At 48.5% G+C, this 70,589-nt stretch overlaps 5 protein-coding genes across 7 annotated transcripts in view; 4 read left to right on the top strand and 1 right to left on the bottom strand.

Annotated features, from left to right (window-relative positions):
- Nucleotides 1-11,501: 11,501 nt before the first annotated feature.
- Nucleotides 11,502-32,292, bottom strand: rbpjl (recombination signal binding protein for immunoglobulin kappa J region-like). Its single transcript, XM_007911514.1, has 12 exons — nucleotides 32,241-32,292; nucleotides 23,979-24,162; nucleotides 20,928-21,041; nucleotides 20,489-20,559; nucleotides 18,070-18,185; nucleotides 17,425-17,599; nucleotides 16,773-16,910; nucleotides 15,946-16,055; nucleotides 14,904-15,044; nucleotides 13,867-14,022; nucleotides 13,100-13,203; nucleotides 11,502-11,775 (listed from the first exon to the last, which is right to left on the bottom strand). The coding sequence occupies exons 2-12, from the start codon at nucleotides 24,152-24,154 to the stop codon at nucleotides 11,502-11,504; spliced, it is 1,575 nt and encodes a 524-aa protein (XP_007909705.1). The 5' UTR covers nucleotides 24,155-24,162; nucleotides 32,241-32,292.
- On the top strand, nucleotides 18,591-40,538 carry matn4 (matrilin 4). Of its 3 annotated transcripts, none has more exons than XM_007911512.2 (12): nucleotides 18,591-18,640; nucleotides 30,756-30,913; nucleotides 32,212-32,781; nucleotides 33,725-33,847; nucleotides 35,036-35,158; nucleotides 35,751-35,873; nucleotides 36,340-36,462; nucleotides 36,879-37,001; nucleotides 37,897-38,301; nucleotides 38,584-38,736; nucleotides 39,298-39,402; nucleotides 40,312-40,538. In XM_007911512.2, the coding sequence occupies exons 2-12, from the start codon at nucleotides 30,805-30,807 to the stop codon at nucleotides 40,365-40,367; spliced, it is 2,013 nt and encodes a 670-aa protein (XP_007909703.1). In that variant the 5' UTR covers nucleotides 18,591-18,640; nucleotides 30,756-30,804; the 3' UTR covers nucleotides 40,368-40,538. The 3 variants fall into 3 exon arrangements, with proteins under 3 accessions (XP_007909703.1, XP_007909702.1, XP_007909704.1); XM_007911511.2 differs by lacking the exon at nucleotides 18,591-18,640 and adding an exon at nucleotides 18,834-19,056; XM_007911513.2 differs by lacking the exon at nucleotides 18,591-18,640 and adding an exon at nucleotides 24,042-24,091.
- Nucleotides 40,539-47,318: 6,780 nt separating this feature from the next.
- On the top strand, nucleotides 47,319-50,592 carry LOC103173917 (cartilage matrix protein-like). The gene is made up of 5 exons (XM_042341925.1): nucleotides 47,319-47,943; nucleotides 48,040-48,426; nucleotides 49,051-49,173; nucleotides 49,514-50,083; nucleotides 50,180-50,592. Exons 1-5 carry the CDS (start codon nucleotides 47,355-47,357, stop codon nucleotides 50,485-50,487), a joined length of 1,977 nt encoding a protein of 658 aa, XP_042197859.1. The 5' UTR covers nucleotides 47,319-47,354; the 3' UTR covers nucleotides 50,488-50,592.
- A 476-nt stretch (nucleotides 50,593-51,068) lies between these two features.
- Nucleotides 51,069-63,412, top strand: matrilin-4 (matrilin-2). The gene is given in 13 exon segments (XM_042341707.1): nucleotides 51,069-51,313; nucleotides 51,646-52,434; nucleotides 55,792-55,914; nucleotides 56,240-56,809; nucleotides 56,906-57,028; nucleotides 57,917-58,039; nucleotides 58,369-58,938; nucleotides 59,035-59,157; nucleotides 60,030-60,152; nucleotides 60,485-61,054; nucleotides 61,151-61,273; nucleotides 62,609-62,698; nucleotides 63,235-63,412. Coding segments are annotated over 13 exon segments (3,528 nt in total). The 5' UTR covers nucleotides 51,069-51,162; the 3' UTR covers nucleotides 63,285-63,412.
- A 2,252-nt stretch (nucleotides 63,413-65,664) lies between these two features.
- si:dkey-43k4.5 (potassium voltage-gated channel subfamily S member 2) overlaps nucleotides 65,665-70,589 on the top strand; it is a 15,322-nt gene continuing 10,397 nt past the window's right edge. Inside the window, exon 1 of the mRNA XM_042341845.1 lies at nucleotides 65,665-65,808. The gene's annotated coding sequence lies outside the window, so the exon portion shown is untranslated. The remainder of the gene's footprint in view (nucleotides 65,809-70,589) is intronic.

Below are 70,589 nucleotides of genomic sequence, written 5' to 3' on the forward strand. Positions count from 1 at the left end.
ATCACGGGACTGGGGGTCACAAAGTGAGGTGGAAAAATAGAGTTGGGTGTCGTCTGAATACATGTGGAAGTGTACCCCATGTCTGTGGATGACATCCCCAAGAGGGAGCATATAGATCAGAAAGAGGAGGGGACCAAGGATGGTACCCCGCAGGTAACCGGGTGAGAGCGGGAGGAGAAGCCGTTTGTGCAGATGTACTGCTGGAGGTTCATGAGGTAGGACTCGAACCAGGCGAGTGCAGTCCCACTGAGGTGGATAATAATAATAATAATAATAATCCTTGCATTTGATATAGCGCTTTTCACGTCTTCTGGACGTCCCAGTTTTGAGGGGGGCAGGGACTGATCCAGAGAGGGACTGGTTGATGACATCAGCCAGTAGTGGGCAGAAGAGGGGCAGCTGTGTGACCAGCAAGTTGGTGGGGAGGGAATCGAGGCAGCAGGTGGTGGGTTTCATTGAGGTGATGGTGGGTGAAAGGGAGGAGGGAGAGATGGGGTGGAAGGAATGTAGGATGGGGGTCGTTGTAGGAGCTGATGATGGGGAGGGTGAGGGGGACGGAGAGGGGATGGTGGTGGGTGACAAGAGGCAGCTTACGACAAATTAGAAAAATTCACTGCAATGAATTGATCAGACCAAATACAGTGGCTTTGATGAGGAACCGACTTGTTAATCCATGTTGAATGTAATATATCCCTCTTTCCCTCTTCCTTAGATCCCTCGTTGCCTTCTCTATTGCTCGATGTCTCCTCACTGCTGGGTGGCCCAGTGACATCCCTTAAACCCTCCATTCAAGTTAAACCAAAGGATTGGTGAGCGCGCAATAATAATAATAATAATCCTTGCATTTGATATGGCACCTTATCATGACCTTGAGATGACTCAAAGACTTCACAGGATATACTGTAAAGTGAATTGATGGTGCATTTGTGGTGCAGCCAATTCCACACAGCAGCGTCCCACAAACAGTCGTGGATTGAGTGGCGCCATTTTTTTTTGAAGGGATTATTACCCAAGGAAAGCGATCGACTAACAGCCAGGTTCCTACTCACTGCTAGGTAAACAGAGGCGTGTGTGGAGTAAGGAAACTTGCCTAAGGTTTCGCCCTGCCCAGGAATCGACCCCTGGTCCTCTCACTTGCGAGGCGAGCGAAATCAAACGTGACGATTATTATTATTATTATTATTATTATTATTATTGAAACCAGAGAGATTTGCCAGTTTTCAAATTGCTTTTGGCTACAAAAAAAACAGGCGAAAATGGAGGGTGGACATGAATGTGCCGAGAATATTACATTTCATAACATTTCCCAACGCCAGTTGTTGGGTTTATTTTTTCACTAACTCCCGCAAACCCAAGGTCTCTCTTGCTCCGAGCCCTTCCGTGTCTCGGTCTATTTACTTTGTCACGTGTGAGGAAGCTCTGTGCAGTCAGCATAATATTATTATTAGGAAAAGCGATATTGAAGTGACCATCTGGACAAACCTCTCTCTCTTGCACTTTGTTGGGGGTGAGACTGTGACGGTTCCCAAGATTCCAGCAATGAGGCGCAGACTGAGCTGAGGTCTCGTGTCACGTTTGCTCAGTTATGCCATCTTGTGGGATGTCAAGGTTAGTTATAACAATTTGAGACGTCGCAAAGTGCTTCACAGGATACACTGTAAAGTGGAACGACTGTGTATTTTGTGGGAGAAACGCGGCAGCCAATTGCACACAGCTGCGTCCTCACAAACAGTTGTGGATTGAGCGAGCACATCTTTTTGGAGGATTATGAAAAAGATTATTAAGATAACAAATCACTCGATTTTCTCGTTTACTGTAAATAAGATGCTGACCGATACAACAATAAATAATAAATAGCACTCCTTGCATTTGATACAGCATCTAGAACATCAAGACGTCTGACGGGTAGTGACTGTGATTTGCGGGTCAACATGGCAGTTTCTACGCAGTGCGATCTCCCTCAGACAAAGCCTTGGGGCGAGTGATCAATTTATCAGCGAAGTGTATTGAGGCTTTAAATAATTTTTAAATTGAAATAAAAGCTGTGCAAAATGGGAGTCGTCATATCTTGCTGAATGTTTGGCTTCGACAAACTCTAGCCCAGCTGTGGTGGTGGTGGGGGAGGGGGAGGGGGGGAGAGGGGGGTGTCTGGGGGAGTGGGGGTTGTTTAGAACAAAGACGCAGTGTGTACTGAGAGCTCAGGTACTGCACAGGGAGAGATGCTCTGTGACGGCCTTTGATCAAAGCAGACAGAGAAATGTTTGATTTGTGGATTTTTTCATAGCGAGTGTGAAGATGGGAATGTAAGTGGCGTCTGTCAGGGTTGGGTTAGGTCAGGACTCCGCGAGTGAGTGAAGGCATCAAACTCTGCACATTCGAGCCACTGTCTCCACAGTCTGAACAACTGGGATCCTTAGACAAAGGGGCAGAGCTTGAGAGATGCTAAATGATGAATAATATAACAATAATCCTTGCATTTGATAAAACTTCCAGCGCCTTGGGACGTCCTCCTGACCTGAAAGGCGTTATACAAATGTAATTGTGTCTTGTATCTTGTGTAACGTGGCAGCCAATTATGCACAACAATTGTGGATTGAGTGACCAAATTATTATTATTATTTTTTGGAAGGGGTCATTACCCCAGGAAAGTAATCCGCCAATCAACTAACAACCGGGTTCCTACTCACTGCTAGGTAAACAGAGTGGAGTAAGGAAACTTGCCTAAGGTTTTGCTCTTGCTCTGCCCGGGAATCAAACCTGGGTCTTTTTGCGAGCGTGCTATTATATATCCTGTGAAGTGCTTTGAGTCTTGCTAACCTGTAGTCTAGTGCACAGGCTCAGCTGTCGTCCACAGTCGCTCTGAGAGTTTATCCTGCATGAAGAACAATTGCTTTTGGGGTGGGGTGGGGGAAGGAAACAGCGTTGGACAGACAGAGCGATGCCTTGTTCCCAGTGGATCTGCTGCAGGAGATGAGCCAGTGCTTCTCGGAGAATCAAGTAACACAACAACCTTTCAGGCCACCAGCGAATATCACCATTGAAGATTAACAGCTAATTAATGGGATAAACGTGGAGAAGAAGTTGCCATGTGCAGAACACACCGGGTATTGTGTGACGGCAAGGTCCACTCACAGTCCAACTCCAACTTTCCACTGCTTTGCTCAATAGAACAGTGTCTACAGAGCAGTTCAGATCAAGAGAGCTTCAGTCTCGAGGTTACAGTTAAAGACTCCCCGCTGCTCCCTACGTGCCTCACCCATTGATGTGGAGAAACAGCACATTGACAACCTCCGTGCCTGCCCGAAACTGTCAGCACAAAATAAAACTCCTTGAGAATCCAATTGATTGGAAACGAAAGTGAGTGGACAGTCAGCTAACCTGCACCAGCGACGTCCCGTAAACTACAATGAGCCGAGAGTGAATTTGTGGGACATTCCCTGGTCCCTGGTTTTGGCAGATCTTTGTCTCCTGCAGCAGATCCATGGAAACCTGGCACAAGCCAGCGCTTTGTTCCTCCCTGCTCTGTCCCTCCACCATCTTGGAAGTCACATCCACGTGTCATGGGGCGTAGAATACACAATTCAGGAAGTTCAGATGAACCTTTATAAAACACTGGTTAGGCCTCAGCGAGAGACTGTGTTCAGTTCTGGGCCCCACACTTTAGGAAGAATATCAGAGGTATTGGAGAGGGTGCAAAGGAGATTTACTAGGATGGTACCACGAATGAGGGACTTATCAGGATAGTTATCAGGAGAGCCTAGAGCAGAGAAGGTTAATAGAAGTTTTCAAAATTATGAGGGGATTCGATAGGGTGAACAAGGAGAAACTATTTCCACTGGCGGGTGGGTCTGTAATCCGAGGGCAGATTGATGGGGTCTGGAATGCATTGCCTGAAAGGGCGGTGGAAGCCGATTCGATACCAACTTTGAAGAGAGAAGTAGATAATTATTTGGGGAGGCAAGTTTGCAGGGCTACAGGGAGAGAGCCGGGGAGTGGGATTGATTTGGAAGCTTTTTTCAAAGAGCCGGCACAGACCCGATGGGCCGAATGGCCTCCTTCTGTGCCGTATAATTCTACAAGTGGCTGCAGTGGGGGGGGGGGGGGGGGGAAGGCAGGGGGATCACGGATCAAGTCCAGTATCAAGTCAACACTGTCAGGAGAGCAGGGAGTGTGTGTGTGTCTGAGTGGGGGGGAAGGAATTAGGGGAAGGAATATAAATGAATATAAAAAACATTAACACGCCAGTGGTTAGAGGTTTCCTTTACATTCAGTCTCTATAGGGCCACGCCTCACGGTGCCAGAATAACCACAAGGACAGAAAAGAAAAATAATCCAGGGTTCCTGGAGACTGAGGAGCCTTTTGACAGGCCTGTGCTCCGACCCATCCACAAAAGCCCTTTTCAGTCAGGACGGAAATTGCTGACTCCGAATTTTGTGCTGGGTTTCTATCGCCTGCACAAGCTGGGGGCCAGGAGAACGGAGAGTGAGTGTCCTATCAGTCATGTATCTCCCGCTGTGGACCCACACTGACAAACACAAGACAGAGCTTTATCAGGAAGGCCAAGCAGATGAACGAGCCTGTCATTCTCGATCTTGCCTCTCAAGTCGTTCCAAGTGGCTCATGTTTCCAACCGTGTCACACAGCGGCTACAAGCGAGTTACTGTGGCCTCCCCTGCCTTACTGGCTCGACCCAGTGGCCTTTCATTCCTTGTCAATCTCCCTGCTTATCTGCTGTTTGATCGCAAGTTGACACTGCAAGTTGGGTTGCCAAACCTCTTGTGTTCTGGCGTGACTTTAAAGCCACTAACTGATTCAGTGGCCTCTTCTCAGCCGCCAAAGCATAATTGAACATGTGTATTAATTTTCCCTTCCCTCCATCTAATCAGATGGGAAGGTCCTGCTCAATTGGTGGATGTGAGGACACATTGACTCCCTCACATATCTGTGTCTCAGCATTCTAACCTCACACTCCACCTGAGCAGAGATTACAGCCCTCCTCCGGGGAACATCAATATTGACGTAATGAGGGGCTGTATCCAACATAAATTATTATTATTATTAGCTGTGTGATCTTCTCAAGCCCCCTCCTTTCAGAAAACTCAAGTCTACTGCATGCTCCCCCCACCCACCCACTCATCCCACCACTGCCAACTGTAGTGTAGCAATTAAAGCACTCACCCCGTAAACCAACTTTGACTCCCGGCCGGGGTGAAAGCTTAGGCAAGTTTCCTAACTCCATCCGCCTCACTCAATCCACGGCTGTTTGTGGGGACGCTGCCGTGTGCAATTGGCTGCCGCGTTTCTCCCACAAAATACACAGCCAACTCACTTTACAGTGTATGCTGTGAAGCACTTTGAGACGTCTCGATGGTGTGATAAGGCTCTGTATCAAATGCAAGGATTATTAATATCCGTTTTGCAAGATGCAACTCTTTGCTGTCTGCAGGGGAGATGCAGGGGCTGTGAGCGTGGGGGTGGGGGTGCAGGGGGGAGACACCATCTTCAGAACCCACCTCAGGGGACCACCTTCATCAATGGGGTGTAAGTACTTGTGACAAAGGAGCTGCCAGACCAGCCACACGACTGCCCTAAACCCAGAAGAAACACTCTCATTGATGGCAGGCCCTGTGTTTCGCCCATAAATACCTTGGCTTCGTAGAAAAACCCGCCATCTGCTTTGCGAACTCGCTGAACGAGGCTCAGTGTTTGCTATTCACTCCATTCCAAGGGCACTTTTTAACAAGCGTAAAGACTCCAGCCTCCAACCAGCAGCTTCTGGCCAAACGGAAACCATCAAAGGGAGAGTTTTGTTTCTTCCCTTTTTTTTATTATTGTCACAAAATGTGGCTGGAAATCGGAAAACGGATTACAGGATTCAGGAAATAGTCCAGCAAAATAGTTAGCTGTTGTTACTTGATTGGAGGAGCCCTTTCCAGGGGTAATAATCCCTCCCCCCAAAAATTGGTCACTATGACTGTTAATGTTACTGCTGTACACAATTGGCTGCCAGCTTTCGCCCACAAAATACACAGTCAATACACTTTACAATATATTCTGCGAAGCATTTTGAGACGTCTCAACGACAGGCGCTGTATCAACTGCAAGGATTATTATTATAGGATCAGGAGTAGGCCATTCAGCCCCTTGAGCCTGTTCCTCCATCCTATTAGATCATGGCCGATCTGTACCTCAACTCCATTTAGTTGCCCTTTGCTCCATATTCTCAGCTAACAAACATCTATCCACCTCCGTCTTGAAAAATTTGAATTGATCCAATCATAATCCATAACCTTTTGGGGGAGAGAGAGAGAGCTCCAGATCTCTTTCAGAAGAGAGTGTGTGCATTGCCGGCCAGACACGGGGAGGATTTGCAAATGTAGATGGGGTACATATGTGGGATTCTAAACTAAAGCACTGTGATGGGTTTCTGCATGTCTCAAACACCCGGCTGACCAACAAGAAACACAACCCATGGACCCACCTGTGGTGGTGCTATTCAACATGACAAACACAAGTCGGGATGTTTGAAGTCTGTGCAAAGAAATGTTTCTGATCTCACCACAAGCCATCAGTCGTTAGTAATCCAAAGACTATTACTCGAAAAAGAAATGTGGTCACTCAATCCGCGGCTGTCTTTGGAACACTTTATACAGAGTCAATCCACTTTACAATATATCCTGTGAAGCGCTTTGAGACGTCTCAATGGCGTGTTATGGCGCTACATCAAATGGGAGGATTATTATTATTATTTATTATTTCTTCTGATTATTAAGCGTATTCATTTAAGAAAGGTTTGGAATTTTGTGGATGGACAAAGTGATATGGCAGCGAGTAGGGCTGAGGTTGAAGCCTACCCCTGTCGCCCCCACCCCGGCCTGCCCTGCCCTGCCTTTGGCTTCAGGCTGTGTTTTCAGCAGCGAGTCAGGACTGTGAAGGCCAGAAGCTGCCAATGAGGCCGAGGAGGGGATGTTACGAGGCATGAGTTCAGGATCATAATCCTTCCCTTTAGTACAAGCAACTTGATGTCAGAGGTGCTTCACAGGTAATTGCTGCCAGGTGTAGTGACTGAGGTTAAACCCTATCTTAAAACAAGCCGACTACCACAATTTGCAAGGCTATGGGGAAAGAGTGGGCCTGATTAGATAGCTATTTGAAAGAGCCGGCACAGGCACACAATGGACCAAATGGCCTCCTTCTGTGATGTAGGATTCTATGACTCAATCTTGTCTGTGGTCCCCTCTCCCTTGCTCAACCTTCCCCCCACTCCCCCACCCCACCCCACCACCCGCCACTGTTAATCGCTCAGAGATGTTACCCTCCATGAAGGGCGCTGTATAAATGTATATTGTTGTGTGGATCTGATGAGACGATGGATGGAATTTCTGGTCCCAGAGGAGAACAGCAGATTGGGAAATAGGGAGAATGTCTGCCTTAGGAAGCACTCACACTCCAGAGGCAGGAGGTTCTGGGTTTCCAGGCCCCAGGTCAGATCTTTGAGCTCACAGGCTAAGCTGAGGCTCCAGCACTAAGCTTGGGCTTCAGAGGAGGCATTAAACCCAGGTCCTATCTTTGTCTCTTTAGGTGGACGTTAAAGATCCCGCAACGCTATTGGAAAAGAGAAGGGAGTTTCCCAATCCCTGTGTCCTGGTTGATAATCCCCCCAGATAAATCGGTAGAGTCCTTCCATGGGACCTCACTGTGCACAAACTGGCTGCTGCGTTTACCCACAAATACACAGTCACTACACCTGCCAAAACTTGGCGGGTAATTGGATTTGAGTTACAGATCAACAGTGATCTTATAGAATGCCGGAACAGGCTCAAGGGGCTGAATGGCCTCCTCCTCTTTCTATGTAACATCAAGTGGAAGAAATATAATGGAATATTATTTTGCTTGTTCCCTGAACCAAAACATTCACTATTGGAATTAGCTCTGTTTAAATTTACCTTTCAAGCAGCGAGCTCCTGGCAGGCCCTACACATAGAGCTCTTTGTGCTGACCTGACCTGCCAGCTCCTCTCAGCTCAATCACAGCCCCGAGCATGAGAGCGAGATAGACGGACAGATAGATAGGCAGAGAGAAAGAGAGAGACAGAGGGAGAGAGTGGCGAACAGATAGACAGAGAGAGAGAGAGAGAGGGAGAAAGAATGGTAGATAGAGAGTGAGAGAGAGAGAGACACACAGAGAAAGACAAACAGACAGAGAGATAGACAGAGACAGAGGGGGAGAGAGAGAAGGAAACAAAAGACTAGTGATGGGGATGGGCAGAAGGGATATTTTTATATTTATGTCAGGATCCATCACTTTTTACAGCACCTGTAACATCCCAAAGGGCTTCACAGGGAATCACTGTCAAGTGTAGTGACTCATGTATATTGTAGGCAAACCCTGGCAGACAGTTTGTACACAGTGATGTTCCACACACAGCTATAAACTGATGACTAATCTATTTGGAGGATAGCTGGCCAGGACACTGGGAGAAACTCCCTGCTAATGTCACTGAAGTACAGGCAGAGCTCAGTTTAACGTCTTATCCAAAGAACAACACCTCTGTTGTTCTCGGTGACTGGAAAGGTTACTTAAGCTTTCTGGGTAGATACTAAAGGAGATTCACAATGGAGAAACGTGAGCATCTGAGAAGTGTAGGAACATACGAACAGGAAGAAACCATTCAGCCTCTCAAGCCTGTTCCGCCATTCTATTAGATCATAGCTGATCTGTACCTCAACTCCAGTTACCCACCTTTGCTCCATATGCGGAGTCCTGTAGCTCAGTGGTTAGAGCACTCGCTTTGCAAGAGAGTGACCTGGGTTCAATTCCAGGCAGAGGGCGAAACCTTGGGCAAGTTTCCTTACTCCACACAGAGCCTAATAATAATCCCTCCAAAACCAAAAACAATAATAAATTGGTCATTTTCAATCTACGACTGTTTGTGGGACATTGCTGTGCGCAATTGGCCGCCGCCTTCGCCCACAAATATACAGTCAATTCACTTTAGTGTGTTCTGTGAAGCGCTTTGGGACGTCCTCCCGACGTGAAAAGCGCTATATCAAATGCAAAGATTATTATTATTAAATATACAGTCAATTCACTTTACAGTGTGTTCTGTGAAGCGCTTTGGGACGTCCTCCCGACGTGAAAAGCGCTATATCAAATGCAAGGATTATTATTATTATTATTATTATTATTATTATGCCTTGATACCCTGACCTAACAAATATCTATGCACCTCGGTCTTGAAAATTTCAATGCATCGAACATCCACAGCCTTTTGCGGGAGGGAGAGAGTTCCATATTTCCATGATCCTTTGGGTGAAAAAATGCTTCCTGATTTCACTCCTGAATGGCTTCGCTCTAACTGAGATTATATAGCTGGTCACCCAGCTCATTTGCTATTTTACGGGCCACAGGATCTTTGATGTCCACCAGAAGACAGGACCCTCAATTTATCGTCTCATCCAAAGTACGCCATCCCTCCACACCTCCCAGCACTGCATCAGAGCCTCAGCCTAGATGCCTAGACTGTGAGCTCGGTTCTAATGTGGGGGCTTGATCCCACAGCTCCCTGACTCAAAGACAAGAGATCTTCGGACTGACCCAGGTTGAGAATCAGACTGAGAATCATCGGGAGAGATACTTTGATGGAACAAGAGGAATGTCCCTTTAAGGACAAAGGGAAAAGATGAGGTCTCCTCTCCCGCCAGTGCTGTGCAACTCTCCCACCGAAGCATGAAGATCTCAGTATCTGAAACCATTTGGTTTGGCTCGAAAGATGTTTCCGTTACTGTTTTGCACAGACAAACCTCCCACACTGACACCCAGCATCAAGGGCTTGTTACCAATCCCCCACAAAATAGCAATAATCCTCACATTTGATAAGCGCCTTTCACTTCAGGAGGCCGTCTCGAAGCGCTTCACAGGAGATGCTGTAAAGCGTAGTGACTGTGTGTTTTCGAAGGCAGACAGGACAATTTGTGCAATTTGTGCACGGTTTTGAGGCGAGGAAGGACAGAGAGGCAGCTGAAAAATGATACGAAATAAAAAGGAAAACGGCCAAGAAAAATGTTGGCGGTTTGGAGGCGTTGGGGGGTTGGGGGGGGAGGTGGTGAGGGAGGGGGGAGAATCCAAATGGATGGATAACCAGCCAGGAAAGAAACAGCCAAAATGATGGAATAGCAAGAACGATTTCCTTTCTACCACATACCTTTCCAGTCAGTGCAAATTCACGGAAAACACGAGAAAAGCTTTCATTCTCCCCCTGACCTGAGCGCCAGCTCCTGAGTGCTCGCTCGCAAGAACATAGTGATCTATAAACAAGGAGTTTTCCTCTCACCACCAGCCAGGCGTTCACAGCAGCTCCATTGTGCCGCTCGGTTGGCAGGAAGCAGTTAGAGAAAGCAATTAGATAAGTCAAAGCTGTTTAGTTTCTGTCCTTGTGGTTGGGATGTGGGGGTTGGGGGCGCTGGGGGTTGATTGTGAAATGCCTGTACATTTTCAGGATGAATTGCTGCTCATTAAGGCAGAGAAGGGTTAGGGTTACACTATTTGGAGGGAAAACAATAGGGTCAGTTTTAATAATAATAATCCTTGCATTTGATATGGCGCCTTATCACGTCATCAAAACGTCTCAAATCACTTCACAGACTATACCGTAAAGTGAATTGACCGTATATTTTTGAGGTGAAACGCGGCAGCCAATTGCACACAGCAGCGTCCCACAAACTCTTCCGAGGGAAACCTCACTCTGAAAGCAGGTTCGGTCAGAGTGACATTCCCATGGAAATGGCTCCCAAGTTTCCCGATTTCTTAATGAAGAAATACCATCAAGTAATACTGCAATATTGAGTCCATTCCTGCAATGATGTGGGAACGCTTAAAAAAGCAAAAGCAACAAATTTGGAAAGCAATAAAGTGATCATTTATTTTTGCATAATTAATTGGATTTACATGTCAATCACAAACATCTAGTAATTGTTTTTCACACAGAATAAGTTAATCTGATTTAATTATTATCCCCATCGGCACAGGATACATACTTCTTAAACAGGCACCTGAGGTCACTGTCTCGGAGCGAGATAAATAGTGAGCTGGGATCTTTAATGTGAAACGGGCATGAACAGGAACTAGGGTTTCATGTCTCATCCAAAGGACGGCACCTCTGACAATGCAGCACTTTGCTCCCTGGAGGGTTAGCTGAGATCAGGGTGGCCCAATTGCCGGCCCGCAGGCCACATCCGGCCCCATATCATCCAGCCCACCCGCTCCCTCCATAACCCGTAAATGTTATGTTGTGTTTCTGGAAGGGAAACACAAAATATTGCTTTATTGTTTCTCAAATAGGCCCTCAGCAGCCAAAAGGTTGCCTCCCACCCCCTCCCGGCCTAGATTATGTGAGTTCAAAGCCCCAGAAGTGGGCATTGAACCCACAACCTCCTGCTCCGAGAGGCAGAAGTGAGAGCGGCTGGGAGGAACTGTTGAGTCAACGGCCTGAAACTGTTCACTAGCTCTGCATGAAGAGGTGGAAGTTGGATCGAGTGAATTCCTGATGGATTGTGTTGAGGAAGCTGTCGGAATCCTGAGGGATCTCCCGCACGGCCCTCTGCTGGGGGCAGGAGCTCTGCTCGGGTGTGTAGGTGAAGGAGAAGGGGCTGCAGAAGATGATGCCATCACTCCTCATCAGGAAGAGAGGGACAGTGATGGGGCAACGGAGCCACCTCCACTGGTGACTGTACGCACACACATCCGGAACCACACACACCATCGACTTGGGATTCCTGTGGGAATACAGACGCTCAGGCTCAGTCTCTCGCCACTTTCAAGAGTGGCCACCCTCCCCCCCCCCCCCCCCCCCCACCCCGACAGTCATCAAGTGAACGAGCGATTTTATCCTTCACACTGGATAACTATAGATTTGGGTTATTACCAGTAATAACAAGGGGAAAGATTAAGAGGTTTGTTTTGCACACAGAGGGTTGTTAGAACACAGAATGTGCAATGTCTGAGGCAGATCCATAAAAGAGGGAATTCGATAAACATCTGAAAAGGAGAACATGACAGGGTGTGTGAGAGGGAAAGGCAGAGAGTGAGGCTAAACAGACAGCCAGTGCTGGCACAATGGGCCAAAGGCTTCTCTATCCAAATATTGTTCCACAGAACAAAGCACAGGGATGGAAACATTCCCATTGTTTTATTAAATCCAGGGAAAAACTGCAATTCGATGATCTCAGAGCCTCTCCTTTTCCAACATAAATGACTCAAAATTCCTAAGCCTTTCCTCCAAGCAGATGTTTCTTAATATCTGGAATCGTCCCGATCGCTGGTTAATACCGTTCGAGGAGGCGAACTGGGGAATGGTTTGATCTAAGTTCAAACAAATATTTGGAAACCATTTTTCCGTAGTTCTTAATTTTGCCCACAACGTACACAGTCAATCCGCTTCACAGTATATCGCCGAAAGGATCGATTTCAAGATCCTCACACTCGTTTTCAAATCCCTTCATGCCCTGGCACCTCCCTGTCTCTCTGGCCTGCTTACCCCCCACCCACAACCCGCTGCCTCCGATCGACTGGCTCCGGCCTCCTGCATGTCCCTCACGCCCTCCGTTCCACCGTCGGTGGCCGCGCTTTCAGCCACTACGACCCTAAACTCTGGAACTCTTTTCCTTTATCCCTCCGCTTAGTCCCTTCCTTCCCCATCTTCAAATCGCGCCTGAAGACCTTTCTCTTCGACCGTGCCTATGGTCACCTCCTCCCTCCCACTGCCTCGGAGCCGTGCTCCGCCATTTTCAAGCCCTCTGTGATGCTACATTGAATGAGGACGCTGTATAAATACAAGTTGTTGTTGACAGTTGAACAACATGATAAGGCACTATATCACATGCAAGGATTATTATTATTATTATTATTAAGAACCATCTTGAACTGAAGTGGTTTCCACAATTCCACACCATCTTCAACCACAAGATATAACCAGTCAACGGCAACTGGCCTCACAGACTAAAGGTGGAATTTCACCTCTGAGAGGTGGGTGCAATCAACTCTGAGCCACAAGGGCTGGACCTGGGGTCAGGGAACGATGCGTCAGGGTCAGGGTCTCACCTGTACATTGTTTCTGCCTCGACATCACCAAGCCAGGCCTTCAGGTGGGGGTTGAAGTTTTCACCTTGTATGTCCAGCATGGCCACATCTCCTCCTCCATTCAACTTAGAATCATAGAATCATAGAATATTACAGCACAGAAGGAGGCCATTTGGCCCATCGTGCCTGTGCCGGCTGTTTGGAAGAGCTGCCCAATCAGTCCGACTCCCCCGCTCTTTCCCCATATCCTTGCAAATGTTTCCTTTCCAAGAATCTACCCAATTCCCTTTTCAAAGTTGTTATTGAATCTGTTTCCATTTCCTTTTAGGGGGGAGAGGAAGAGAACATGTCCCAGAGAGAGAGACAGACAGACAAACAGACTGACACACAAATACACACACACACAGAGTGAGAGAGAGACAGACAAAGAGAGAGACACACATACATACACAGAGTGAGACAGACAGATAGAGAGTGAGAGAGAGTGAGACACACACACACAGATGGAAAGACAGAGAGACAGAGAGGAACACAACCTGGACAAAGGTATGACCTAAAAGTCCAGCAGTGGCCGCTCAGAATCTTTCACCGTGTCCTCACATTCCCACAGACACTCAGCCCAACCCACAAATTAATTGTGAAACAGATACCCGCCCTCTTAGACTGGACAGTCCAAACCCCTGACTGTCCAGCTCCTTGGGACGTCCTCACGACGTGAAAGACACTGTGCAAATGTAACATGTTGTTGCTGTAGACAGGACCCCACCCCACCCACCCCATGTCCTCACCTCGAGGCTGCTGATGATGGGGATGGGGGTGACGGGATTGTGAGTCTGGGTCAGGCTCTCACTGAATGTGTACTCCACTGTCTCCGTACCAATGATAGTCCAGCAAGCTCCGTCACTTAGCATCTCCTTGTTGGCTTCCTTCGAGCAGGGGGTCGCCTGTGAGATCACAACAACAGCAACGTACATTATTATAACACGGGGAGGGCGGGTGGGGGGGGGATTGAGAACTAGGCCAAGGGGGTAATATAAGCAGGCAGCTGAGCGATCTCAGGCTTGAAATCGTTGATGTGGAAGTATTACGTTGCATAAGCTATTCACAAGATCAGCAGAAATATTCAGTTGAAGAACTCAGTTCAGAAACCTCTTGATGCCTTCAGCCTGTTTGACCTCATCCGTCCATCTTATTCAATGCCACCCTCTGGCTCGCTCCCCCACACCCTCACACACATATAAACACACACACACGAGTGAGAGACAGATACAGATGGTGAGAGACACACACTCACACACACACACACACTCAGTGAGAGACACACACTCAGTGAGAGATAGACAGACCGTGAGCGAGAGAGAGACACACACACAAACAGTGAAAGATAGATAGACAGACAGACAGTGAGAGAGAGAGACACACACACACATAAGCAATGAGAGACAGATAGATAGACAGAGAGAGAGAGACACACACACACACCTAAACGGTGGCTGAGGCCAGAAACACGGAACTCATTTAACAGCTGGTTTTTTCTTCGATTCTGGGAGGGAGGTGAAGGCCATTCTTCAGCCGAACTGATCTTGTGAAACTCTTCCCTTCAATTGCCTTAAAAAAAGAATCGACTGACTCTTCCTCAGCTCTGCTGTGTGACAGAGAACTCCACATTCCCACCACAAACCTGCGTGTGGAGCAGGATTTGGTTCTAACCTCCACTTTAATTTCTCTCGCGATTACTTTACAACTGGCCCTGACTCAGTCTTGACTTGCCGAAGGGCAGGAGCAAAATCCCGTCCCATCCCATCCCTGGGCAGCAATCCCTCACCTGGAACTGCACGATCCTCTCGTTGGAGAGACACAGGTACATGCCCTGGGTGTCCTTGATGTGGAAGGCGCATTTGTGTAGCTGGGAGACAGGCTCGTCCACATCAAGCACCGCGTACTGCTTGTTCACCTTCCGAATGACCTGAGCGTAAAACTACACAGTGAGAAGCCGAGCTCAGCAGGCGGTGATTTTGAGGGTATGAAATAACAACAACAACAAATTACATTTGTACAGCATGTTACACGGCAGGAGGATGTCCTGGACAGTCAAGGATTTGGATCCAAGCCGGGGTTAATAATACCAACAGTAATAATATAATAATAATAACTTGAACAATAATTTTGTAGACAAACGCTAAAACCTGAAGAGCAATTTACAGCAATCATAAAAAAATCCTTGCCATTTGACACAGGGCCTCAAAGGTCAAAACAGCTCAAAGCGCTTTACAGGCAGTTGCTGTCAAGTGCAGTGACTGTGCCTTTTGTGGACGAAACGTGGCAGCCAATTTGCACACAGCAGTGTGCAAATTGGCTGCAAACAGCCTTGGAGTGAGCGACCGATTTACCTGGAGGATTGTGGGCGAGAACGCCGGGAGAGAGAGAAAGTATGTTTTATATAACTTTCTCCCCATCAACGGGTGCCGCTGATCCCCAGCCTCTTCCTGTTGGGGTCTGGGTTAACAGGACTGTTTGCTCCTTCATTTGACCCTTCATTTGCCATTGCTCACGTGCGAGCTGTTACTGACTTCAAACTAGGTTGAACATAAACCTTGGCTCTTGCCACCCTGCGCCTAATACCCTCCGGAATTAGGTTAGCAGGATATGTCCCTCCAGGGAAAGAGAGAGAGAGGGAGAGCATACCTTTCCAACAATCTATCTCTGGAGTTTCCATGTGTAGGTGGGATGCATGGAATTCTCACTGTGGTTTGGAGACTCTTAAGCAACAGTGATGGGTTTCCACGTGTGTCAGATACGCGGCTGGGCAAAAGAAAATAAATAAAGCTTAAGATATGTTAAAGTGAAGTTGAGCTGATGTGTCCTACCATGGTTGGCAGTGAGACTCCGGAAACGGTACAGATGAGCTGGACGGCTGAGCCGTACCGGATGTAGCTTTCCTGAGGTCGGAATTCACCCTTCTGGGATCTTTCATCCACTGCGGAGGTGGGGATGGGGGGGTCGGGATTGAGGGTGGGGATATGGTGGGAGGGAGGAAGGGGGAAATGGGAGAGAGTCAGGAGGGGGAGATGGGCAGGAGGGCAGAATTCTAATATCAATCCTTGCATTCGACGCACCTCCTTTGATATCAAAACACCTCAGAGCAGTTCACAGTGAACACCATCGAGAATAGCGACTGTGACTATCTCCGGTCAACAAATAATTCCTTACATTTTATCAGCGTCTTTCGTGTTGAGAGGATGTCTCAAAGAAAAGCGCTCCACAATGCTAAGCTGTAAAGTGGAACAGTTACATGTTTTGTGGGGCAAAAGCAGCAGCCAATTGGCGCCCAGCCAATCGGTATTTAACACCAATAACTTTTGTTGAGCTCCGACTTTGCACAGATTCACACCTCCCACTAACTGGCCAAATAAAGCCTGGAGGATTCCTGCTTTCTAGCCACTAACGAATGCCCACACCTTCCCCAATAGCCCCTGGCTGAATCATTGAACCTCACAGCACAGAAAGAGGCCATTCGGCCCATCGTGCCTGTGCCAGCTCTTTGAAAGAGCTACCAACTAGTCCTGCTCCCCTGCTCTCAGTCCCGTAGCCCTGCAGTGTTTTCCATGTCAAGTATATGTACAATTCCCCTTTGATGGTTATACTGTCCGCTGGTATAATAGCAGGTTAAATGCTTCCCTGTGATCGCTCTTACCCAGGTGCAGTGTGAATGCTGCCCACTGCCTGGCACTGGCCACAAACACGTCTCCATCCACAAACAGGTACCTGGTGCTGACTGTCTGAGAGCGCAGGCGATTAAACAGTGCCACCTTCGAACCCGAGGAGATACACACTGACACAAAAAAAAAGGCCAAAACACTGTATTGAACACAACATGAGCGATAATAATAATAATAATAATAAGCCCGGCATTTGGTTAACAGCGCCTTATCATGTCGTTGAGACTTCTCAAAGCGCTTCACAGGATATACTGTAGAATGAATTGACTGTGTATTTTGTGGGCAAAACGCAGCAGCCAATTGCACACAGCAGCGTCCCACAAACAGTCGTGAATTGAATGACGAAATTATTTTTTTGAAGAGATTATTACCCCCGGAAAAGCGATCCGCCAATTGACTAACAACCACGTTCCTACTTACTGCCAGGTAAACAGAAACGTGTGGGGTAAATTAACTTGTCTAAGGTTTCACTTGTCTAAGGTTTCACCTCGCCTGGGAATCGAACCCAGGTCCTATTGCTTGTGAGGCGAGCACTCGAACCACTGAGCTACGGGCATTTCTGAACTACCGCATTGAGGTTTATGTTTGCCGGTTGGCAGAGCACGCGGGCAGACTTCAAATACTCACAGTCGGCATTCTTTATGGATTGCTTCTTCTGGGAAGGTTTCGAGATGACTTTAATCAGTTTACTGTAAAAGGTCCCCACCTCCTGCCCGTTCCCAAGCAAGAGTTTCAAGACGATCTGAAAGTGTTTTCGTTTGTCAACATCGGATATGTAGAGAGCTTTGGCACAGCCGAATCTCTGAGAGTGAAAGAGAGAGAGAGAGAGAGAGAGAAAGTGGGGTTAATGTAATAGAGTAATTTTAAACAAATCAGGAGCAAGGACAAACATGATGGAGCAAATAGCCTTTTTCTGTGCTGGAAATTTCCACGTTTCTCTCTGATCCCCCTGCTTATTCCCCACGCCACCACCCCACTGCCTCCGGCTTCCTGCTTGTCCCTCGTTTCTGACCACGGTTTGAGCCACTACGCCCCGAAACTCTGGAACACTCTCCCTCAATCCCTCCGCCTTGTCCCCTCCTTCCCCATTTTCAGATGACCGTCTTAAGACCTTCCTCTTCGATCGCGCCTGCGGTCACGTACGCCTGTCTTGGCGTCAGGCTCTGCCACTGTTAACCGCTACCCTGCGTGAAGGGCACTGTGTAAGTGCAAGAACTGTAAATTGTTGTTGTTGTTGTATGAAGCACATCATTTGATATTACTGTATCTTACTGTGGAGTCTGGCCGTTCTTCAAAGTTGATTTTCAGTGCGTCTCCCTGGCTGTTGCCCGCACTGTCCAGCCCCATATACCCCCCAAGTTTGTAGCTTGATTCACTCAGCCCATTCACTGCAACATAAAGGAGTTACAATAACATTCACAGCCATTATAAACATCAAAACATCTCAAAGAGCTTCACAGATAACCGCTGTAAAATACAGTGATTGTAGTGACTGCCAATATTTACACACAGTTTTATCTGGGGGATTGTTGGCCAGGACACCGTGAGAGAGACAGAGAATTCCCTTCTCTTTTAGCAATAGCGCTGTGGGAACTTTAACGTCCAACTGACAGACGGGGTTTGGTTTAACGTCTCATCTGGAGGACGGCACCTCTGACAATGCAGAGCCCCACTCCAGCCTTAACTTGGAGAGTCAGCCTAGCTCGACAGCGAGTTCATAGTCACCAACACGGGGCTTGAACGTACAACTTTCTGACTCAGAGGTGAGAGTGCTACTGACTGAGCCAGGCTGGCAACTAGTTACTGGGGCAATCAAAACATCACAGAGTAACAACTGACTGAGGTTTGCCTTGTTCCCACTCTCTCTCTCTCTCTCTCTATCTCTTTTCCTCCTGTTTTGTTTCACTCGCTCTCCCGCTAGACTCCTACCCTAATCTGATAAAGGTTCGTCCTGTCTTGCCAAGGAATGTTGTGCTTGGATCAGCATTATCCTGGATCAAGGATTGCGCTGAACCAGGAGAGGTGAAGCTCAGTGCCCAAAGTTAAATCATTCGTTAAGCAATTCAGACCAAACACGCGGGGATAAGAGGAACATGAATCGTGAAATTCCCCAACTGGACCGAAAAGCAGGCTATCTCGTCCGTCAGTGAAATCGGATTATCCTTTGAAGCCGGATAACCAGGGAACGTTGCGTGCCGGACTTGGGATCAGGAAAAAGAGCGACGTGACTGGGGAAGTGTTTTGGGGTGGATTCGATATGTAAGTGCAGACAGGGGCTAGTTATGCTATCTGTTTATTCAGAGCTGCCTAAGAGTCAGTGGGGGTGGGTGGGGCGGGGGGGAGGGAAGGGGGGGAAGGGGAGTGGGTGGGGCAGGTCACTGAGTACTGAACAACTTATTTCCAGGAATCTCGGCTCAGCCGACCGACCATCAATTTCTTTTGACGTTCAACAACGCCGGGTTCAAAACATTCAGACAGAAGGATAGTCATGCAGTTTGTTCAGCAACGTTTACAACATACCTCAAATAAATACTTAGTTAGTGTAGAGTAGCGGTGGGGGAAGGGGTTGGGGATCGGCCACATCAAAGGCATCGTTTATCTGATGCACGTTAGCATTGAGAGCATCTATGGAGAGAGGAAAGTGAGTTAACGTTTCAGGACTGTTCTGATGAACAGAATTTGTCAGAGCTCTGACAAAAGGTCATGGACCTAAAACGTTAACTCACTTTCTTCTCTCCATAGATGCTGCCTGACCTGCTGAGTGTTCCCAGCCACTTCTGTTGTCATTTCAGACTAACTGTACCCACTGCAGCTACGCTTGCATCCAATCCAGAAGTAGATTTTAGTATCATAATACCTTATATTAGATTATTATACTTTATATCAGGATAGATCCCCAACAAAATATGCCCATGGTTTTCCCTGTTGCACTTTGTTGCAGAATATATTAACACAGATGTATCTCTCTGGAACCATGTGTGATTTCCTCTGTGGCCACTTTGTTGAATATCGTGCTTACCTCATATTTGGGGACTTACTTGAACCATTTTGTAAAGATTGTTCATCAACGATAGGAGATTCCCCCCAAAATATGCCCATGATACTCCCCCTGGCAAGACCTTTCTGACAAGGTATAAGTCATGTCTCTACATCAATTGGTTATTGCGTTATTGGCGCAGACACACACAGACACACACACACGCACACATGCACAGACATTGTTGTTTTATTAATATAGATTTCCAGCATCTGCAGTATTTTGCCTTTAGCATTGAGAGCGCTGTGTCTCTGTCAGGATCTGCTGTCATTTGCTCAGCTAACCCAGGTCTGTCCTCTGGGTTAGTGGTTGCCTTCAGCCACTATGCCCTAACCCACTTGTAGGGCAACTCACAGCCCGCGGGCTGAAAGTGGCCCTCGGGGGGGGGGGGGCTCTCAACAAGAAGTGGCCCATGGAACATTTGCCTAGTCGAGGAGAATCTGTTTTAACACAGTAATGTGTTTCTATAAATTAATTCATGGCATAAATCAAGAAATATTCAATTAAGAAACTTTATTTTGTTGGCAAACCATAAAAGGTTGTCCGTCATTTCCTCCAGAAAACTCCCTGCCTCAACCCCTCCATCTCTTTAACTATCTTTAAATCCCACTTTAAGACCTACCTGTTGGACCAATGATGACCTCCAGTCCTTACCTCTCAGCTGCTCCTGCTTCACTCCCCATCCAGGTCCTGTCAAGTACACACATGGCGGTGGGCAGAAAAACCTGCAATGGGATCCCACATGTTGGTCAGTCCATCAGTGTTGGCATCAAACTTGGTTGGACAAGAACCAATCAACACCAACACTGTGGTGTATGAACCTTGAGGCGTCTCAAAGCATTTATGGATTACATAGGCACATTGGGACGTTATTTAGTCTATCGAACTCGATTGCCTACAAAACACACAGTCACTACACTTTACAGTGTATCCTGTGAAGCGCTTTGAGACACCTTCCGATGTGAAAGGCACAATATTAAATCTAAGAATTATTATTATTGTTCCACCGATTTATTAGATGGAAGCAGATCTTTTCAGCCCTTTCCCCATGCTCATTAATACCATTACTTCCCAAGTGTCTATTGTTATTTACCTCTTTTCATTCCCGTATGATTTCTGAGCCACCTTAGCGTGTAGTATGAGTACAGTCTGGTCAGCCCGATGCTGGAGATAGTGACGGATAATGTCCCTGGTCACATTGCCAGACCTGAATGCAAACCACAAAGATTAGAAGCGAAACTGGATTGAGAATGAAGCAAGACACTATCTCCATTGGATCTCATCCCAACGAAACCTTAGGCAAGTTTCCTACAAGCCTCTGTTTACTTAGCAGTTAGTGGGAACCCGGTTGTTGGTGTGTCACTTTTCCAGTGGTAATAATCCTTTCAAAAAAAATAATAATAATAATTTGGTCACTCAATCCCTGATTGTTTGTGGGACACTGCTGTGGGCAATTGGCTGCCGCTTTTGCCCATGAAATATACAGTCACTCCACTTTACAGTATATTCTGTGAAGTGCTTTAAGACGTCTCTATAACAAATGCAAGGATTATTATTATCTTCTTTTTGGAAGGGATTATTATCCCCGGAAAAGCGATCCGCCAATTGACTAAAGGCAGGTGTTTTTTTTTATTTGCCGAGATGGTTTGAGCCTTTGCGGGCATTAAGTGCTCTGCCAGAGATTGGGGTGCTGTTAAAATTCCACACTGCCCTCTGAGAGATGATATCACTCAGTCCACAGGGCCACTTACATTGTAGTGCAGAATGTGAGACTGCGGAGTACAGTGAAACTCTTGTGCAGAAAAATGAATGTTCAAGATAGAAAACATTGGGAGTTTGGCTCATCCATCAGCTGTGGACTGAGTGTGACTGACTGTGAAAGACAGGTTCAAGCTCTCTCACAGGAAGCTGCTTGTCTCGACGTTAATTTACAATGTTTGATTAATAATGATCTTTGCATTTGAACGCCTTATCACTCCGTCGAGATGACTCGAAGGGCTTCACAGGGATTTTTCTGTAGTGTGCAGTGACCGTGTGTTTTGCAGGCAAATGCGGCAGCCAATTTGAGCACAGCAACGTACACACAAACAGTCAGGGAGTGAATGATGGACTGAAACACTGGGCAGGACACAGGCTCTCTCATTACCCACAGAGAAGTCTGTGCATTTTGCAACTAATGCTCTGCACAGAAGCCTCCAGACAGACAGGAAACACATCCAACAAGGAAAAGCATCACTGGCTTCATACAGTAAACCTCACACAAGTCGTATCAGTTGGGACCGTACATTTAATATGACTTATGCAAAGTATGAGTTATGTCAAACTTGCATAGAATATAACCTCTTGAAATGGACTTGGGCAGATGTACAATTTAGGCCATTGGACAATTTATACAGATTAGAATCTTTGCACTTGATATAATGTCTTATCACGTCGTTGAGACGTCTCAAAGTGCTTCAAAGCAGATCAGACTTATGCGAGTTTTACTGTATTTGCGACACAAAATGTCACTTTTGTTTCATACTCGGGCTGCTATTGTCAGTAACCTGCCAGGCATCTTTTAACCCCTCGGCATCTTGTCCGTTCCCCTCCCTCCCCTCTCCCCCCCACCCCCCCTCAACCCCTGCTCCCCTGTGCGCCCCCATGCCCCTTGCCTGGGCCAGGACAGATCACAACGGCACAAGCAAATGGCACGCTGCCAGCCTCAAAAGAGATGTAAAAGGATGTCACTGATTATTACATCTTGAACAGTTTCCAAGTGACAAAGTGTCTTGAAGTGCCTGGTTTGCTTAGCATTAAGGAGAGCTCAGCCATCAAAGGCTGTTTGTTGCATGTTTCAGTGATGAATTGAAGAGGAGAGAAATGGAGATCCAGGAGTAGTTCACGGCTTCTACAACAACAACAACAACAACAAGATTCCATTTATAGAGCGCCTTTCATGTCGGGAGGACGTCCCAAGGCGCTAATCTATAACGGAACCTTGATAATCCACCACGTTGGAGGGGGCTCTGGTGGATAATTAAAACTGTCCATTATTCTCCCGCAAAATACAGTCACTCCACTTTACGATATATTCCGTAAAATGTCAATGACGTGATAAGGTGCGTCAAATCCTTTCGAATGCAAGGATTATTATTGTTATTATTGTGATTATTATTCTCTTCTTATCCCTGTTTTTCGTTTGATTCGCTATCCAGCTCTGTCCGTTCACCTTATTCCCTCTCCCGAGAGGAACTCAAGTTTCTTGAGATTTTTCGAGGTAAAAAATTTGAATTTTGAGATTTTAAAATTCACGTCTCTCTTCTCTCTCTCTCTCCCCCCCATCCCCCCCCCCCCCCCCCCCCCCCCACACACACACACTCCAAATCCCCCAGACTGATTTGATACATGCAAAATCTCTTTTTTTTTAAAAAAAGGGGGGGAATTAGAGGGAAAAACATTAAAAAAAAGACAACGAGACAAACTTTTAAAAACCTGTGACTTTGTTTCTGTCCTGAAATGGGATACGTTGAAGGCAGCTATGAATTGGCCACACTCAGGGATTCATTAAACCCTGACATTAATTACATTTACAGAAATGTGGTTTCAGATGTGCTACACTGAGTCCAAAACAGTTATATAAATAATTGGACACTGATATAGACTGGATGGCTGTTTCACTCCCCCTCCTCTCTCTCTCTCTCTCTCTCTCTGCTCAATCGTACATTCATTAAACTCCATCTCTGATCCCTGACCCTCACATTCCAGAGGAGGGGAAGAGAGGAGGGGGTTCACTTACCCCCAGACAGGGGCAATGTATTAAATACCTGCCCTCACATTCCTACTGTGGCACTTCAGGGACAGACACATCCCCCAAAAGATGCACTGAGCAGTTTGGAGGGGGAACAGAATAGAAACCTTTGTCCCAATTTGAGTCCCTTATTGAGAGCCACAGAAACTACTCAACAGTTTTTTAAAGGGACTGCTTCTTGCCCTCTGCTCTGGGCAGGTTCTCTGCGCTGCTCATTGGATTCCCAAGACCTGAAAATATCAGAAAAACTCCTTTACTTTTTTTTTGTTGATTTAAAAGGGCTGTTGAGAGTTTGGGTTGAGTTGAGAGTCAGGACCAGTGTTTTTGCACTCACACACCCACACACCCACACACCTGTGCCACGAACCCTCCTGTGGAAAGGTGCTCCTGCTGTTGCTGCCATCAGTTCCTCGCCCCGACTCCACGCGGATCTCCTGCCGGGTTTCAGTGCTCTCAGCCCGGATCAGGTGAGTGGGATCCCCCGCTGGAGAGAGAAAGAGTATCGATTCGTCCTCACAATCTCTGCTCATCGCCTCCACTGGGGGATAGAAGACAAAAAAAAAAGTGACATAACATATATTTAATACGTATATTCTTTTTTTATATATAAAAAAAGTGTTTTACCTGTTAATTGATGGATGATCTTAAAAGATGATCTTAATCATCACATTCCCAGAAAAATTGTACCAATTGTTTTTTTTGATCAGTTAATGCAACTTTATTTTGGGGGGAGAAGATCCTGCTCTTATTTTTGTTGGAAATATAATACAATTTAAAAGGAATTTTAAATTGGAATAATCTGGGGGGAGCTGTAGGAGAGAATTCTTGTAAGTCACTTAAGTTTATTTTGTTTTGACTCATTTTTTTTATTGGAATATTACTTCAGTGCATTGTAATAATATTAATATTCCAGGCATTTTATAGAGTGCCTTATCACATCATTGAGATGTCTCAAAGCGCTTCACGGAATATGTCGTAAAGTAAATGGACCTTATATTTTTGATCTCCTACTCAAGCAAATCCAGGAACGTAGAAACTGCACATCCATCATAGTATATCAGTGTAATTTTAGCGGAAAAAATAGGATTATTGAATGAAGTTATTGTACTGTTTGCACAGATCGAAAAATAATTAAATCACCCGCAGGAGATATAGCTGAGGAGATGTCTGTTATTGGGAACAAATGTTAAGAATTCGGTGACACATGAGTGAAGCTGTAGATTTTTAAACCTAATAATAATCATAATCATAATTAATAATAATCACGTCTTTGAGACATTTCAAATCGCTTCACAGAATATACTGTAAAGTGGAGTTGAGTGACTGTTTTTTGTTAACTTGTCACCTTGAACAATCTATCCAAAGCATCTAAATAACCATAGCATTTCGTTTCAGATTGATGGCTGGTGCAGAGGTGTTTATGTAAAACCACGAGCACATCTCAGTCCAGTCCAGTAGCGCTTTCTTTTTTAAATAAATGTGCATTTAAATTGGTAAATAATGGCCCCACCAACCTGCAAAAGTAGAGCACAAAACGTGCATTAATTATACTTGTTCTGCATTTATTGTAATTGCTGAATTGCTATAACAAAAAGATTGGCTGGTTGGCGGGCTATATTAATAATAATAATAATCCTTGCATTTGATACAGCGCCTTATCACGTTGTTGAGACGTCTCAAAACGCTTCGCAGAGTATACTGCAAAGTGAAGTGACTGTGTATTTTGTGGGCGAAACGCGGTAGCCAATTTTGTACTATTCTTATGTGAATCGGCTCCTTTTTTTGCTTGCAGCCAGTCTACCAGCCTGCCGTCTGACTGACCCCTTTGTTGCTTAACCAATGCCTTCAGAAGCATTATTGAAGGATTATTATTATTATTGTTATTATACTCGCCAATGCTAACGGGACCTTTGAGTCCTAGCTGAACACAGGCAGAGTTGGGGAGTGAGAATGGCAGTGTCACAGGTTTCCAAGCTCGCTGCACAGAATATCTGAACTTTTTATAGTAATAATAATAATCCTTGCATTTGATATAGCGCCTTATCATGTCTTCGAGATGTCGCAAAGCACTTTACAGCGCGGGCGAAACACGGTACCAATTGCACACAGCAGCGTCCCACAGTTCCTTTAATAGAAAGTGGGTGAGGTGGGGGGTGGGGGAGAGGAAAAGTCTGAGTAACTATCAAATTCATCCCCTTTCTGCTCTGTTTTACTCTCCACTGTCTGATACAGGTATATCCCGGCATAGCGAAGCCTTGGGCAAGTTTCCTTACTCCACACGTCTAATAATAATCCCTCCAAAACAAAAATAATAATAAATTGGTCATTTTCAATTCACGACTGTTTGTGGGACATTGCTGTGCGCAATTGGCTGCCGCGTTTCACCCACAAATATACAATCAATTCACTTTGCAGCAAATTCTGTGAAGCATTTTGAGACGTCTAGAAGACGTGAAAAGCGCTATATCAAATGCAAGGATTATTATTATAGCAATATCCAATTTAATATCAATAATATTGAGATATTATCATAATATAATATGAATAAATAATATTTAGACTCCAGCAGTTATCCTGATAGACTTGGCTCTTGCCGACATGCGCCTAATACTTTCTGGAATAAGCAATGGCTTTCGAATTGCATTGTGAGAATTAAGATTGGTTCACACTGTTACTGCGTGTGATGTTACATCTTAAGGCCACGGCCTTAAGTTCTAAGAACATGAGGATTTCTGTGCGCTCCCTCTGCTCGACGGGCACTTGCTGGCTTCATGCCCCATGCCCCGTCCTGCCAGTCACACCATTGGCGGTTGGGCCCTCAACTCTTCTGCCCCAACCTTCTGGAACTGCAAATAATTTGGTTGCTCAATCCACGACTGTTTGTGGACACGCCGCTGTATGCAATTGGCTGTTGCGTTTCGCCCAAAAATACACAGTCACTCCACTTTACAGTGTATCCTGTGAAGCGGTTTGAGATGTTTCGAAGACATGTTTTACAGGCAGCACCTGGCTTGTACAGGGTGATCAAAAAGACCTGATATCTACCCTATTATCTAAAACCCTCCTAAAATATCATAATTTCTCTAAGATTTATTAGACATTGTAACGGTATCATGACTTTTTGGTCACCCTGTATATAAATATATATAGTTCAAGGTGTCACAACCTTGTGGTGCAACTTACTGCAGTTTATCGGCTCCCGGTGTCCCAGCCAACAATCTCTCAACTAACAATTGGTCACTCAATCCACGGCTGTGGGTCGCTGCTGTGCGCAATTGTGCTGTGGTGTTTGCCTACAAAATATACAGTCACTCCACCTTACAGTAAATCCTGGGAAGCACTGTGAGATGTCCTTCTGACGGGATAAGGCTTTATACCAAATGCAAGTATTATTATTGATGTTGTCATAAATCTGACAGTTTGCCAGAATTCGGTCTGATCTCGAGGCACAGGACGGTTTGACACGGCTAAACCACAGCAGGAATCCAAGCCTCTGGAGTTACTCAACACATCACTGGGGAAATCGCATCATGTGCCAAATGCACGCACACACACACTCACACGCACTCACACACAGGCACTCAAGCACGCACACGCATGCGCTCACATGCACTCATACACAAACATGCATTCACAAATGTGCTCACATATACACACACATGCACTCACACACGCGCATGCACACACGCAGACATACACACGCACACAAAATGTTTGTGACAAATACCGTTTGTGTATTAAAGTGCCAACGCTGCTTTGACAGCTAGCGAGGCCGGTGGGGGAGCTGAGAGGCTGATAGTTGCTCAATGCCAGTTTGCCACAAATTGCTTTGCGCAAAATGGCAGCCGGGTTCGCTAGTCACAAAACACACAGTCACTACACCTCACAGTAAAATCCGACCAAGGGCTTTGAGACGTCCTCCCAACTTGAAAGTTGAAATTCAAATGCAATATTATAATAATATTATAATAATTATAACAATAATATTCACTGATCCCTGGGTGGGAGAGTGGAGGGTAATGAAATGAAAGAAATGACCAGTTTTTAATTGAGTCAAGTTATGGTAAATGTTCCCTTGCAAAAACTTGTTTTTAACTTAAGATTTGTTCGCATTACAACACGTGGTTTATATATAATATATATTATATACACGCGCACTGGGTTCAGGTGCACAAAACCCTGTGGCGCTACTTACTGTAGTTTATCTGGCTCCTGTCTGTTGAGCTTTGACACCCACGCTGTGTGGATAGCTGGAGGTCTCCTGACATTGTGGCGGGGGGACAGGGGGGCCGAGAGGGGGCGAGGATGGGGCGAGGAGGTCTTTATGTCTCTCTCACACACCGGTGGACTGGGAATGGCTGGTTACCCCCCTCTGACTACTGCAGGGCTGGGGCTATGCAGTCTGGAGGGTTCAGCTCTGTGATCTGTTTGCACGGCCTCTTCCACCTGCTCAGCATTCCGCCTGTTCTCACGCTCCCCCCGCGGTGTGCAAACAAGGCTATCAGGAGAGGGCGAGTGAGGAGAGAGAGCGCGAGCCAACACCTTGAAAAGAGAGTGCGGCACAACAAGAGAGACAGGGAACTAGAGGGAGAAACACACACAGAGATATATTCACACTGACATAGATACACACTAACACACATACATGTACCAATGTCAGTGCGAATACATACATAAGTACATAGCTCTGCATATACATACGCACATACGTACATGCATACCTGCCTACACACACACACAAATACATATACACACACAGGGACATGGAACGTCCTGCTAAGAAGAGACAAGAAGCCACGGAAAAAGAAAGAATAAAAAGAAATGTGGTCACTCAATCCACGACTGTTTGTGCGACACCGCGTTTCACCCACAAAATACACAGTCACTCCACTTTACAGTATATCCTGTGAAGAGCTTTGCGACGTCTCAATGACATGATAAGGTGCTGTATCAAATGCAAGAATTATTATTGATAGAGGCTTGAAGGGATGTGGGGAGGGCAGGGCAGTGGGATTGAATGAACAGCTTGCTCTGAGAGATGGAAGAGACTCAATGGGCCGAATGGCCTCCTTAACCGCTGTAAATGTCTACGATTCCTTGAGGGGAGGGGGTTGGTGGGGTGTGGGAGGGGAAGAACAGGGACAGTGTAACCCACTGGATCAATGTGAGGTTTGATTGACGGCAGTGTAACCTGCCCCCACCCTCCCTGCCCCCACTCCCCCGGCGATACCTGAAATCTATCTGTTGAACCCGGGAGCCGAGATTATTGAGTAAATGACCAGTGTGTGAGAGCACAAAGCCCTGCCTTTGTGCACAGGCAGCAACTGACCCAGGTTTTACAGGAAACTTGAGACAAGTCTCCTGAGCCTCGCTCAGAGACAGCGCAAATCCTTCAGTGATTTGTAATGGAAGCAGCCAACCTTAAACCAGCGGTGCTGAACAGTGCTCTTTTCACTCAGACGCACTCAGACTCCTGACTCGAGCGTTGAGAATAAAACACAAAGTGCGTTAAGGATTTTTTTTTTTGCACCTCAGGTAATTGCAAGCTCGGAATATAGATCCCACGTGAGCCTGGCTCAGTCGCCAGCGCTCAGGATTCTGAGGGGGAGGGTTATGGGTTCAAGCCCCCACGTCGGGAATTTTGATCTTGTCGGAGGTGCCAAGAGAAGGGACTTTCTCTCTCTCTCTCTCTCTCTCTCTCCCGACGACCAGGCCAACAATCACCCAGATAACTCATCCCCCAAATCACTCATCCGCTTTGTGGCTGTTCGTGGAATGTTGCTGCATGCACAGTGGATGAGGCGTTTGTCTGCGAAACACACAGTCACTACACTTCCAAGTAAACCTTGCACTTTAAGACATCCTGCTGCTGTGATAATGTGTTAGATCAAATGCGAGGATCATTCAGAAATAAAACACCATGTTTATGTTTAAGAAGGCTGTGTTCTCAGCCACTGCACCCCGAACCTCTCTCTCCATCCCTCCACCTTGCCCCCTCCCTCCCCACCTTGAAATCCAGCCTAAAGACCTTCCTTTTTGATCATGCTTACGATCACCTCCCCCCTCCCTCTGGCTCGTGGTCGGACTCCGCCACTGTGAAGCGCTCCTACACGAAGGGCGCTATATAAATGCACGTTGTTATTGTTTAACCTTCTTGTGGTTAGGGACTCTAATTGGGGAGAGAGAGAGCGAGAGCATTGCCTTCTGCAGCCTCCAGTGAGGAAAGACCTTCACAAACCTCTGTTCACTGTTCATGTGTCTTTACATGTGGCTTCACACGGGGTCAAACAACCGACCTGGTGTTCAGCTGATTTAAGTCATTAATTCAGTAACTTGCTCCGTCCTCGCCACGAGACACACAAGCCAACTGAGCCAGTCACCCCCCACCCCTCAACCGCATGGAAACCCAGAGAGCGGCTGCGTTCAGAGAGAGCAAAACCCCATCGAATATTAATACAGTCACCACAGGACGCAAACCCCTGTGAGCAGGATCTTACTAATTGGATTTCCTCTGATCAGACTGAGTACCGAGCAGTTAAACTCACCTGATTTGTGGGTTCCAGCCTGAATGAAGCATTACTTATGAAGGAGCATCAGCCTGGACTGTGATCTTAAGCCTCCAAGTAGAGTTTGAGGCTTTAAACCCATCATTTGGGCGAGTGTGGCAACAAGTTTGTTCTAATTTCTAATCATAATCCTTTGAGACGCCTCAAAACGCCTCACAGAATATACTGTAAAGCCTGTGGGCAAAACACAGCAGCCAATTGCACACAGCAGTGTCCCACAAACAGCCGTGGATTGAGTCACCAAATTATGTTTTAAAATTTATTTAATTATTATTTTTTTTCGAGGGATTATTACCCTCGGAAAAGCAATCCGCCAATCGACTGGCGACTGGGTTCCTACTTACTGCTGTGTAAACAGAGGCATGTATGTGGAATAAGGAAACTTGCCTAAGGTTTTGCCCCGTCTGGGAATCGAACCCGGGTCCTCTCGCTTGCGAGGCGAGTGCTCTAACCACTACACTACTGCCTTAATGTAATGGGAAAGGCAATGGGGAGGATGTGTGTGGGTGGGGGGGAGATAAGTTCTCAGGTTTCCAATGCTAACACCCTCCCCTCTTCTCCCCAGTGGTTTGCCTCGACTCCTCTTGGACAAGCGGAGACGTCGGTTTGGGAAGATGGAACTGCCGTTGGGAAAACTGGGATTGCTCCTGATAGCAGGAATTCTCTCCATGAGCGGCATCGAGGCGGCTCAATCCAGACCAGCGAGGAACAGACTGATTCCAGGTGAGGAGGAGGAACATAATAATAATTATAATAATGCTTGCATTTGATATCGCGCCTTATCACGTCTTCGAGACGTCTCAAAGCTCTTCACAGAATATACTGTTGAGTGTAGTGACTGTGTATTTTGTGGGCATACTGTGGAACTAATTGATGTATGGCCATGTACCGTGCCAGCTTTATTGAGACATGGTGCAGAGAAGGTTGGCATGACCGTTTGCTAACCCTCTCCCCAAATCTGGATCTCCCTTCCAGAATAGGGGGGGCATCAGATTACAATTAGAGCTGATTTAATTTCGGCGTGAAATCAGGAAGCACTTTTTCACACAAAGAGCAGTGGGAATCTGGAACTCTCTCTCTCTCTCTCCCCCCAAAAACGCTGTGGATTATGGCTGGATCCATTCACATTTTCAAGACTGAGGGGATAGATGTTTGTTAGGTCAGGGTATCGAGGGATATGGGGCAAATGCAAGTAATTGGAGTTGAAGTACAGATCAGCCATAGTCTAACAGAATGATGGAACAGGCTCGAGGGGATGAATGGCCTCCTCCTGTTCCTATGTTCCTCAATTTCTTTGCCTCATGTCGTTTCTCCCTGAAGTGAGAACTCTCTTGGAAACCTTTCTTTTTGATCGTGCCTTTGGCAAACATGCTCAACCTCCACCCACCCCTGTCTGTTAATCCTGTTTGTCTTTGCAAAGTGTTTTGATATATTATCCTTCGTCCTAAAGTGCATAAAGCCATCAAACCTGTTCCTCCAGTTTATGGTAAATTGTTTAATCCAATTTCCCTCTCTTTCCTCTGTATCTCCAACACACCTGTACTTCCCAAGTATCTATTACAATAATACAACATTTAATACAGCGCCTTTCATGTCAGGAAGGACGTCTCAAAATACTTCCCAGGATTTACTGTCAAGTGTAGTGACTGAGTTTGTAAGCAGACTCCCTTTTAAAGGGGATTCTGCCTCTAAGGTCTCCCGTTCCACTCTCTCACAACCATGAAACAAATTCTGAATTTTAACTAGCGTGGTGCAGCTGCAATTTTAATAATAATAATCCTTGCATTTGATATAGCGCCTTATCACATCTCAGAGCTCTTCACAGAATATATTATCAAGTATAACAACTGGGTATTTTGTGGGGAAAACCCAGCAGCACAATTGCTCACAGCAGCGTCCCACAAGCAGTTGTGGAAGATATTTTAAGAGTGTTTGAGACTGATGTTTGTCACAAGCTTAAGGCTAAGCTTATTGCCGTCTCTCCTGACACTGTGACGTGATCTGGGGCCATTATGTTTCAGGTGCAAAGTGTTCCCCGGGCCCCACTGACCTGGTGTTCATCATCGACAGCTCCCGCAGTGTCCGACCATTCGAATTCGAGCAGATGAGGAAATTCATCGTTGACATGATCGATTTCTTGCACGTGGGGCCTGAGGCCACCAGGGTGGGGCTGGTTCAGTACTCCAGCCAGATCCAGAACATCTTCTCCCTCAAGACCTACCAGAACAAAGTGGACATGATCAAGAGCGTCAACGAGTTCATCCCGTTGGCCCAGGGCACCATGACAGGCCTGGCCATCCAGTACGCTATGAACATTGCCTTTACCGAGGCGGAGGGAGCCCGACCGCTCAGGCAACAGATCCCCAGGGTGGCCATCATCGTGACGGACGGGAGGCCCCAGGACCGTGTCACTGAGGTGGCGGCCAGGGCCCGGGAAGCCGGCATCGAGATCTATGCGGTGGGTGTGCGCAGAGCGGAGATGAGCTCCCTCAGGGCCATGGCCTCCCCTCCGCTCGAAGAGCACGTCTTCTTGGTGGAGACCTTCGACCTGATCGAACAGTTTGCAAAGACCTTCCAGGACAAGCTGTGTGGTGAGTAACAACAACAACAACAATGTGCAGATATATCGCGCCCCTTCACACGGGGTAGGGTCCCGAAGCGCTTCACAGTGGCGGAGTCTGACAACAAGCCGGAGGGAGCAGGAGTGGGGAGGTGGCTGTAAGCACAATCAAAAAGGAAAATGTTTAGGAAGGATTTGAAGCCGGGGAGGGAGGGGGCAAGGCGGAGGGATGGAGGGAGAGAGTTCCAGAGTTTCGGGGCGCAGGGGCTGAAGGCGCGGAGGAGACGAATCCAGAAAGAGGGAAGACGGATAAGAAAGTCAACCTTACAATTCCGCCATTTTGTCTTTAAACTTGAATGTGGCGAGGAATTCTGAGAAAATTCTGACAATAATAATCATAATAATAATCCTTGCACTTGATACAAAGCCTTATCACATCGTCGAGACGTCTCAAAGCGCTTCACAGGATATACTGTAAAGTGTAGTGACTGTGTATTTTGTGGCCCAAACGCGGCAGCCAATTGCCAGCAGCAGTGTCCCACTAACACCTTTGATATAAACGTTTTGAAAGTAGATTTTTATCTAATCTTTTTTTACTAGAGTAGATAATTATCACAGGTGACAAAATTAAAATTTCAGACTGCACAAAACTGTGGAAAAATTCTTCAATTTGGTTTCAATTGAACGACGGTTCGTCTTAAGAACTTGCGGAAATCTCACTTCCAAATCACGAATGAAATGAAGAATTATTATCAGGTTCGGAAAGCGATCTGCCGATCGACTAACAACCGGGTTCCAATTTACTGCTGGGTAAACAGAGGCGTGTGTGTGTGTACGCGCGTGTGTGTGTGGATGGGGTGGGGGGGGGGGAAGGGATAAGGAAACTTGCCTAACATTTCTCCCTGCCCGGGAATTGAACCCAGGTCCTCTCGCTGAGGCTATGGGACTTCTCACCTTTATTTCCTTCTCCCCAGGTCAGGACCTGTGCGCTCAGGGGAACCACGGCTGTCAGCATGTGTGTGTGAGCTCCCCCGGCTCCTATCACTGTGTCTGTCGTGAGGGCTTCATCCTGAACCAGGACAAGAAGACGTGCAAAGGTCTGGTGGTTCCACGTGCAAACACGCGGTTTATATGTTGTATCGCCAGACACCGAGGATCTGCTCCAGTTAACACGCGCTTTGTCACACGTTCCCACCGACGCTTTGATGGGATTTGAGCTTCGAGGAAAAATCGCCGTTCACATTTGTAGGCAACAGGAAATGAAAACAATTCATTTAAAGTTACTTTTACTACAGCAATTGTTTAGTTTTATTTCCATTAGATGGAGAGTAACTGTATGTGTATATATATATAGAGAGATAACAACAACAATTTGCATTTGTATAGCGCCCCTCGTGTTGAGTAGTGTCCCAGAGCGCTTTATTATTTTACATTCTTGGAAAGAAAAATATATTTCTATAAAAATATATTTATAACTTTTTTTTATAAAAAATATATTTATAAAATAACATTCAGCAAAAAACATATAATATATAGAGGCCGGGACCTCTCTGAATTGGAAACCAGCTGCTTTCAAGGTAACATTAAAATAATCCTTACATCGGATCACGTGGTTCAGACACCTCAAAGCTCTTCACAGGATTTTATAATAATATTTAAAAACATCCTTGCATTCGATGGAGCACCTAATAAAAATAATAATAATAATAATAATCCTTGCATTTGGTATAGCGCCTTATCATGTCTTCAAGATGTCTCAAAGTGCTTCACAGAATATACTGTAAAGTGTAGTGACGGTATATTTTGTGGGTGAAACGCGGCAGCCACTTGCACACAGCAGCGTTTCACAAACAGTCGTGGATTGAGTGACCAAATTATTATTATTTGCTTTGAATGAATTATTACCCCCGGAAAAGAGATCCGCCAATCGACTAACAACCGGGTTCCCACTCACTGCCGGGTAAATAGAGGCGTGTGGGTAAGGAAACTCGCTCAACATGCCCGGGAATCAAACCCCAGGTCTCCCGCTTGCGAGGCGAGTGCTCTAACCACTGAGCTACAGGACTCCATAAGCCAAGACTTTGAGACGTCTTAAAGTGCTTCACGAAAGATACTGTAGAGTGTAGTGACTGTATACTTTGTGGGAGAATGTGACAGCCAATTTGCGGACAGCAAAGTCCCACCAATAGCCATGAAATTGAACGGGAAGATTGTTACCCCTGCGGATTATTGGCTGGAGTCTTTCCTAAAGCATTGCGACTCATCACAGCTCTGTTTCCCTGCAGCCATCGATCTTTGCTCCACTGGGGATCATGACTGTGAGCAGATATGCCTGAGCTCTCCTGGCTCCTACCGCTGCCAGTGCCGAAAGGGTTTCACCCTCAACCGTGACCAAAAGACCTGTTCCCGTGAGTGCTCACCAACAAGACAATGACCATCTTTGAGTTCAATACAGAGCTTAGATTGGAATCAGGAATATAGGAACAGGAGGAGGCCATTCAGCCCCTCGAGCCCATTCTGCCATTCTGTTAGCTCAGGGTGGCTGCTGAGGGCCGGATGCCCTATTTGAGAGACATCTGCGGGCTGCTTACGCAATAATTTTGTGCTTCCCTTCCAGAAACATAATAAAACAACATTTATGAGTTACGGAGTGAGGGGGTGGGCAAGCTGACATGGAGTGAGGGGGGTGGGCAAGCTGACATGGAGTGAGGGGGGTGGGCAAGCTGACATGGAGTGAGGGGGTGGGCAGGCTGACATGGAGTGAGGGGGGTGGGCAAGCTGACATGGAGTGAGGGGGGTGGGCAAGCTGACATGGAGTGAGGGGGTGGGCAGGCTGACATGGAGTGAGGGGGTGGGCAGGCTGACATGGAGTGAGGGGGGAGGCGGGGGGATGAAATCTGCCAGTGGGACCACCTTCATGGCTGATCTGTGCCTCGACTCCAATTGGAGGCCTTTGTTCAGGCTGATAATCCTCCGTCTGTTGTTTCTGATTCTGTAAAGCCATCGACTTCTGTGCTGATGGGACCCACGGCTGTGAGCACATCTGCGTCAGCTCCCCCGGCTCCTACCACTGCCGCTGCCGAGCCGGCTTCACGCTCAACCAGGACAAGAAGACCTGCACCAGTGAGTACTGGGCGCCACACCTCCAAATAACACCACCGAACATTAGGCTATTACCTCCCCCGCTCGCCAGCCTGCGCATAACACTCTCCGGCATTGGGTAAGGTGAGTGCAGTCTCTCCGAGAGAGAGAAAGAGAGAGAGAGAGAGAGAAAGAAAGAAAGAGAAGTGAGATGCATGGAACTCCCTGTTCAATGGCAGGAACAGAGGAGACCATCCAGCCCATCAAGCCTGTTCCTGCCAGTTTGGATTCGACACTCTTTTAAGCACAGCACTGGGTTTCCACATGGGTCAGACACCCGGCTGTTCACGGTGACGGGTTTCCATGTGTGTCAGACCCCCGGCTGGCCAAACAAAAACAGTAGCTCCTAAGCTCGGAGCCCCATTTCCTTTAGACCAGGTGCTTTGCCGTCACCTCACTGACTGCTGGCTGACAGCTGTGTGAGTGAGTGACCCTCCTCTCGTTACAGTGGTGGATTACTGCTCGTTCGGGAACCACAGCTGCCAACACGAGTGTGTGAACATCCTGAGCGGCTATTTCTGCAAGTGCCGGGAGGGCTTCGAGCTGCAGGGAGACGGGAAACGCTGCAAAGGTAGGAACGTGGGGCGAGTAGGAGGTCCTCAGCCCATCAGCCTGTTCCTGTCGGCTGATTGGATCGCCAGATTCTTTCAATCCCAATTTCCCCACCATTTCTCTTCATCCCATCACTCCTCAGGTATCTATCCACCTCCCTCTTTAATCATCTCCATCAACTCTGGCCTCCCTGGGGCAGCCCATTCCATGTCTCACCAAACGTCTCTTGGGGGTGAGGGGAAGGTGGGAGGAGGTGAAAAGTCCTTCATACACGAGGCAGGTTTCCCTGGGTGATGCGTTTCCAGGTTCCTTAATCTCAAGAACCCCGTTTGAAATTGCCGCGAAATTACCTACCGTCCCCACCCCCCACCACCTTGGCCCCCAACATGGCTGCTCAGTTTCCTGCCTGACATTAACTCTCTTCTGCATCGCAAGCTCTCGACGCGTGCAGCACCGTGGAGCACGGCTGTGAGTACCAGTGTGTCAGCACCCCGGGGTCTTACTTCTGCATCTGTCCCGAGGGAAGACAACTCAACCTGGATGGAAAGTCCTGCAACAGTGAGTTTCCGCTCTGTCCGTTTCATTCACTGTCCCCCAGGTCCAGGCCCGTGACCAGGCGAGGCTCCCGCTCACTGATATGAACAGCTAGTGGCAGGTCTGTTCAGGGGGCGCTGGGCTCGTGAATTGGGCCACAGGTTCTCGACCCCGTAAAGTCCTCCTCGTTGTGCATCTGCAGTGAGCTGCGGTGCAGACGGGACTTTCGGTGTCTTTTCCGGAGTCCAACAACACTCGCTCACGCGCACTCACTGGGATTTTACTGCGTTAACGGCAGCAATAGACAGGATACCTTTACTGTTGGCAACTCTGTTGGTGTGACTGGATCCTGAGCTCCATTGAAGGCCACGTTATCTGCCCAGAGGAGTAATTAACAATTTGAGGTTAAGGCCAGGACACTGGGGACTCATTTAAATCAGAGAATGGGCGATGTAATAGTAATTATAATAATAATAATCCTTGCATTTGATACAGTGCCTTATCACGTCTTCGAGACGTCTCAAAGCGCTTCACAGAATATATTATAAAGTGAATTGACTGTGTATTTTGTTGGCGAAACGCAGCAGTCAATTGCGCACAGCAGCGTCCCACAAACAGCCGTGGAGTGAGCCGACCAAATTATTATTGTTTATTTATTTTGCGGGGGGAGGATTATTACCCCCGGAAAAGCAATCCGCCAATCGGCAAACAACCGGGTTCTTGCCCACTGCTTGGCAAACAGAGGCGTATGTAAGGAAGTAAGGAAACTTGCCTAAGGTTTCGCTTGCTCCGGAGATCGAACCCAGGTCCTCTCGCTTACGAGGCGAGCGCTTTAACCACCTTCAGGCCTCCAGGGCTGTGAAGGGATGAAACCAGGAGGTCCTTCTTCATCCAAACTGATCTCGTGATGTCCTTCCAGAATGCAGCAAAGCCAACATTGACCTGGTCTTTGTCATCGACGGCTCCAAGAGCGTGAGGCCGCAGAACTTTGAGCTGGTGAAGGAGTTTGTGAACAACATCGTGGACGCGTTGGACATCTCGTCGCGGGGGACACGGGTGGGCTTGGTGCAGTACTCTAGCCGCGTGCGGACCGAGTTCCCGCTGAGCCTGCACGCCACTCCTGCCGCCGTCAAGAATGCGGTGAACGCCGTGGAGTACATGGAAAAGGGCACCATGACGGGCCTGTCCCTCAAGCACATGGTGGAGAACAGTTTCTCGGAGGCCGAGGGAGCACGGGCCAATGTCCCCAGGGTGGGCCTCGTCTTCACTGATGGCCGCTCGCAAGACAGCATCTCTGAGTGGGCCAGGAAAGCCAAAGAAGCCGGTGAGATGTATATATATATTTTTTTGCCCAACTGGGCAACTTCACACACGGAAACCCATCACCGTTGTCACTTGAGAGCACTATCTGGCCAGCTTTCCCGCTGCTTGTCCAGTGAGGACCACCCTAGCCCTCATACGCCAGTGAGATGAAAACCTCTTTTCAGATCCAGGGAGGCACAGTGGGGGTGGGGTGGGGTGGTGGGGGGTGGCGGTGGGGGTGGGAGGGAGCTGGATAATTTGGAGCCTGGGCCAACTGTCACCTCTCTCCTCCCCTGCTCCGCAGGGATCAGCATGTATGCCGTGGGCGTTGGCAAGGCGGTGGAGGACGAGTTGCGGGAAATCGCTTCCGATCCCGTGGATCAGCACTTTTTCTACGCCTCAGACTTCAACGCCATCGACCAGATCGCAGAGAGTCTGAAACTCAACATCTGTGAAGGTGCATTATTCCCCTCCCGATCAGTCTCTCTCTCTTCCACATTCCCTCGTTCACAAAACCCCCTCTTCTCTTCTTTTCACAATCCTGTCCCCCCACCCCCCCTTCTCTCTCTCTCTCTCTTGCATTTCTTCCGTTTGCCCACAAAAAACAGACATCACACTTTACAGTAAAATCCTGCGAAGTGCTTTGACACGTTCTGACAATGTGTGAAGGCGCTGTATTAAGTGCAAGGGTTAAGGGTTTTTATTGTAAACCAACTGTGTGTGGGAAGTTGCTGTGCACAAATTGGCTGCCACGTTCGATCACAAAATACTATCATTTATTATCTCCATCGTTTTCACTTTCGCTCTTCCCATCCTTGCATTCACTCGCCCTGTCCTTGCTTCTTTGCCTCTTTCTCTCTCTCTGTTTATCTGTTTCTCTTTCTCTCTTCCATTTCTCCCTCTCTCTCAAACCACAGGGTGTGTAAACCGCAATATCTCAGAAAAAAACGATTGAAAGTGAAACGCTGTAACAAAATTGTGAAGAGGAACTCTCTCTGACTCCTTCTCTCTCTTCCAGAGGAAGCCACCGGTCAGGAGACCATTAAAGATCCGTGTGCGTGTGAGACTCTGGTGGCCTTCCAGCACGACACCCTCTCCATGTTAGACGGACTTTCTGAGAAACATATCCTTTGGATTATGTAGAGTGAATACTGCGGGGGGAGGGGAATGGGTGGGGGTGGGAGGTCACACAGTCTGGGTCTGTTGGTACAAAACCCGGTCACTACACTTGACAATAATTACTCTGAAACCTTTTGCACATTTTGACGTCTAAGAGGCTATGGAAATGCAACTTGTTTCTTTCGTGTTCATTCATTTCTGGGGAAATTTGTGCTTGGCCCAGGAACGTACATCTGGGTCCACATCCATAACCCCGTGCATATAGAATTCCGAATGCCTCACAAGCAGTGACGGCCTTTTGCACGCTCAAAGGCAAAGCCTCCCTCATCCACCCCCTACTCTCTGGTTTTGGTTGTCATTTTGGCAGCTAGCCTTTAACATGGCTTGGCCAATAGGCCGGAGTTTGCCTGATTCCCCACCCCCCCACCCCCCACCCCTATTGAAGACAGGAGTCACTAATGATCACAAGTCGTCTTGAAGTTATGCCATGTTGTTATAATCACCGAATTCACAAAGATTTATCCTGTTGTAAGGTGCTGATGCTCGCTCTCCCCAATCCTCCATCGCTCTCTACCCATTCCCCCATCGTGTCCACAATCCTACAAGCCAACCCTAACTCATTAAGCTAAGGCTGGTTAGAACTTAAGGCCACAAGCTGTGGTTCCAACCTGTCGTTAGTCGATTGGCGGATCGCTTTTCCGGGGGGTAATAATTCCTTCCAAAAAAAACAATGCTAAATCGGTCACTCAATCCACCACTGTTCGTGGGACGCTGCTGTGCGCAATTGGCTGCTGCGTTTCACCCACAAAATAAACAGTCAAACCACTGTACTCTTGAAGACGTGATAAGGCGCTGTATCAAATGCGTGAGGCTTATTATTATTATCATCATATTGTTCCTTAACCCCAGCCACTGGCCCAAATGACGGTGAAACTCGAAGATTTGGAAAACAGGCTGCCAACTCAGTGACGCCGTACGTCTGGGGACTGACTCTGTGACACTAAGTGGATCTTCCCTCTCGTTCCCGTCTCATCGTAGCCAAGGAGGGATTTTTCCCAAATTGTATCTCAATACAGAACATGTTGTGTTTCTGGGATGCCTGTGTGTGTGTCTGTGTGTGTGTGTGTCTGTCTATGTGTGTGTGTGTGTGCGTCTGTGTGTGTGTGTCTGTGTCTATCTATGTGTGTGTGTGTGTCTGTGTCTATCTATCTATGTGTGTGTGTGTGTGTGTGTCTGAGTCTGTCTGTGTGTGTCTGTATGTGTGTCTGTCTATGTCTGTGTGTGTATCTGTGTGTTCCTGTTTCTACATTTTGGACTATCACGCTGTAAATTTCTAATCATCCTTCAGCTATTTAACAACACTGTTTAACCACGGATTGTGTTTGATGGGATCATTTTGTATGTACTGTATATCCTTTTTTAATTACAGTTGTGCTTTCCAAAGTTATTAACACGATTATTACACCAAAGATGCACAAACTAACGTTTTGCCAAGCTTCTAAGGAGTAATTTTTTTGGGGGTGGGGGCTGTCGGCCGGGCATCTGACACACGCAGAAACCCTTCACCGTTGCTTAAGAGTCTCCAAACCAAACTGAGAATTCCATGCATCCCAACTACACATGGAGATAGGTTGTTGGGATGGAATGCACACACTCTCCCTCTCTCCCCCTGGAGGGACACATCCTGTTTACCTGATTTTGGAGAGTATTAGGCGCAGGTTGGCGAGAGCCAAGGCTTGGGGAGGGAGCCCAGAGTGTGCGTTGGGGGTAACTGCTGGAGTCTAACCAGCTAGTGAGTACAGCTATGACCTGGTAGAGGCACAGATTACTCTCTTGTTAGTTATACTAACTTCCAGCACTAATAGAAGCCATTAGAGGGGGAGGATGCCTTTCCAATGACACATCCACAGACTCCAGATCGCAGATCAGCACTCAGCGCCTCCTGTTTGTGGCTCTCACAGGCTGAGTATCTTTATTCTGATCTGCCGCTCACTAGGTTAGGTGTTTGTTAGGTGAAATGTGCGGAGACAGAGAAAGTAAGCTTTTAGGGCATTCCCCTCTCCTCCCCACACCTGCCACCCAACCCCCCCTGAGACCCCCACTCCCCCCCCCCCCCCACACACACTCAATCCCCCCCATAACAAACTGGTTACAAGTTGAGAGGGGTATTATGGAACAGCTCATTGCTCTTGACACCCTAGTGATGGGCGTCCCTCAGATAAGGTGGGTGACATGGGGCACCTAGGATAGAGCACAGCCTTCAGACAGGGCAGAAACATAAACCAAAATAAAATTCACCCTAAATCTCAATCAGTTTCCATCTTAACATCAATTCAAGACAAAGCACGTGAGCAACATTATCAGCTGTCTGGTATGTAACTAAGGTTCTGCAGTGCATTATTCCTCCTCAATCACTCCTAGGCACTTTCATTTCATTTAACATCCTATTAGCCTTAGACATTACTCTTTCATTGTATGTTTTTAACGCTTTTGTATAATATCAGAACTGTTATAAGTAAATGTAATATGATTACATTTTTATATATAGATATATCTAAACGCTCGTGTATATATATCCACACTTTGATATCAAACATTCATTCTGTTAAAATAGTCAATCCACTTTACAGTGTATCCTGTGAAGCACTTTGACATGTCTCAATGAGGTGATAAGGTGCTGTATCAAATGCAAGGATTATTATTATTATTATTTACCGCATCAATTTGTTCTGCGTCAAATCACAAGGGACTAAACCTTTTCAAGTCATACTGACAGAGAGCGAAGTTTTGACTTCCCATGACAACAATAGCAACAACTTGAATCAAACCACAACCTTTCAGGTCAAAAATAAATATAATTGATTCGGAATAAAGCGAATGTTATTATCAGCAAATGCACCAGCTAATCTGTGCCTGTAACATCCTGCAATCAGAGAGGTGAGCAGCAGCCAATTCATTTGAATTCAGTGTAAATGTGGAGATCCAGCCTCTTTACGTCCATCTGACTCACTGTGTGCAAATTGGCTACTGCGCTCACAAATACACAGTCACTACACTTTACAGTAAAATCCTGTGAAGCACTTTGAGACGTCTCGATGATGTAATAAGGCGCCGTATCAAATGCATGTTTTATAATGATATTACATTATGAATCCCTACCAAATGCTTCCTGTTCTGTATCGGAACTATTCTCAACGTGGGTAAAAGGAATCTGATAGATGGATTAATCTGTTACACAAAATGGTTGTCAATTGTGCTTAAAAATTGTATAACTTATTAAAGAGGAAATTAGAAAGAGAATGTGGACCTTGGTTTCTGATCTTTCTTTTCTTCCCGATCACATTCCATCTTTTTTTCACAGAACTCGATTCAATGGATTGCGAGGCTCCTACAGAGGGTTCAAGAGAACCAGATTGTAATATTTTTAAATTATTTTGTTTCGCCCACAAAATACACAATTAATTCACTTTACAGTATAGCCTGTGAAGCACTTTGAGACATCTCGACGACGTTATAAGGCACTGTATCAAATGCAAGGATTATTATTATTGTTTTAAGAAGAGTGAACTGAGGGAGCGCAGGACAAACAATGGGGGAGCCTTGCACTTTTGGTTTGGTTTAGAACAAGACCTTTAAGACATGTTAGCTGGAGGTTTGGGGAGTTTTTTGCCACAATGAACAGAAAGCTCTGTGGTACGCAGGGATTCTTCGCTCATGTCAGGTATGTTGTGGATTTGGAATCAGACGCTGTTCATTACACAACTGAAACCCACCAAAACCATTCATTTCCATTCATTCCCACACCACTCCAAGTGGCCACAGAGCCAAGCTTAATATTTAAAGCCTGAAGTTCTCTCCAAGTGAAAATTCTTTACTGATTACTAAACCATCAGACTTCATCTCATTTTTACCCGGAGAGTTGTTGCGGTCTGGAACGCACTGCCTGAAAGGGTGGTGGAAGCAGATTCAGATAACAGCTTTCAAAAGGGAATTAGATAGGTAATTAAAAAGAAAACATTTGCAGGGTTATGGGGTAAGAGCGGGGGAGTGGGATTAGTTGGGTGGCTCTTTCAAAGATCTGGCACAGGCACAATGGGCTGAATGACCTCCTCCTGTGCTGTAAAATTCTATGAATTTCACCTGGAAATACCAGCCCAGCACTGACATTTGTTCACGTCTCTCTTTCCCTCTTAAACTTGGAGTGGTTGGGAGTGGAAAAGGTTCCAGTCACTTCCAGTTCAGGTAAAGCTCCCTCTAAACTCTCTCTAAATCACTCCCGACAACGCACCTACTCCTCAGCAGTTTTGAACAGTGACTTTTTGTACTTCTGTTTGAGACGTCTAGAAGACGTGAAAAGCACTACATCAAATGCAAGGATTATAATTTATAATATAAAAGGTCTCTTACTGCCAGTCTCCAGCAGTAATTAATCGGCCAGACATACACCTGGGGAGACCGTGGGAGATGATGACCTGATATTTGTCTCGTGCAGGTCGAATTGGAGTTCTTCCAGACAATCATCAGGCATCAGCCTGGCTCAGTCGGTAGCACTCTCATCTCGGAAGGCCTGGATGAGTGCATATTTCCTGCAGCTGAATGTCTCCCTTGTATCTCCCTACCTCTCCGACCTGCTTACCCCCCCACTCCACCACCTGCTGCCTCCACTCGGCTGGCTCTGGTCTCCGATTTGTCCCCTCTGCCCCCTATCAACCTGTCCTGTCACCTTCAAAGATCTGTGTAAGTGAACCCCCGGCCTCTCTACTCCTGAACTCCCTTTAAAACTGTACCATTTAATGTATATTGCCTCTCCTCATTCTTCCTCCCAAAATGCATCAGCTCACATTTCTCTGCATTAAACTTCATCTGCCATGTGTCTGCCCATTTCACCTATCTGTCTATAATAATAATAATAATCCTTGCATTTGATATAGCGCTTTTCACATCGGGAGGACGACGTCCCAGAGCGCTTCACAGAACACACTGTAAAGTGAATTGACTGTATTGGGACGTCCTCCCGACGTGAAAGGCGCTCTATAAATGGAATCTTGTTGTTGTTGTTGTATTTGTGGGCGAACGCGGCAGCCAATTGCACACAGCGATGTCCCACAAACAGTTGTAGATTGAAAATGACCAATTTATTATTGGTTTTGGTTTTGGAGGGATTATTATTAGGCTCTGTGTGGAGTAAGGAAACTTGCCCAAGGTTTCGCCCTCTGCCTGGAACTGAACTCAGGTCTCTTCGCTTGCAAAGCGAGTGCTCTAACCACTGAGCTACAGGACTCCACGTCCTATGTCCTCCGGCAGTCTGCTACCACGCTCCTCACTGTTTACTACGTTCCCAAGTCTTGGGTCATCTGTAACCTTTAAAATGTTGCTCTCTATACCCAGGTCCAATTCAGTTATGTGTATCAAAAAGACCCGTTGGGGGACACCACTGTATACTTCACTCCAGTCTGAAAAACAACCACTCACCACTACCCTCTGCTTTCTGTCTCCCAGCCAATTTCGTAACCCTGCTGCCACTATCCCTTTTATCTCATGGGCTTCAATTTTGCGAACTAGTCTATTATGCGAAACCTTATCAAATGCCTTCTGAAAGTCCATGTACTATCTTCATCACTCCTTTCTGTTATTTCATCAAAGAACTCAATGGTCAGATATGATTTGCCTTTTAACAAATCCGCCTTAATTGTCATTGATTAACTTATGTTTATCTGTGAAAATTAATTTTGTCTAGGGTTTCCCAGCAAACACGCACTCGTTTTAATCAAACAGATTATATTGAGATTCCAGCTGAACCAGCCAAGCAAGGGGCAGAAAATAAGCCCTCAATGCCAGTGTGTTTAAAATAAACGTTACTCATGTGTTTAAGTCTGAATGGATTGACCATCTAAGGAGATGATTTTAGAGATCATCACATTTTAAGATAAATGTTAGTTTTTTTTCATTGACACTTATTGAGAAATGGTGAAATTGTGAAACGTGTGGGTTACCAGTCAGGCAACATGGATGGCAAGTTGGAACTTTGTGGAAAAGTTTTTGAAATTTTTTGACACATTTTGCAACTTAATTTTTTGTAAGTTTTGAAACCTTGTGGAAAGGTTTTGAAACCGTTTGACAATTCCTCCCCCACCCCATCCAACACCCCCGCACCCACAACTTTGGAAGTTGAATAAAAACCTTAAAGCATCGCACCCACTTTTAAACCAGGAAGGTGAGCCATACGAGGAGAGAGAGAGTTCTGACCGAAGAGATTGACCTTAACCGGTAAGTCTATTTTATCCCTCAAATCATTCTTTTTTTAAAGACTAAAATCAGAATATTATCCGAGTGCACTTTACTCCAACAGTCGACAGCAAGAATGCGTAAATTAATTGCAATTAATAGTTGTGATTATAATAATTTTAAGTATTAATTATAATAAAGTCTTGGCTCTTTGACTGCATGTTCGTTCACATCATGTGTGGCATCCTGTAGCTTAGTGGTTAGAGCACTCGCCTTGCAAGCGAGAGGACCTGGGTTTGGTCCCTGGGCAGGGCAAAATGTTGGGCAGGTTTCCTTTCATTGGTGGATTTCTTTTCCGGGGGTAGTAATCCCTTTAAAAAATAAAAATAAACAATAATAATTTGGTCACTTCAATCCACGACTGTTTGTGGACACTGCTTTGCACAATTGGCTGCCACGTTTCGCCCACAAAATACACAGTCACTACACTATACAATATATTCCGTGAAGCGTTTGAGACGTCTCGAGGACGTTATAGGGTTCTATATCAAAAGCAAGGATTGTTATTATTATTACAGTTGGTCAGGTAAGCAGCCTTTTCCTTAATTAATTTTTTCACACTGTCTGTAAAGTTCATGTAAAGGGGGATGGAATAGAATAGAAACCATGGATCTCAGTTCTTCCTTAATGGGAAAAGCACTGGGTGAGGTGTATGCGTGTGTGGAGGGTGGGGAGGGGGGGATAAATAAATAATAATAATCCTTGCATTTGATATAGCGCTTTTCACGTCGGGAGGACGTCCCAAAGCGCTTCACAGAACACACTGTAAAGTGAATTGACTGTATATTTGTGGGCGAACGCGGCGGCCAATTGCGCACAGCAATGTCCCACAAACAGTCATGGATTGAAAATGACCAATTTGTTCTTGTTTTTTGTTTTGGAGGGATTATTATTAGGCTCTGTGTGGATTAAGGAAACTTGCCCAAGGTTTCGCCCTCTGCCTGGGATTGAACTCAGGTCTCTCACTTGCAAAGCGAGTGCTCTAACCACTGAGCTACAGGACTCCAGTAGGGGCAAGGGTTGAGGGGATGGATAGCAGAAGTGTTCCCAGGTTTCCAATGCTGACATCCTCCCCTCTTCTCCCTTCCAGTGTGTGTCTGCTCCTCAGCAAAGCAGAGAGATCAGTTTGGAAGATGAGACTGCAATTGGGATTTGGTTTGCTCCTGTTAGCAGGAATGCTCTCGTCAGCCCAAGGTAAGGAGTCACTCCATCAGGGAAGCAGTGTGAAACTAATGGGTGTGTGCAAACTGCGCTGCATTAAGACATCATCTAGAGATGATGAAGTAACCAGCTATCAGGAGCACCAATGCAACAACAACGACCGCAACAAATTCCATGTGTGCAGCACTTTTCATGTTGGGAGGACGTCCCAAGGCACTGGACAGCCAGGGATTTGGACCCAAGCTGGGGTTTGGCATCAGGAGGAGTGGAGGATTGGGAGGGTGGGGGTAAGAGGGTGACCAAAGGCGCAGTTGAAGAAGGAGGGTATTGAGAAGGGCCTTGAAGGAGGCGAGGGATGGAGCGAGGCGGAGGGAATGTGGGGTGGAGACCTAAGGATCGGGATCAAGCAAGGTTTGGTCCAAGTCCAATGTCGATTGTATTGTACGTCTCGTGCTTTGCTGTGTGCGCGGCTCAGTTTACTGATGTTCCTCTCAGCACTGTGACCTAACCATGGGCTGTCATCTTCCAGGTGCAAACTGCTCACTGAGCCCCATCGACCTGGAGTTCATCATTGACGGCTCTGGGAGTATCGCGAGGAATGAGTTCTTGCAGCTGAAGACGTTTCTAATCAAGATGATTGAGTTCTTCAATGTGGGGCCCAAGGCCACGAGGTTGGGGCTGATCCAGTACTCCAACAGCATCCAGAACGTCTTCTCCCTGAAGACCTACCAGAACAAAGCGGACATGATCAATAGCATCAGAAAAGTCAAACAATTGAGGGGCGGAACCCGGACCGGTTTAGCCATCAAGTACATTGTGGACACTGCCTTCACCGAGGCACAGGGAGCCCGGCCCCCAGGGAAACACATCCCCAGGGTGGCCGTCATCGTGACGGACGGGCGGCCCCAGGACAGTGTCACTGAGGTGGCGGCCAGGGCACGGAAAGCCGGCATTGAGATCTACTCAGTGGGGGTGGGATCAGCGGATGTCAATTCCCTCCGTGTCATGGCCTCTCCCCCGCTTCAACACCACGTCTTCACGCTGAAGACCTTTAAACTGATTGAACAGTTCGATAAGACCTTCCGGGAAAAGTTGTGCAGTAAGTAGAGAAGGAGCTTCAAGCTTACATTGCTGCGTCAAACGCAAGAATTATTGTTATTAATAATAATGTAAATATTTCCTCCCTTCTCCCCAGATCAGGACCCGTGTGCTCAAGGGAAGCACGGATGTCAGCAGCTGTGTGTGAGAACCCCCGGATCCTATCACTGTGACTGTCACAAGGGCTACACACTGAACCCGGACAAGACGACATGCAAAGGTCACCGTCACTTCCTCTCCACAAACGGTTTCTTCTCCCGCTCCCTCACAGTCACCTGCGCTAAACCCCACAGCTCCATTCTTGGCCACCGCCCCCCCCACCCACTCCTTTTCCTCGTTTACACGCTCCCTCTGGGTCACGTCAGCCGCAGACACGGTGTCAACTTCCACACATATGCGGATGACACACAAATCTACGTCTCCTCCTTCAGCTGCAACTCCAGTTTCCACCAATGTGCTGTTGGCTTGTCTGACAGACATCAAGGTCTGGATGAGAGCAAACTCCCTGCAGCAAAACGGAAACCATACTCCTTGGCTCCCATCAACGTCTTCTCGCCTGTGGCTCTGATCTCATGAACCTTCCTGGTCTTTTCTAAGACTTACAGAACCTGAGCGGCAGGATTGACCCCCCCCCCAACCAGCCGTCCTTCCTCCCCACACATCCAGTCGCTAACCAAGATCGTTTTCCTCTACCTCCGTCACATTGCCCTCCTTCGACTGTACCTCACCCCCAACGCTGCTCAAACCCTCGTCCAACCCCTTTGTCAGCTCCCGCCTCGTCTACTCCAATGTCCTACTTGCCGGTCTCCCCAGCTCCACCACCCACAAAGTACAACTGATTCAGAACTCCGCACCCGGATTCTCACCCACACAAAACTCCGTGCCCCCATCACCCCAGTCCTCGCCAGGATCCACTGGCTCCCTTTCACAGAATGGATCAATTTCAAGCTCATCTCACTCACATACAAATCCCTTTCCCTCCTGGCACCTCCCTATCTTTCTGGTTTGCTTTCTCCCCACTCCACTACCCGCTGCCTTTACTCGGCTGTCTCCAGCTTCTTGCCTGTGTTATTATTATTAATGTGGATCTTTCCTCTTTTCTTCACAGCTGAGGACCTGTGCGCTCACGGGAAGCACGGATGTCAGCAGCTGTGTGTGAAAACCCCCGGATCCTATCACTGTGACTGTCACAAGGGCTACACACTGAACCCGGACAAGACGACATGCAAAGGTCACCGTCACTTCCTCTCCACAAACGGTTTCTCCTCCCTCTCCCTCACAGTCACCTGCGCTAAACCCCACAGCTCCATCCTTGGCCACCCCCCCCCCACCCCCCCCCCCCCCCCCCTACTCCTTTTCCTCGTTTACACGCTCCCTCTGGGCCACGTCAGCCGCAGACACTGTGCCAACTTCCACACGTACGCGGATGACACACAAATCTACTTCTCCTCCTTCAGCTGCAACTGCAATACTTGATTGTATTGTACGTCTCGTGCTTTGCTGTGTGCGCGGCTCAGTTTACTGATGTTCCTCTCAGCACTGTGACCTGACCATGGGCTGTCATCTTCCAGGTGCAAACTGCTCACTGAGCTCCATCGACCTGGAGTTCATCATTGACGGCTCTGGGAGTATCGCGAGCAATGAGTTCTTGCAGCTGAAGACGTTTCTAATCAAGATGATTGAGTTCTTCAATGTGGGGCCCAAGGCCACGAGGTTGGGGCTGATCCAGTACTCCAACAGCATCCAGAACGTCTTCTCCCTGAAGACCTACCAGAACAAAGCGGACATGATCGATAGCATCAGAAAAGTCAAACAATTGAGGGGCGGAACCCGGACCGGTTTAGCCATCAAGTACATTGTGGACACTGCCTTCACCGAGGCACAGGGAGCCCGGCCCCCAGGGAAACACATCCCCAGGGTGGCCGTCATCGTGACGGACGGGCGGCCCCAGGACAGTGTCACTGAGGTGGCGGCCAGGGCACGGAAAGCCGGCATTGAGATCTACTCAGTGGGGGTGGGATCAGCGGATGTCAAATCCCTCCGAGCCATGGCCTCTCCCCCGCTTCAACACCACGTCTTCACGCTGAAGACCTTTAAACTGATTGAACAGTTCGATAAGACCTTCCGGGAAAAGTTGTGCAGTAAGTAGAGAAGGAGCTTCAAGCTTACAATGCTGCGTCAAACGCAAGAATTATTGTTATTAATAATAATGTAAATATTTCCTCCCTTCTCCCCAGATCAGGACCCGTGTGCTCAAGGGAAGCACGGATGTCAGCAGCTGTGTGTGAGAACCCCCGGATCCTATCACTGTGACTGTCACAAGGGCTACACACTGAACCCGGACAAGACGACATGCAAAGGTCACCGTCACTTCCTCTCCACAAACGGTTTCTTCTCCCGCTCCCTCACAGTCACCTGCGCTAAACCCCACAGCTCCATTCTTGGCCACCGCCCCCACCCCCCCACTCCTTTTCCTCGTTTACACGCTCCCTCTGGGTCACGTCAGCCGCAGACACGGTGTCAACTTCCACACATATGCGGATGACACACAAATCTACGTCTCCTCCTTCAGCTGCAACTCCAGTTTCCACCAATGTGCTGTTGGCTTGTCTGACAGACATCAAGGTCTGGATGAGAGCAAACTCCCTGCAGCAAAACGGAAACCATACTCCTTGGCTCCCATCAACGTCTTCTCGCCTGTGGCTCTGATCTCATGAACCTTCCTGGTCTTTTCTAAGACTTACAGAACCTGAGCGGCAGGATTGACCCCCCCCCAACCAGCCGTCCTTCCTCCCCACACATCCAGTCGCTAACCAAGATCGTTTTCCTCTACCTCCGTCACATTGCCCTCCTTCGACTGTACCTCACCCCCAACGCTGCTCAAACCCTCGTCCAACCCCTTTGTCAGCTCCCGCCTCGTCTACTCCAATGTCCTACTTGCCGGTCTCCCCAGCTCCACCACCCACAAAGTACAACTGATTCAGAACTCCGCACCCGGATTCTCACCCACACAAAACTCCGTGCCCCCATCACCCCAGTCCTCGCCAGGATCCACTGGCTCCCTTTCACAGAATGGATCAATTTCAAGCTCATCTCACTCACATACAAATCCCTTTCCCTCCTGGCACCTCCCTATCTTTCTGGTTTGCTTTCTCCCCACTCCACTACCCGCTGCCTTTACTCGGCTGTCTCCAGCTTCTTGCCTGTGTTATTATTATTAATGTGGATCTTTCCTCTTTTCTTCACAGCTGAGGACCTGTGCGCTCACGGGAAGCACGGATGTCAGCAGCTGTGTGTGAAAACCCCCGGATCCTATCACTGTGCCTGTCACAAGGGCTACACACTGAACCCGGACAAGACGACATGCAAAGGTCACCGTCACTTCCTCTTCACAAACGGTTTCTCCTCCCTCTCCCTCACAGTCACCTGCGCTAAACCCCACAGCTCCATCCTTGGCCACCCCCCCCACCCCCCCCCCCCTACTCCTTTTCCTCGTTTACACGCTCCCTCTGGGCCACGTCAGCCGCAGACACTGTGCCAACTTCCACACGTACGCGGATGACACACAAATCTACTTCTCCTCCTTCAGCTGCAACTGCAATACTTGATTGTATTGTACGTCTCGTGCTTTGCTGTGTGCGCGGCTCAGTTTACTGATGTTCCTCTCAGCACTGTGACCTGACCATGGGCTGTCATCTTCCAGGTGCAAACTGCTCACTGAGCTCCATCGACCTGGAGTTCGTCATTGACGGCTCTGGGAGTATCGCGAGCAATGAGTTCTTGCAGCTGAAGACGTTTCTAATCAAGATGATTGAGTTCTTCAATGTGGGGCCCAAGGCCACGAGGTTGGGGCTGATCCAGTACTCCAACAGCATCCAGAACGTCTTCTCCCTGAAGACCTACCAGAACAAAGCGGACATGATCGATAGCGTCAGAAAAGTCAAACAATTGAGGGGCGGAACCCGGACCGGTTTAGCCATCAAGTACATTGTGGACACTGCCTTCACCGAGGCACAGGGAGCCCGGCCCCCAGGGAAACACATCCCCAGGGTGGCCGTCATCGTGACGGACGGGCGGCCCCAGGACGGTGTCATTAAGGTGGCGGCCAGGGCACGGAAAGCCGGCATTGAGATCTACTCAGTGGGGGTGGGATCAGCGGATGTCAAATCCCTCCGAGCCATGGCCTCTCCCCCGCTTCAAGACCACGTCTTCACGCTGAAGACCTTTAAACTGATTGAACAGTTCGATAAGACCTTCCGGGAAAAGTTGTGCAGTAAGTAGAGAAGGAGCTTCAAGCTTACATTGCTGCGTCAAACGCAAGAATTATTGTTATTAATAATAATGTAAATATTTCCTCCCTTCTCCCCAGATCAGGACCCGTGTGCTCAAGGGAAGCACGGATGTCAGCAGCTGTGTGTGAGAACCCCCGGATCCTATCACTGTGACTGTCACAAGGGCTACACACTGAACCCGGACAAGACGACATGCAAAGGTCACCGTCACTTCCTCTCCACAAACGGTTTCTTCTCCCTCTCCCTCACAGTCACCTGCGCTAAACCCCACTGCCCCATCCTTGGCCACCGCCCCCACCCCCCCACTCCTTTTCCTCGTTTACACGCTCCCTCTGGGCCACGTCAGCCGCAGACACGGTGTCAACTTCCACACGTATGCGGATGACACACAAATCTACCTTTCCTCCTCTACTCTCAACTCCACGACCACCGATGTCCTGACAGCTGACTGTCCGACATCGAGTCCTGGATGAGAGACAACTTTCTTCAGCTCAACGTGCGAAAAACCGAGGCCCTCCTGATTGGCTCACGTCAGCGCCTCCGCACCTCAGGCGCTGACACCATCAGCATCCAAGGCCACACTCTCCACCTCTCAAAGCCAATCAGGAACCTCGGGGTTCTGTTCGACCCTGAGCTGTCCTTTCTCCCTCATATCCGCACCACAACTGGCACCGCCTTCCATCACCTCCGGAACATCGCCAGACTACGGCACTACCTCACCCCTCACGCTGCTGAAACCCTGGTCCACGTCTTTGTCACCTCAAGGCTGGACTATGGGAACTCTCTCCTCGCCGGCCTTCCCGCCACCTCCCTCCACACTGCAGGTCATTCAGAACTCTGCAGCTCATGTACTGGACCGCACCAGACACCGCGACCACATCACTCCCACCCTCGCCCTCGCTCGCCTCCACTGGCTCCCCATCCCCCAGAGGATTGATTTCAAGATCCTCATCCTCACCTACAAGGCCATTCACGGCCTCGCTCCCTCCTACCTCTCTGACCTACTATCCCCCTACCTACCTGCCCGTACCCTCCGTTCCTCCGGCTCCGGTCTGCTCCACGTCCCCCGCCCCAATCGCCCTACCATCGGTGGTCGGGCCTTCAGCCTCTCAGCCCCGAGGCTTTGGAACTCTATCCCCAGTGCCTTCGCCGCTTCCTCCCTCTCCTCCTTCAAGGCCGGTCTCAAAACCTTTCTCTTTGACCGAGCCTTCAGCTCCCCTCTCGACTCTCTTCCTCCTCCTCGCTCCCTCCCTTCTCTCCCCTCAGCCTGACCATTTCCCCCTTCCTCGCTCCCTCCCTTCCCTCCCCTCACCCTGACCATTTCCCCCTGCTCGGGTCATGACCCAACTGTGCAGCGCCTTGGGACGTCCTCCTGACGTGAAAGGCGCTTTATAAATGGAATCTTGTTGTTGTTGTTGTTGTTGTCTGCAGACATCAAGGTCTGGATGAGAGCAAACTCCCTGCAGCAAAACGGAAACCATACTCCTTGGCTCCCATCAACGTCTTCTCGCCGTTGGTTCTGATCTCATGAACCTTCCTGGTCTTTTCTTAGACTTACAGAACCCGAGCGGCAGGATTGACCCCCCCACCCCACCGGCCCATCTCCAACCTCCCCTTCCTGTCCAAGGTCCTTGAAAGAGTTGTTGCCTCCCAGCTTCGCTCTTTCCTCTCCACCCATTCATTATTCGAACCCCTTCAGTCAGGTTTCCGTGCTGCCCATAGCACAGAAACCGCCCTGGTCAAGGTCACCAATGACATCCTGACCATCTGCGACCAGGGCTCCCTCTGCCTCCTCGTCCTCCTCGACCTATCGGCAGCATTCGATACGGTTGACCACACTGTCCTCCTCCACTGCTTGTCTTGCCTGTATTATTATTAATGTGGATCTTCCCTCTTTTACCTCTCTTAGGTCGTACCTCTCCCACCGTCTTCATTTTGTTTCCACAAACGGCTTTTCCTCCACCCCCCGCACTGTCTCGTGCGGTGTCCCTCAGGGCTCTGTCCTCGGTCTCCTCCTCTTCACCCTCTATACGCTCCCCCTGTGGTGACATCATCCGCAGACATGGGGTTAACTTCCACATGTATGCGGATGACACCCAACTCTACCTTTCCTCCTCTACCCTCAACTCCACGAATCCCGGTGTCCTGACAGCTGTCTGTTCGACATCGAGTCCTGGACGAGAGACAACTTTCTTCAGCTCAACGTGCGCAAAACTGAGGCCCTCCTGATTGGCTCACGTCAGCGCCTCCGCACCTCAAGCGCTGACACCATCAGCATCCAAGGCTGCACTCTCCACCTCTCAAAGCCATCAGGAACCTCGGCGTTTTGTTCGACCCTGAGCTGTCCTTTCTCCCTCACATCCGCACCACAACTGGCACCGCCTTCTATCACCTCCGGAATATCGCCAGACTACGGCACTACCTCACCTCTCACGCGGCTGAAACTCTGGTCCACGCCTTTATCACCTCAAGGCTGGACTATGGGAACTCTCTCCTCGCCGGCCTTCCCGGACCTCCCTCCACACTGCAGGTCATTCAGAACTCTGCAGCTCGTGTACTGTCCCGCACCAGACACCGCGCCCACATCACTCCCACCCTCACCCTCGCCCTCGCTCGCCTCCACTGGCTCCCCATCCCCCAGAGGATCGAATTCAAGATCCTCATCCTCACCTACGAAGCCATTCACGGCCTCGCTCCCTCCTACCTCTCCGACCTACTATCCCACTACTTACCTGCCCGTACCTTCCGTTCCTCTGGCTCCGGTCTGCTCCACATTCCCTGCCCCAACCTCCCTACCATCGGTGGCCGGGCCTTCAGCCTCTCAGCACCGAGGCTCTGGAACTCCATTCACCAGTGCCTTCGCCGCTTCCTCCCTTTCATCCTTCAAGGCCGGTCTCAAGACCTTTCTCTTTACCGTGCCTTCAGCTCCCCTCTCGACTCTCTACCCCCTCCTCGCTCCCTCCCTTCCCTCCCCTCCCCTCACCCTGACCATTTCCCCCTTGCTCAGGTCCTGACACAACTGTCCAGTGCCTTGGGACATCCTCCCGACGTGACAGGCGCTCTATAAATGGAATATTGTTGTTGTTGTTGTTGTCCTTCCTCCCCTCACATCCGGTCACTAACCAAGATCGCTTTCATCCACCTCCGTCACATTGCCCTCCTCCGACTGTACCTCTCCCCCAACGCTGCTCAAACCCTCGTCCAACGCCTTTGTCTGCTCCCGCCTCGTCTACTCCAATGTCCTACTTGCCGGTCTCCCCAGCTCCACCACCCACAAAGTACAACTGATTCAGAACTCCGCACCCGGATTCTCACCCACACAAAACTCCGTGCCCCCATCACCCCAGTCCTCGCCAGGATCCACTGGCTCCCTTTCACAGAATGGATCAATTTCAAGCTCATCTCACTCACATACAAATCCCTTTCCCTCCTGGCACCTCCCTATCTTTCTGGTTTGCTTTCTCCCCACTCCACTACCCGCTGCCTTTACTCGGCTGTCTCCAGCTTCTTGCCTGTGTTATTATTATTAATGTGGATCTTTCCTCTTTTCTTCACAGCTGAGGACCTGTGCGCTCAAGGGAAGCACGGATGTCAGCAGCTGTGTGTGAAAACCCCCGGATCCTATCACTGTGCCTGTCACAAGGGCTACACACTGAACCCGGACAAGACGACATGCAAAGGTCACCGTCACTTCCTCTTCACAAACGGTTTCTCCTCCCTCTCCCTCACAGTCACCTGCGCTAAACCCCACAGCGCCATTCTTGGCCACCGCCCCCCCCACCCACTCCTTTTCCTCGTTTACACGCTCCCTCTGGGCCACGTCAACCGCAGACACAGTGCCAACCTCCACATGTATGCGGATGACACACAAATCTACTTCTCCTCCTTCAGCTGCAACTCCAATACTTGATTGTATTGTACGTCTCGTGCTTTGCTGTGTGCGCGGCTCAGTTTACTGATGTTCCTCTCAGCACTGTGACCTGACCATGGGCTGTCATCTTCCAGGTGCAAACTGCTCACTGAGCTCCATCGACCTGGAGTTCGTCATTGACGGCTCTGGGAGTATCGCGAGCAATGAGTTCTTGCAGCTGAAGACGTTTCTAATCAAGATGATTGAGTTCTTCAATGTGGGGCCCAAGGCCACGAGGTTGGGGCTGATCCAGTACTCCAACAGCATCCAGAACGTCTTCTCCCTGAAGACCTACCAGAACAAAGCGGACATGATCGATAGCATCAGAAAAGTCAAACAATTGAGGGGCGGAACCCGGACCGGTTCAGCCATCAAGTACATTGTGGACACTGCCTTCACCGAGGCACAGGGAGCCCGGCCCCCAGGGAAACACATCCCCAGGGTGGCCGTCATCGTGACGGACGGGCAGCCCCAGGACAGGGTCACTGAGGTGGCGGCCAGGGCACGGAAAGCCGGCATTGAGATCTACTCAGTGGGGGTGGGATCAGCGGATGTCAATTCCCTCCGAGCCATGGCCTCTCCCCCGCTTCAAGACCACGTCTTCACACTGAAGAACTTTAAACTGATTGAACAGTTCGATAAGACCTTCCGGGAAAAGTTGTGCAGTAAGTAGAGAAGGAGCTTCAAGCTTACAATGCTGCGTCAAACGCAAGAATTATTGTTATTAATAATAATGTAAATATTTCCTCCCTTCTCCCCAGATCAGGACCCGTGTGCTCAAGGGAAGCACGGATGTCAGCAGCTGTGTGTGAGAACCCCCGGATCCTATCACTGTGACTGTCACAAGGGCTACACACTGAACCCGGACAAGACAACATGCAAAGGTCACCGTCACTTTCTCTCCACAAACGGTTTCTTCTCCCGCTCCCTCACAGTCACCTGCGCTAAACCCCACAGCTCCAGTCTTGGCCACCGCCCCCACCCCCCCACTCCTTTTCCTCGTTTACACGCTCTCTCTGGGCCACGTCAGCCGCAGACACGGTGTCAACTTCCACACGTATGCGGATGACACACAAATCTACGTCTCCTCCTTCAGCTGCAACTCCAGTTTCCACCAATGTGCTGTTGGCTTGTCTGACAGACATCAAGGTCTGGATGAGAGCAAACTCCCTGCAGCAAAACGGAAACCATACTCCTTGGCTCCCATCAACGTCTTCTCGCCTGTGGCTCTGATCTCATCAACCTTCCTGGTCTTTTCTAAGACTTACAGAACCCGAGCGGCAGGATTGACCCCCCCCCCAACAACCCGTCCTTCCTCCCCACACATCCAGTCGCTAACCAAGATCGTTTTCCTCCACCTCCGTCACATTGCCTTCCTTCGACTGTACCTCACCCCCAACGCTGCTCAAACCCTCGTCCAACCCTTTGTCAGCTCCCGCCTCGTCTACTCCAATGTCCTACTTGCCGGTCTCCCCAGCTCCACCACCCACAAAGTACAACTGATTCAGAACTCCGCACCCGGATTCTCACCCACACAAAACTCCGTGCCCCCATCACCCCAGTCCTCGCCAGGATCCACTGGCTCCCTTTCACAGAATGGATCAATTTCAAGCTCATCTCACTCACATACAAATCCCTTTCCCTCCTGGCACCTCCCTATCTTTCTGGTTTGCTTTCTCCCCACTCCACTACCCGCTGCCTTTACTCGGCTGTCTCCAGCTTCTTGCCTGTGTTATTATTATTAATGTGGATCTTTCCTCTTTTCTTCACAGCTGAGGACCTGTGTGCTCACGGGAAGCACGGATGTCAGCAGCTGTGTGTGAAAACCCCCGGATCCTATCACTGTGCCTGTCACAAGGGCTACACACTGAACCCGGACAAGACGACATGCAAAGGTCACCGTCACTTTCTCTCCACAAACGGTTTCTCCTCCCTCTCCCTCACAGTCACCTGCGCTAAACCCCACAGCTCCATCCTTGGCCACCCCCCCCCACCCCCCCCTACTCCTTTTCCTCGTTTACACGCTCCCTCTGGGCCACGTCAGCCGCAGACACTGTGCCAACTTCCACACGTACGCGGATGACACACAAATCTACTTCTCCTCCTTCAGCTGCAACTGCAATACTTGATTGTATTGTACGTCTCGTGCTTTGCTGTGTGCGCGGCTCAGTTTACTGATGTTCCTCTCAGCACTGTGACCTGACCATGGGCTGTCATCTTCCAGGTGCAAACTGCTCACTGGGCTCCATCGACCTGGAGTTTGTCATTGACGGCTCTGGGAGTATCGCGAGCAATGAGTTCTTGCAGCTGAAGACGTTTCTAATCAAGATGATTGAGTTCTTCAATGTGGGGCCCAAGGCCACGAGGTTGGGGCTGATCCAGTACTCCAACAGCATCCAGAACGTCTTCTCCCTGAAGACCTACCAGAACAAAGCGGACATGATCGATAGCGTCAGAAAAGTCAAACAATTGAGGGGCAGAACCCGGACCGGTTTAGCCATCAAGTACATTGTGGACACTGCCTTCACCGAGGCACAGGGAGCCCGGCCCCCAGGGAAACACATCCCCAGGGTGGCCGTCATCGTGACGGACGGGCGGCCCCAGGACGGTGTCATTAAGGTGGCGGCCAGGGCACGGAAAGCCGGCATTGAGATCTACTCAGTGGGGGTGGGATCAGCGGATGTCAAATCCCTCCGAGCCATGGCCTCTCCCCCGCTTCAAGACCACGTCTTCACGCTGAAGAACTTTAAACTGATTGAACAGTTCGATAAGACCTTCCGGGAAAAGTTGTGCAGTAAGTAGAGAAGGAGCTTCAAGCTTACATTGCTGCGTCAAACGCAAGAATTATTGTTATTAATAATAATGTAAATATTTCCTCCCTTCTCCCCAGATCAGGACCCGTGTGCTCAAGGGAAGCACGGATGTCAGCAGCTGTGTGTGAGAACCCCCGGATCCTATCACTGTGACTGTCACAAGGGCTACACACTGAACCCGGACAAGACGACATGCAAAGGTCACCGTCACTTTCTCTCCACAAACGCTCCCTTACAGTCACCTGCGCTAAACCCCACAGCTCCAGTCTTGGCCACCGCCCCCACCCCCCACTCCTTTTCCTCGTTTACACGCTCCTCTGGGTCACGTCAGCCGCAGACACGGTGTCAACTTCCACACATATGCGGATGACACACAAATCTACGTCTCCTCCTTCAGCTGCAACTCCAGTTTCCACCAATGTGCTGTTGGCTTGTCTGACAGACATCAAGGTCTGGATGAGAGCAAACTCCCTGCAGCAAAATGGAAACCATACTCCTTGGCTCCCATCAACGTCTTCTCGCCTGTGGCTCTGATCTCATCAACCTTCCTGGTCTTTTCTAAGACTTACAGAACCCGAGCGGCAGGATTGACCCCCCCCCAACACCCGTCCTTCCTCCCCACACATCCAGTCGCTAACCAAGATCGTTTTCCTCCACCTCCGTCACATTGCCTTCCTTCGACTGTACCTCACCCCCAACGCTGCTCAAACCCTCGTCCAACCCCTTTGTCAGCTCCCGCCTCGTCTACTCCAATGTCCTACTTGCCGGTCTCCCCAGCTCCACCACCCACAAAGTACAACTGATTCAGAACTCCGCACCCGGATTCTCACCCACACAAAACTCCGTGCCCCCATCACCCCAGTCCTCGCCAGGATCCACTGGCTCCCTTTCACAGAATGGATCAATTTCAAGCTCATCTCACTCACATACAAATCCCTTTCCCTCCTGGCACCTCCCTATCTTTCTGGTTTGCTTTCTCCCCACTCCACTACCCGCTGCCTTTACTCGGCTGTCTCCAGCTTCTTGCCTGTGTTATTATTATTAATGTGGATCTTTCCTCTTTTCTTCACAGCTGAGGACCTGTGTGCTCACGGGAAGCACGGATGTCAGCAGCTGTGTGTGAAAACCCCCGGATCCTATCACTGTGCCTGTCACAAGGGCTACACACTGAACCCGGACAAGACGACATGCAAAGGTCACCGTCACTTTCTCTCCACAAACGGTTTCTCCTCCCTCTCCCTCACAGTCACCTGCGCTAAACCCCACAGCTCCATCCTTGGCCACCCCCCCCCACCCCCCCCCCCTACTCCTTTTCCTCGTTTACACGCTCCCTCTGGGCCACGTCAGCCGCAGACACTGTGCCAACTTCCACACGTACGCGGATGACACACAAATCTACTTCTCCTCCTTCAGCTGCAACTGCAATACTTGATTGTATTGTACGTCTCGTGCTTTGCTGTGTGCGCGGCTCAGTTTACTGATGTTCCTCTCAGCACTGTGACCTGACCATGGGCTGTCATCTTCCAGGTGCAAACTGCTCACTGGGCTCCATCGACCTGGAGTTTGTCATTGACGGCTCTGGGAGTATCGCGAGCAATGAGTTCTTGCAGCTGAAGACGTTTCTAATCAAGATGATTGAGTTCTTCAATGTGGGGCCCAAGGCCACGAGGTTGGGGCTGATCCAGTACTCCAACAGCATCCAGAACGTCTTCTCCCTGAAGACCTACCAGAACAAAGCGGACATGATCGATAGCGTCAGAAAAGTCAAACAATTGAGGGGCAGAACCCGGACCGGTTTAGCCATCAAGTACATTGTGGACACTGCCTTCACCGAGGCACAGGGAGCCCGGCCCCCAGGGAAACACATCCCCAGGGTGGCCGTCATCGTGACGGACGGGCGGCCCCAGGACGGTGTCATTAAGGTGGCGGCCAGGGCACGGAAAGCCGGCATTGAGATCTACTCAGTGGGGGTGGGATCAGCGGATGTCAAATCCCTCCGAGCCATGGCCTCTCCCCCGCTTCAAGACCACGTCTTCACGCTGAAGAACTTTAAACTGATTGAACAGTTCGATAAGACCTTCCGGGAAAAGTTGTGCAGTAAGTAGAGAAGGAGCTTCAAGCTTACATTGCTGCGTCAAACGCAAGAATTATTGTTATTAATAATAATGTAAATATTTCCTCCCTTCTCCCCAGATCAGGACCCGTGTGCTCAAGGGAAGCACGGATGTCAGCAGCTGTGTGTGAGAACCCCCGGATCCTATCACTGTGACTGTCACAAGGGCTACACACTGAACCCGGACAAGACGACATGCAAAGGTCACCGTCACTTTCTCTCCACAAACGCTCCCTTACAGTCACCTGCGCTAAACCCCACAGCTCCAGTCTTGGCCACCGCCCCCACCCCCCCACTCCTTTTCCTCGTTTACACGCTCCCTCTGGGTCACGTCAGCCGCAGACACGGTGTCAACTTCCACACATATGCGGATGACACACAAATCTACGTCTCCTCCTTCAGCTGCAACTCCAGTTTCCACCAATGTGCTGTTGGCTTGTCTGACAGACATCAAGGTCTGGATGAGAGCAAACTCCCTGCAGCAAAATGGAAACCATACTCCTTGGCTCCCATCAACGTCTTCTCGCCTGTGGCTCTGATCTCATCAACCTTCCTGGTCTTTTCTAAGACTTACAGAACCCGAGCGGCAGGATTGACCCCCCCCAACAACCCGTCCTTCCTCCCCACACATCCAGTCGCTAACCAAGATCGTTTTCCTCCACCTCCGTCACATTGCCCTCCTTCGACTGTACCTCACCCCCAACGCTGCTCAAACCCTCGTCCAACCCCTTTGTCAGCTCCCGCCTCGTCTACTCCAATGTCCTACTTGCCGGTCTCCCCAGCTCCACCACCCACAAAGTACAACTGATTCAGAACTCCGCACCCGGATTCTCACCCACACAAAACTCCGTGCCCCCATCACCCCAGTCCTCGCCAGGATCCACTGGCTCCCTTTCACAGAATGGATCAATTTCAAGCTCATCTCACTCACATACAAATCCCTTTCCCTCCTGGCACCTCCCTATCTTGCTGGTTTGCTTTCTCCCCACTCCACTACCCGCTGCCTTTACTCGGCTGACTCCAACCTCTTGATTTTATTATTATTTTTATGAATGTAGATCTTCCCTCTCTTCTTCCCAGCTGAGGACCTGTGCGCTCACGGGAAGCACGGATGTCAGCAGCTGTGTGTGAACTCACACACACAAATTCTCTCTAGTTGCAGCCTGTCACCTCCTCCATCTCCTGCACGATTCCCCGAATCTTAAACCTTAAACTCAGCTTTAATTTCAGGAGTCAGTTTGAGAGTTTAGCCAGAATTATAGAGGGCGATCAAAATGTACATCAAAATGCTTTGCGGGTGAATAGCCTTGTACAGCCCTGTATATACAGTAAAACATAACTGTTTTTCAAAAAAGAAAAAGTTCAAAATATGATTTAAAATATGAAATCCTATTATTAGGACTGAGCAAAGAATGTTGTTATTTTCCGATCGTCTTCCACCCTAATTAAGCCGTTGCTAAAAAATAGCCCAAATCTGAAAAAAAAGACACGTCACATAATGTTGAGACGGACTTGAGCGGATTCAATCTCTCTTCCAGGGAAAGTAGATACGGACGAGTGTGGGTGTAAGGCTCAGCTGGATTTCCAAAGCAAAGTGTTCTTCATGTTAAACGGAATTCGCAAGCATGATATCCTTTTACCTGTGGAGTGAATAGCAACAAATGACATTGATAATAATAAGCCTGATATCGCGCCTGATCAAAACTATGAGACGTCTCAAAGCGCTTCACTGTAAAGTGAATTGACTGTGTATTTTGTGGGCGGAAATTTGTTCAGCGCCTTTGACGTCAGGAGGACGTGCCAAGGGGCTGACTGCGGGGATGGAGAGCAGGAGGGGGTTGGGGTGAGTGGGGGGGGGTCACACGTCCGGCAGCTGTTCGCGCAAAACCAGTCACTACACTTGACAATAATCACTCTGAAATTCTGTCGCACATTTTGATATACAAGGGGCAATGAAAATACAAGCTCTACCTTTCTCTCTCTCTCTCTCTCTCTCTCTATTTCTCTCTCTCACTCGCTTTCTCTCTCTCGTTTTCTTTCTCTCTCTCCTTTCTCTCTTTCTTTCTTTGAATCCCACAGTAGGCACGATAGGGGTGGGGAGAGGGGGCAGAAGGGAGAAAGGGGGCAATGAGCCCAGTTATGATTGTTCCTTAACCATAAACACTGGGCCGATTGACGCGGAAACTCGGCAAATTGAAAACGCGTTGTGGCTAATTTAGGATCCAGTCAGAGTTGAATTTTCACCCGGATCCCGAAGGTGAAAGCATTGCGTCCTCATGTTGAACGTGCTTTTAAAAGGAATCTGACAGGACGGAAGAATATACTCTACTGGGAACACTCAGCAGGTCAGGCAGCATCTATGGAGAGAGGAAAGTGAGTCAACGTTTCAGGTCCACGACCCTTCGTCAGACTTTGACTCACTTTTCTCTCTCCATCGATGATACCTGACCTGCTGAGTGTTCCCAGCGACTTCTGTTTTTGTTTCAGATTTCCAGCATCTGCAGTATTTTGCATTTCGGAAGAACAGATTGATTTTTTTCCTCAGATTGTTGTCCATTGCGCTTGCATCAAAGCTTATTAAAGAGGCAATTTAGATAGTCTTTTGTTTTGCTTCACTGGGTGTCTGACACGTGCGGAAAACTTAAGGGTATCCAAACCAAACTGTGATCCCACCTACACATGGAAATTCCAAAGACAGATTGTTGGAATGGAATGCTCTCTCTCTCTCTCTCCCTGGAGGATAGCATCCTGGTTACCTAATTCTGGAGAGTGTTAGGCATAGGTTGGCCAGAGTCAAGGCCTGGAGGTAGCCCAGAGTGTGCATTGGGGTAACTGCTGGAGTCTAACCAGCTAAAACCAGATAGCTTGCCATTGAGAGCACTGTCTGGCCAGCTTTCCTGCTGCTTGTCCAGCTCGGATCACCCTACCCGTTAGTTAGGGCTTTGCCTGCAGGGTTAACAGGAGCTGAGGGGGAGGATTCCCTGCCCCCAGTGATTGGTACCAGGTCCTGGTGATAAGTCAGGCTGGCAGTGCCCTGGAATACTGCGGACCCGCCTGGCTCAGGAACTGGACAACCAAGACCATCACAGTGGGCTGACTCGACTCTGCCATTCTGTTGCCAAACATTTCATCTTGGAGCCTGTTCAGCACCAAACAGCTGCTGTTTACCCCGTCCCCAAAGAGCACAGTCACTTAGTTGGCTATTAGACAGAGAAGGTTTTATTAGTTTTTGATATTTCCCCTTTTCCCGTTTTTTTGCCTATTTCAAGGGCAACATTTCATCTGATCAGAACTGGGGCAGAGGGGGCGGAGAATCTCCTATTGGGGGTTAAAGAGACCCAAACTGTAACACACCTACAAAAACACAGTCACTGCAATTTAGAGTGAAGCTCTTCGAGTCACCTCCACTACAGTATTTTACAAGGTTTTTGTTTCTTGTACATTCCTCATGAAAGGGACTCTTACCCCGATTTTATTGCCTGTGTCCAGGAGAGGGCAGTATCTGCTAATCATGCCACAACGGCCTTAGTTAAACCTGGGGAGGAGGACCTGATAAAATAATAAAAATAATTATAGTAATCCTCGCATTTGATACAGCGCCTTATCACATCTTCGAGACGTCTCAAAGCGCTTCACGGGTTACACTGTAAAGTGAATCGAGTGTATAGTTTCTGGGCAAAAATAAGACAATACAAAATGACATTTACACAGCGTCTCAAGGCGCTGGACAGTCAGGGACCCGGGCTCGGGGAGGGTGCCTGAAGGCTCAGTTGAAGAGAAGGGTTTTGAGGTGCGCCTTGAAGGAGACAAGGGAGGGAGCAAGGCAAAGAGAACGTGGGATGGCGTTCCATAGGGTGGGGGCAGAAAGGCTATAGGTCCGACCGCCAAGGGTGGGGCAGACCGGGGGAGGTGGGGAGGGATTAGAACGTGGAGCAAGCCTCAGTCTGCTGAGCGGAGGAAGCGGACAGGTTGATATGGGGTCAGCAGGTTGCAGAAGTTGGGAAGGGCAAAGTCAATTGCGCACAGCAGTGTTCCACAAACAGTTGTGGATTGAGTGACTAAATTATTATTATTATATTTTGATATTTGCCTTGTGTGGACTGAACTGGAGTTCCTCCAACTCCCGGACAAGCCACAAAGCACTGACATCTGCTGTCAGACACTTATACCATTAAACAGTGACCTGATTCCAACCCACAGCCCCTCCGCCTCGCCCCCTCCCTCGCCTCCTTCAAGGCCTGTTTCAAGACCTACCTCTACGACCGCTCCTTCGGTCGCCCTCCTACCCCCCACCCTCCCTGCCCTCCACAACCCTCAGCTCGGGTCCATATCCCTAACTGTCCAGTGCCTTGGGACGTCCTACCTCTTTCGCCGTCTCTCTCTCTCTCTCTCCTCTTTCCTCAGTGATTATTCCCTCCATTCCCACGAGTGCAAGCAAGTAGCTCCCATCCCACCTGTAAATCACTCCACTTCTCTGTGCTTGAGGCTATGATCTGCAGTCTGCAATCCTACCAGGCACACACTGTGTATGTGTGTGTGTATATAACGAGTGAAAGACCTTCCTCTCCCAACAGTAGGGCAGATCGGAACAGCTGCAAACGGGAAGGATAGAGTCTTTTCCTGTCCCCGTCCAGTTTACTTTCCGATCACATGAAGGGAATATTCTAGACACAAATGGGAATAATGACAAGCTATTCCTGGAGTCTTCTACCTGGGACCTGCCGGTTGGCCTCCCTCTGTAAGTACAGTACCGGGCTCTCACACACTTACAGTCACTTTCAACAATGTCCATAAATGATATCAGACTCTGCCTCACCCACTCCGTCACCAAAATTTTCAGTCTCTTATGGACTGAACAGATTTATGCTTTTATAGCACCTCATTGTGTCAAAATAATAATACTACTAATGACCCTTACATTTGATGCAACATCTTGTGCTGTGAGGTGCACAGTGTACAATCACTACACTACACCCTGAGAAGGCAGATGTAGTGACTGGCTGTTTTGAAGGTGAACGCACAGCAGCCCCCCTCTGCCCACCACAAACAGCCATGAAGTGAGTGATCAATTTTATCCGGGGGATTGTCAGTCGGGGCACCAAGAAAGAGAGAGAAACTCCCTTCACTTTTCAAATAGGGACCTCGATTTAATGTCTCACCTGACAATGCAACCCTCCCACACACACACACCAACACACGCGCCCCCACCCCCCCCCACCACATCCCCCCCCCACATACACCCACACCCACACACCCCCACACTCACACACCCACACACGCCCCCACACCCCCACACACCCACAACCACCCCCGACACACCCACACCCCCCCGCCACACGCACACACACCCACCCCCCTCCACAAATACCCACATACCACCCCCCCACACACCCACCCCCCCCACACACACCCACACACCACCCCCAGCACCCAAACCCACACACCACCCCCCCACACACACACCAACACGCCCCCCCCACCACATCCCCCCCACATACACCCACACATCACCCCCACACACACACACCCTCACACCCCCCCCACACACACCCACACACCACGCCCCCCCTCACACCCGCCATACACACCCACAACCCTCCCCCCACACCCCCCCACACACCCCCCACACCCCCCCACACACCACCCCCAGCACCCAAACCCACACCCCACCCCCACACACACCCACACCCCCCCACACACCCACCCACACACCACCCTCCCCCCCACACACACCCACACACCACCCCCACCCACACACCAACCCCCACCCCCACACACACCCCCCCACCCTCCCCCCCCACACACACCCACTCACCAATCCCCACCCCCACACATACCCACACACCACCCCCCCTACACACACACCCACACACCCATACCTAAAACTGCATTTGAGTATTAGTTTAGACTGAGCCAGGCTGACACCTAAATTGTCTCAGAGTGCTGGATGGTGTGGACTGGGTGGGAATATATAATAATAATATAATCCTTGCATTTGATATAGCGCTTTTCACGTCGGGAGGACGTCCCAAATCGCTTCACAGAACACACTGTAAAGTGAATTGACTGTATATTTGTGGGCGAACGCGGCAGCCAATTGCGCACAGCAATGTCCCACAAACAGTCGTAGATTGAAAATGACCAATTTATTATTGTTTTGTTTTGGAGGGATTATTATTAGGCTCTGTGTGGAGTAAGGAAACTTGCCCAAGGTTTCGCCCTCTGCCTGGAATTGAACTCAGGTCTCTGGCTTGCAAAGCGAGTGCTCTAACCACTGAGCTACAGGACTCCACCTGAGCTACAGGACTCCACTATTCAATTGGCATTGAAGCCAAACCCAATAGCATTGCCCTTGCCCTGTCCTTCCTCGTCCCCACTTGTGATACTGCCCCCCACTTCCCTGGTGTCGGAGGGGAAAAAGGAGTCAAATCACTTTGAGGAGGAGAAGGGTGAACGGTCAGAAATATTACTTTCTGTGCCAGCTGACCACATTATAGTGTAAACACTGAGAGACAGAACACCAGCTGGTGGGAGCAGAGGAATTTGGCAGAGAAATTCACAGCTTACAAAACAGTGCTGTCTTTACTCTAAAACGCTCCACATCTTGTAACCCTCAGCAGGATCACGGAACCATTGGAAAAATAATAACTGGCATTTATATAGCGCCCTTCACGCAGGGCAGGTCTAGAAGTGCTTAACAAGCTACACTGCATGAAGGGCACCATATAAATGCAACTAAAAAAACAACCAGGACCTTTCCTTTCACATCTGCAAAAGGTGAAACTGTGCAGCGCTCAGGCCTGAGGGTGGGAGAGATGGCTGGAAAGATAATAATAATAATAATCCTTGCATTTGATACAGCGCCTTATCATGTCATTGAAACGTCTCAAAGCGCTTCACGAGATACACTGTAAAGTGAATTGACTGTGTATTTTGTGGGTGAAACGTGAGTAACCAAATTATTATAGTTTTTTTTTGAAGGGATTATCACAGATAGATTAGCCCAGGTTTGGAAGGCAGGTAGAGAGAGGGCGAGGGGAAGTTTGGGTTAATGAAACGCTCTGATCTCCTGAAGGCGGGCACTGACTTCACTGGGGTAAAGTGGGAGTTTCACACACAAGAAGGTAAAAACTGAGACCCACTCAGCAAATTAGGATCCAGAAAACCATCAGCTTCGGGAAGTGAATCGAAGCGCAGTGAGAGAATCTCTCGGGACTCGTAGAAGCTGCTCTTATCCTGATCTGTACCCAACGCAGTCTCTTCTGCACTCTCCATCAAGTCCTGCAACAGAAACACAATATCTTTGTGGAATCTGGGAGATCGATGCACAAAGTGGTTCTGCTGATCGTTTTTTCTCTCTGCCGGTGTTATTATAAGACAAATTATTGTTCAGATATCGTGAAATTTAGATCTTCACGAGACATTCTTATCTTACCTTTGATGACGTCTTTTATATTCTCGTAAAGCCTATCTGAGCCAGTTCCACCATTTTATTAGATTCTATTTATACTCCGAAACTTTGGTCCTCTCTCCGCCAATCCTTGCCCCTTGCCCCCTCCATCCCCTTTTTCAGATCATGACCGAAGACCTTCCCCTCGGCCGTACTTATGGTCACCTCCTCCCTCTCCCGTGGATCGGAGTCAGGCTCTGCCACTGTTAAGCGCTCTGAAACGCTGCCTCATGCGAAGGGCGCTGTGTAAATGCAAGTTGTTGTTTTAGAACAACAAGCAACTAAGAAAGCGAACGGCATGTTAGCGTTCATTGCAAAAGGTTTAGAGTACAAGAGTAGGGAATTCTTGCTGACTTGGTGAGACCGCACCGAGAGTATTGTCTGCAGTTTTGGTCTCCTTATTTAAAAAAGGACACACTTGCCCTCGAGGGGGTGCAGCGTAGATTCACTCGGTTAGTGCCTGGGATGAGGGGACTGACCTATGAGGATAGGCTGAATAAACTGGGGCTGTATTCTCAAGAGTACAGAAGAATTAGGGGGGATCTTATTGAAACTTATAAGATTTTTAAAGGGCTGATAAAGTAGACACTGAGGGATTGTTTCCCCGGGAGGAGAATCTATAACCAGGGGTCACAGTCTGAAAATGAAGGGTCAGCCTTTTATAACAGAGTTGAGGAAACATTTCTTCACTCAGAGGGTGAATTTATGGAATTCACTACCCCAGAAGGCTGTAGATGCTCAATCCTTGAACATCTTGACGGCTGAGACTGATAGATTTTTAAAAAAGAGAGATTAGGGAATATGGGGATAGGGCGGGTAATCAGAGTTAGGTCTGAAGTTCAGCCATGATCTTATCGAATGGTGGGGCACAGGCATGAAGGGCCGAATGGCCTACTCCTGCTCCTAATTCTTATGTTCTTATGTGCTTAGATCATGGCTCACCTGCACCTCAACTCCATTTACTCCCCTTTTCCCCGTATCTCTTGGTACCCTGACCTAACAAACATCTATCCACCTCAGTCTTGAAGATTTGAATGGATCCAGCCATAATCCACAGTCTTTTGGGGGAGAGAGCGAAAGAAAGTTTCAGATTCCCACTCCCCTGATAATAATAATAATAATAATCCTTGCATTTGATATAGTGCTTTTCACGTCGGAAGGACGCCCAAAGCGCTTCACAGAACACACTGTAAAGTGAATTGACTGTATATTTGTGGGCGAACGCGGCAGCCAATTGCGCACAGCAATGTCCCACAAACAGTCGTAGATTGAAAATGCCAATTTTATTATTGTTTTGGTTTTGGAGGGATTATTATTAGGCTCTGTGTGGAGTAAGGAAACTTGCCCAAGGTTTCGCCCTCTGCCTGGAATTGAACTCAGGTCTCTCGCTTGCAAAGCGAGTGCTCTAACCACTGAGCTACAGGACTCCACGCACACACACACACTGTATGAAACGCTGGGATCATTGTAATCATTTAAGAGCTTAGGAACCTGTCTGCAGTAAACCGTGCGCTATCAGCCAGTCTGATTTCCTCGCTCGGATTTGAGCCATTGAGAGCAAATCCCATCTGTCTGTCTCTCCATTCTGATACAGAGATGCCAAGCGGATCAGCAGTCAGTTAGCGCACCGCTAAACACAGTATATTGATATATTTTTAAGAAATTGAGGACTTCTTTTGTAAAAAAAAACCAAATCCAAACTGTATCCATATGTACATCATCCCAAACACACACACACACACACACACACACACGGCTGGCTCTGCCTATAACTGTGCGGTTTCTCTGTGCGGTTTCTCTGGACTGAAACGTGCGTGTGTATGTGGAGGGGGCTGTGTGTGTGTGTGTGTATGTGGAGGCGGCTGTGTGTGTGTGTGTGTGTGTGGAGGGGGCTGTGTGTGTGTGTGTGTATGGAGGGGGCTGTGTGTGTGTGTGGAGGGGGCTGTGTGTGTGTGTGTGTATGTGGAGGCGGCTGTGTGTGTGTGTGGAGGGGGCTGTGTGTGTGTGTGGAGGGGGCTGTGTGTGTGTGTGTGTATGTGGAGGCGGCTGTGTGTGTGTGTGTGGAGTGG

Source organism: Callorhinchus milii, unplaced genomic scaffold (assembly GCF_018977255.1).
Source record: "Callorhinchus milii isolate IMCB2004 unplaced genomic scaffold, IMCB_Cmil_1.0 Scaffold18, whole genome shotgun sequence".
NCBI lineage: Eukaryota > Metazoa > Chordata > Chondrichthyes > Chimaeriformes > Callorhinchidae > Callorhinchus > Callorhinchus milii.

Excerpts from the sequence above, each read along its gene's own strand:
- rbpjl (XM_007911514.1), bottom strand. The coding sequence starts at position 24,154 with ATGAGCAGAGATTGTGAGGACGAATCGATACTCTTTCTCTCTCCAGCG. Across the intron at positions 17,600-18,069 it reads AAGAACGGCCAGACTCCACA|AGATTCGGCTGTGCCAAAGC; the intron begins GTAAGATACAGT and ends TTTCACTCTCAG. Across the intron at positions 15,045-15,945 it reads GAGTCTCACTGCCAACCATG|GTCATTCGGAAGGTGAACAA; the intron begins GTAGGACACATC and ends TTTTACGCTCAG.
- matn4 (XM_007911512.2), top strand. The coding sequence starts at position 30,805 with ATGGAACTGCCGTTGGGAAAACTGGGATTGCTCCTGATAGCAGGAATT. Across the intron at positions 35,874-36,339 it reads GGACAAGAAGACCTGCACCA|TGGTGGATTACTGCTCGTTC; the intron begins GTGAGTACTGGG and ends CTCTCGTTACAG. Across the intron at positions 37,002-37,896 it reads GGATGGAAAGTCCTGCAACA|AATGCAGCAAAGCCAACATT; the intron begins GTGAGTTTCCGC and ends ATGTCCTTCCAG.
- LOC103173917 (XM_042341925.1), top strand. The coding sequence starts at position 47,355 with ATGGGCTGTCATCTTCCAGGTGCAAACTGCTCACTGAGCCCCATCGAC. Across the intron at positions 47,944-48,039 it reads CTTCCGGGAAAAGTTGTGCA|ATCAGGACCCGTGTGCTCAA; the intron begins GTAAGTAGAGAA and ends CCTTCTCCCCAG. Across the intron at positions 48,427-49,050 it reads CTTGTCTGACAGACATCAAG|CTGAGGACCTGTGCGCTCAC; the intron begins GTCTGGATGAGA and ends TTTTCTTCACAG.